At 44.1% G+C, this 72,089-nt stretch overlaps 1 protein-coding gene across 5 annotated transcripts; it reads right to left on the bottom strand.

Annotated features, from left to right (window-relative positions):
• Nucleotides 1-13,758: 13,758 nt before the first annotated feature.
• Nucleotides 13,759-69,538, bottom strand: LOC140386881 (vascular endothelial zinc finger 1-like). Of its 5 annotated transcripts, none has more exons than XM_072469702.1 (7): nucleotides 69,391-69,538; nucleotides 45,337-46,007; nucleotides 40,390-40,453; nucleotides 36,885-37,056; nucleotides 33,578-33,772; nucleotides 26,609-26,849; nucleotides 13,759-23,649 (listed from the first exon to the last, which is right to left on the bottom strand). In XM_072469702.1, exons 1-6 carry the CDS (start codon nucleotides 69,421-69,423, stop codon nucleotides 26,632-26,634), a joined length of 1,353 nt encoding a protein of 450 aa, XP_072325803.1. In that variant the 5' UTR covers nucleotides 69,424-69,538; the 3' UTR covers nucleotides 13,759-23,649; nucleotides 26,609-26,631. The 5 variants fall into 5 exon arrangements, with proteins under 5 accessions (XP_072325803.1, XP_072325802.1, XP_072325805.1 ...); XM_072469701.1 differs by having other exon boundaries at nucleotides 26,613-26,849; nucleotides 69,391-69,537; XM_072469704.1 differs by lacking the exon at nucleotides 33,578-33,772 and having other exon boundaries at nucleotides 26,613-26,849.
• Between the last annotated feature and the right edge of the window lie 2,551 nt (nucleotides 69,539-72,089).

Here is a 72,089-nt window from a genome sequence, read left to right as displayed (position 1 = left end):
TCCGTGCCCTGGTCAGATGTGCCCTATCCACCACCTTGAAGTGAATCAGGGTGAGCTGAGCACGTGCGGAGTTGGAGTTGACCCTGTGTCACTCCACACCCCCTGCCCCCGCCCCCCAATCAAAACCAAGGAACAGCTCCCTCTCCCACTTCCTTTTAGCCACATCCACCGGAGCTTGCTCCATCACCACAAGCTGACTATAAATATCCGTATCTTCCCCTCCCCGAGCTCAACAGCCGAAAGAACTCTATCCATCAAAGAGGGCGAGGGTGCTAAGGGGAAGGAAGGAATCTCCTTACACAAAAGGTTGCGCACCTGATAATACCAAAACAGATTAGTTCTCGGAAGCTGGAATTTACACAACCGCTCCTCAAAACCAGCGAACTTCCCCTCTATAAACATGACCCCGAAAAGCTCCAACCCCTCCTTCCACATGCTCCAAATGACGAGTCCGAAACCACTGGACCAAAGCACTGGTTCACACACAATGGGACTAACGACGCCATGACACCCAGCTTGAAATGTGGTAGCATTGTGGATAGCACAATTGCTTCACAGCTCCAGGGTCCCGGGTTAGATTCCAGCTTGGGTCCCTGTCTGTGTGGAGTCTGCACATCCTCCCAGTGTGTGCGTGGGTTTCCTCCGGGAGCTCCGGTTTCCTCCCACAGTTATGGGGATAGGGTGGAGGTGTTGACCTTGGGTGGGGTGCTCTTTCCAAGAGCCGGTGCAGACTCGATGGGCCGAATGGCCTCCTTCTGCACTGTAAATTCTATGTTGTCTTAACTGTCTCCATATTCTCCAAACGGTGGCCACCACCAGACTTGAAGTCCACTTTGCAGGGAAAATGCAGACCAATAACCAAGGCCCTCAAACTAGTACCGCGACAGACACGCATCTCCATCCACCCCCAAATGGACTTTGTACCCTTAACACCCCCCCCCCCCCCTCTCCGCCGTATCTTTTCAATGTATTATTATTAATACTTATAAAATAGATTGGGCAACGCTAGCCCCCTCCCCCCTTTCCTTTCCCTCTGTAAATACTACCCTACAAATCCGTGGCGTCTTGTCCACCTAAATATTGATTTTCACAAAGAAAGATTTGGGAAGGAAAACTGGGAGACACCATCAAAAATAGAAACCTTGTGAGGATATTCATCTTTACCGATTGGACCCTGCCCACCAGGGGGAGAGGGAGGCTTTCCCATTTCTTCAAGTCAGACTTGACCCCATTCACCAGACCCGTAACATTTAGTTTATGGAGTGAGGCCCAATCATAGACCACCTCGGATTCCCAGATAATGGAAGCTGGACCTGGCCAGGCGACAAGGTAAGTTCCCCAGAGTGGCTCACCTCCCTGGGAGATTCACCGGAAAGTATTCACTTTTCCCCAGGTTCAATTAATATCCCGAGAAGGAGCCAAAACTCCTAAGCAGCTTCATTATTTCCTTGACACTGGAGAGAAAATTCATTACATACAACAGCAAAGTATCCATGTACAAAGTCACTATGCTCCCTATCCTCCTCCACCTCAAAGATGACATTGATGCTATTGCCAGAGGCTCAATTGCCAAGGCAAACAATAGCGGGGACAATGGACAACTCTGCCTCGTACCTCTCTTCAGCTGGAAATATATCAAGCTCTAGCATTCGGATGAATGCTCGCGGTGGGGGCTCCAAATAAAAACTGGGCCCAAGGTATAAATCTAGGCCCAAAACCAAACCTTCCAAGGATCTCGAACTGATACCACTACTCCACCCTATCAAACACCTTTTCAGCATCCATTGAGATAATTACCTCTGGCTCTGGAGCTGGAGAGGGGGACAAAATAACATTAACCAACCACCCAATGTTGGCTGACAGCTGGCTGCCCTTAATAAACCCAGTCTGTTCCTCTGATGTAACCTCAGGGATCCAAGCGCATTGGCCAAAACCTTCAGCAACAACTTTGCTTCTGCAATCAATAATGAAATAGGGCGATACGACCGGATTTGTTATGTTGTAGGTGTAACATAAGGGGCTTCCTTGTGGTGCACTTGACAAAGGAAGGTTCAGACGTGGAGATAACTTCAACATGTTTATTAAACTATTTACACTTCTATTACTCGGGTTCGACACTACTGCTAATCCTACTACAGCTACCCAGACTGACTAACCAGTTGCTGCAATCCACGTGGTGGGAGTGATATTGAATCAACCCTGTGTCTCTACTCACTGACTGTCTCCACTGGAAAGAGGTAGATCATGTGTGTGTTTGTGTCCTTTATATATGGGTTGGTGTAATGCCCTCCTGTGGTGGTGTCACCTGTGTGTATTGTGAATGTCCATTGGTTGTGTCCTATCTAACTGATCTATTGGTTGAGCGTGTGTGTGATGCCACTGGTGCTCCCTCTAGTGTCTAGCTAGCCTACATGCATTTACATTGATGCACATCACCACACGACTCACACTCTGTTGGATCCTTATCCTTCTTTAAAATCAAGGCAATTGATGCCTGCGCCAATGCAGCAATATCCCCCGGGACATGGACTGGTTAAACATCTCTAACAACAATGGGACCAGCTGACCCACAGATTTATTGTAAAATCAGGAATCCATCTGGGACTGGCACCTTACCCAACTGCATCAAACCCATGCATTTGATGACCTCAATGGGGACCCCAACTCTTCCCTTCTCGCCTGTTCTACAACTGGGATAGACAGGCCATCCAAAAATTCCGTCATAGACAACACATTCTCCGGGGATCCAACTTATAAAGGCTCTGATATAAAGCCTTGGAAGCTTTGCTGACCTTACCTGGGACGGGGACTAACTTGCCACTTGAGGCTTTCACCTACACGAATTCCCAAGAGGCCGCCTCAGCTGGCGCGCTAACAGGCGGCTGGTCTTCTCCCCATGCTCATAAAACTCCCCCCCCCCCACCCCCCCCCACCCCCTCGCCTTGAGTGTCACAGCTGGTGCACCGCGCTAACCATCAAAAGCATCCCAAATATCAACTGCAATTTATTCCTGCTTGCAAACAGCTCCGGCATCGGGGTAAGCGAGTATTGGCGATCCACCTCCAGGATGGCCCCCACCAACCTCTGCCTCTCCGCCCTTTCACTCTTCTCTTTACGTGCCTGATAAGAGGTTATTTCCTCCCTCGTGACCACGTTCAGAACCTCCCACAACATGGAAGGCAAATTCTCCTCACTCCTATTAAACTCAGTGGACTCCCCAATGCCGGGGAAACCCACTCAGAATTCCTTATCCGCCAACAATGTCATATCCAACCCGAGCGGGAGTTCTGGTTTTGTCTTGGTTGATTTTCTTTTGTTGGCGTGGGTGGGGGTGGTGGTTGAGTCTGGAATTGTATTTGCTGTGTGGTATAGTTTTACATGTCAGATTGAAAAGTTCTCAATACAATTTTTTTTAAATCTCATCTGAATGTGGGCACCTCTGACAGCGCAGCCCCCCCTCCAGTAATACAATCGAGTATCCACCTTGATTCTTGTTTCAAGTCCGAGACCCTTCAGGGGCAGTGCGGCGGCACAGTGGTTAGCACTGCTGCCTCGCGGTGCTGAGAACCCGGGTTCGATCCCAGCCCTGGGTCACTGTCCGTGTGGAGTTTGCACATTCTCCCCGTGTCTGTGTGGGTCTCACCCCCACAACCCAAAGATGTGCAGGATAGGTGAGTCGGCCACACTAAGTTGCCCCTTAATTGGAAAAAAAAAAAGAATTGGGCACTCTAAACTTTTTTTTTTAAAGTCCTCGACACTTCAGATTCAGAGAGATGAGTGCTACTAACTGAGCCATGGTTGACACCATTTAATGGTTACCTTTTAAACTTTCAATCTTGCAGCTAGGAACTTAACAATGCATCCTCCAAACCAGCTCCTAGAACTGTGCATGCATCATATCACTATTGTCTTGTTTAGTCTCAATTTACACAACATGCAGTGAAATCCTCCTCAGAGTGTGGATAATGTTACTAATGCATTTAAACAACTTCCAACAATAATATTTGACATCTGTTCCCTTTTGCAATAAAAAATATTAAATGTGAAACAAAAACGATTTAAGGAAAATATGTCAATTTTTCAGAACCAGTTTGTCCACTGTTTGAATAATGCTCCATTCTGCTCATAAAAGGCTGCCTTATGTTGCCCACAATGTCCATATTTGATTTACGATAGTCTTGCCAATCACAGCCACTGAACTCACCTCCCTGGCTTTTAGTTGTTCATGTTAACACATTTTAAATTTTCTCGACCACTGAAATCGTATGATTCCAATGTGTTTGTAAAAATATTTGCTTGATGGCAGCACGGTGGTGCAGTGGTTAGCACTGTTGCCTCACGACGCCGAGGTCCCAGGTTCGATTCCAGCTCTGGGTGGCTGTGTGTGGAGTTTGCACATTCTCCCTGTGTTTGCGTGGGTTTCGCCCTCACAACCCAAAGATGTTCAGGGTAGATGGATTGGCCACGCTAAATTGCCCCTTAATTGGAAAAAATGAATTGGGTACTCTAAATTAAAAAAAAAAGGTTCCTTCTCAATATTTAAATAAAATATTTGCTTGAAAGTGTAATATTTTCTTTTAAAGATTCATCCACAAACATTCAAACCCTCCACCACCGAAGAACAGTGGCAGCCGTGTTACCATCTACAAGATGCACTGCAGTAACTCGCCAAGGTTCCTTAAACAGCACATTCCAAGCCCACGATTGCTACCATCTGGAAGGACAGAGCAGCAGTTACCTGGGAACACCACCACCTGGAGGTTCCCCACCAAGACACTCATCATCCTGATTTGGAAATATATCACCACTCCTTCACTGTCGCTGGGGCAAAATCCTGGAACTCCCTCCCTAACAGCACTGAGGATGTACCTACTCCTTAGGGATTGCTGCGGTTCAAGAAGGCAACTCACCACCAACTTCTGAAGGGCAAATAGGGATGGGCAATAAATGCTGGCCTAGCTCACGACGCCCGCATCCCGTAAATGAATTTTTAAAGAATTTATTGGTACATTAACTCACACTGAAATGTGTGTATTCAAAACGGAATTGGGGAATAGGGCGAAACGTTAAAATCAAAACATGACAAATTGAAAGGCGGCAACGTGCACGGTATTTTAACCAAAATCCTAATTCCCTGAACATTGGAACCACATGCAAGTGAATTTTTATTTTAAATTTTGTTTTATTCCCCAATTAAGGGGCAATTTTAGTGTGGCCAATCCACCTACCGTGCACATCTTTTGGGTTGTGGGGTGAAACCCACACAGACACGAGGAGAATGTGCAAACTCCACCCGGACAGTGACCAGTGGCCGGGATCGAAACCGAGACCTTGGTGCCATGAGGCAAAGTAAGTGAATTTATTAGATCCCGAAACATGTTGCTTGCCTGCTGCCTCAGTGTGATTCTATCCTCATTAAACGATCAATGGGCAGGGGCGGCAGGGTGGTAGTGGTTATCACCGCTGCCTCACGGCGCAGAGGAACCGGGTTCGATCCTGGCCCTGGGTTACTGTCCATGTTCTCCCTGTCTCTGCACAGGTCTCATCCCCACAACCCAAAGATGTGCAGGTAGATTAGCCACACTAAAATTGCCCCTTAATTGGAAAAAAAGAATTGGGTACTCTAAATTTATTTTTTAAAACTGGGAATAGCGATGCTCAACGGAGATAAATGCTAAAGTCCAAATCATTATGCTGCATCCTTATTACTGGACAGGCTAAAATGCAATGGTGTGCAACTTCAGGGTCACACCTCCAGGCGACCAAACTTGGGAGCCGAGCCACTGCTTCTCTAGGATTGCCAACCATCCAGGATTAGCCTGGTGTCTCCAGGAATTGAAGATTCAAGCTCCAGGTCATTGCTGTGGACAACCCTAAAGAAAAACCTCAGGGACATAAAAAAATGTATTTTAAATTTACTTTGAGCATTTCTCTTTACCAGATATAAAAATATTGAAAATGGGAATAAAAAAGGATGTTTGGCTGACAATCAAGCATCATTCAATTGGGTTATGGGTGTTTTTGCCTTTCAATTGCAATATGAACACACGAGATGGATGTTTTGGCTGATAAATGGCTGGAGCTTGGGTGCGAGTCATGTGATTATATTTAATATATTTAAAAGCAGTCGACAACCTTACTTTGCAGTCACCCAACAGAAAGGGAATAGAATCAGGTCTCCTCCTCCCTGGACTCTTATAATCCAGAGAACCCTGCTGGAGAGCGATAGTCAATTTACATCGAGTGAGGGTAGGGTCGGGCTCAGCTACATTACCTCTCAATGGACAAGTCAATGAGCATTCACAGTCCAGGGTCAAATGTGAAGGACGGTCCCTTATGGCTCTCAAATGGGAGGGCAAAAAACTTTGCAGACCATTGACGAGTCTCCCATCCTGCCGCTCATGTGCAACCACAAAACAACTCATCAGAATTAATAGAAATTTATGGAAACTAAAAATAATTTGCTGCTTTTTCACTTTTAGATGTTTGTGCATTGATGTTTGTGCATTTTTATTAAATATCACAATTATTAATTCACCTTAGACAGAAGGAAAAACAATAATAGGTCAAAACCCTGGGGGAAACAGCCAAAAATTATAATATTCAATTAAATGTGCAGTTTTGGATCTTTACACACTGCTGATTCCAACTGTAAATTAATGTTTCAGTTTCCCCTTTGTAAATATTAATCCGGTAATTGTTTATTTAAATAGGTCAGCCTAACGCGTCATTAAAATCCAGGCTGACATTTCTAAGCACTGCATTATCAGGCGTGTTATCCTTTGGGTAAAATGTTAAACCGAGACACTATCTGCCGGTTCCAACAAGTTCAGGCGGATGTTAAAGATCCCGTGGCACTACTTGAAGCGTGACATGTGGAGTTATCATCCCACTGCCATGCCCAACATTCATATTAAATTAAACATCAATAAATACAGATTAATGGCTCATTCACTTCATGGCTTTTGGAGACAGAGTGTGCAAAATGACAGTGGTTTGTTTAAATAACAGTTCCTTCACCTCAGAACAATTGGGACATCCCAAGGACATCAAATGCACTATTTGAATACTTCTATCACATGTAAATTGTCTTAAAATTTGTTTCATATTGCATAAATCAACATTTCCTAAATAAGTCTGCAACGCATGTGTATTTTCCTCATTGCGCAAGAAGATAAACTTGCCTTTCACAACCTCAGGAGATACAGAAGTGCTTTACAGCTAATGAAGTCAATTTGAAGTGTTGATACCGTTGTAATGTAGGAACATGGCAGTCAATTTGTGCACAGAAAGGTCCTTGCACAAAAAGATAAATGCCAACTTGATTTAGGCTTTGGTTGAAGTATACATATTAATCAGGGGACCAAAGAGAATTTCCCTGCCCTTTTTCAAGTTGTGTGTTCGAACCCTGCACATCCACCCCAAGGCAGATGGGGTGCCGGATTAACCCCTCATCCAAAAGGCAGCGCCTTCAACGTTGCAGCACTCCCACAGTACTGCAAAGAAGTGTCACGCTAGTTTACACACTCAAATCTCTGGAGTGGGCTTGAAGCTGCCGACTTCTGACTCAGAGATGACACAGAGCCAATTACAGAACATGCAAAATCAGCTCTCTGCACAGCCAGTTAAACAATGCGCATTGAAATATTACTTTCACTTGTATAGGCTGTTTTGTTAGCTTCCTTCCTCAAAGTGGCTGCCTACTAAGCTTTACTGATATGGCTGTGAGACACAGACCATCTCAGTCCTCCCAGGAATAGGATGATAGGGGCCAAGAGCAGGAAAATAAATACATTTGTGCAATCCTGTTCTGACACAAAGAAACATAAAATGAATGCTCATCTCAAGGAGGTCATTGTAAAGAGAAGTGACAAATATACCCTACCTAAATCCAACTTAAAACAACTCTGTTCTGAAATAAGATGTAACAGATGGTGAACCATAAATCTGGCATATCCTTAAATTCTGATTTAAACCCTCGTTTTCGCATTTCTAAAAATCTTTCCCTTTCTTTTTTTAAAATTTAGAATACCCAATTCATTTTTTACAATTAAGGGACAATTTAGCGTGGCCAATCCACCTAGCTTGCACATTTTTGGGTTGTAGGGGCAAACATGGGGAGAATGTGCAAACTCCACACGGACAGTGACCCAGAGCTGGGTTCGAACCTGGGACCTCGGCGCCGTGAGGCCACAGTGCTAGCCCAGTGACCCACCGTGCTGCCAATCTATTCCGTTTCTGAATACATGCAATAGACGTACTCACAAAAATTTTAATGAGGGTAAAACTTCAATCTATAACCTCAGCTTTCCAGAAAGACCAACCCATTCCAATGCCCCGACCTCACTGATGGCAGCGAGTTGAGAAGTTGATTGACTTCAGCTGAATATGGGACCATGGCCATTTATGCTTTTCAAGGGCAGCACGGTGGTGCAGTGGTTAGCACTGCTACCTCATGGCACCGAGGTCCCAGGTTCGATTCCGGCTCTGGGTGACTGTCTGTGTGGAGTTTGCACATTCTCCCAGTGTTTACTTGGGTTTCGTCCCCCCCCAACCCAAAGATGTGCAGGGTAGGTGGATTGGCCACGCTAAAATTGGAAAAAGGAATTGGGTACATAAAATGTTTTTATTTTTAAATTACACTTCTCAGCATCAGAAATTACTTGCCTAAATTATTGCTTTAAACTCATTTCCAGCCAATTCTAACTCTCTTCCACCCCGCCCCTGTTAATTGAGCTATAGTCCCACTGTGGGTGGCAGGTCTCCAGTACTCAATAAAATGGCCATTCTTCATGCAGGTCAAGACTGGGAATTGTTCAACTGTGGACTACATCCCAACCCAGCTCAATCCTGTTTTCATCCAACATCTCCAACTAACTGGTAGATAATGATCAAGATTAAACAATCCAGCTGATTCTTTATTTGCCCCCTTCCTATTGTCGGGGCACTAAGTCCGATTGTTGAGCGCCAACGTGGATATCAGATGAGATCAACTATGCTACATATATACAGATTTTAACTAGCAATCATTTTTAGCATTATAAATGGGGACGTAAATGAAAGAGCAAGGGCAGCACGGCGGCGCAGTGGTTAGCAGTGCTGTCTCACGACGCCGAGGTCCCAGGTTCGATCCCGGCTCTGGGTCACTGTCCCTGTGGAGTTTCCACATTCTCCCCGTGAAACCCCAACAACACAAACTGTGCAGGGTAGGTGGATTGGCCACGCTAAATTGCCCCTTAATTGGATACTCTAAATTTATTTTTTTAAAAGAGCAATACCATAAGCATTACCATATCTTTAAACATGCAAGATTATTGAAGTGAAACAGTTTCCCACTTCTTTCCGATAAGCAGTAGATTGATAATTCTCAGATAAATAATGGTTGGGGGAAATTTAAAAGTGAATATTAATCAATTCAATGAGGTCAATTATATGTGAATTGAGTATTGCTGTAAAAAGAGACATGTTGTTGAAGCTAAACAAAAGCTTCGGGGACAACCATTCATTCGCTGGTTCATTCCTCTAGGGCACTGCCTTGACCAAAGTCGACCTGCCTGGTCTGAATTTAAACAAACTCTTGGCAATTAATTGTTCCCCGTGCATTCTCCATGGCAATGCCTCTACCAAAGACCTCCTACCAACCAATCAGCACCCTCTTCTCATGCAGTATAAAAAGTGTTGTTCCCTCTTTAGATTGGTATTCTTGGAAATCTGAGCTGATGAGTGCAAGACGAAAAGCTTTGACAGCTTGTCTCTTTTTTCCGCAACACTCCAGTTCTGTACTACCAAGGTCTGTACTGATTCCTTATCTAAACCAGAAAAGCAGTTCATTCCTGTTCTGTTGTTGGAGGGAGGATTGTGGAATTTGCAACCCCATCAGTAGTTTGGAATCACAAATACATTTTGACTGCTCCTAGTAATTGGATGAATTTTCATTCCCATCACATCTTCCGAAGGATTTTGTGCTCATTAAAACAAGGCTGAACTGAGCTGGCAATGGAAACAAAATATACAGCGACAAAGCCTGACAAGATTCAATATTTTTGGGTCTTTCAGCTCATAACAAAGCTATAAATATCAAATGAGATATTAATAGGACATCTGGAGCCAAGGTCACAACTTACAGTAGATCTTATTTGACTAAATGGAAATTGGGTTACTTAAAAGTGAAAGAACAAAGTTGCAACTTTTCTTTAAAGCATACCCCACCGGGGATTCCACGAGGGATACATTTTCTTGGCCATTTTCTCCCCTTAAAAGGTCATCACTTTCACTAAGCCAAACTGATGGCCATTACTCTCTGGTAACGTGCCTATTAACCACGTGAACCTCAATGATGAATAACAGACCACTGCACCGCAAAAGGCATCGTATCGGAGTGCAGTCTTCTCACCTGATGTACACATACACTGATCTGATAGGAGGCTGCTGCCTCACAACCTGCAACAGGAATCCAGGCAGCTTTTCCGCCCCCTAATCCACAGCAGTGTAGCCCCTCCACCGCACCATACTGCCAGTTAGCAGCCAACATATAGCAGAAACGAGAGATTTTTTTTCTCTTTATGAATTTAGAGTAGCCAATTATTTTTCTTTTCCAATTAAGGGACAATTTAGCGTGGCCAATCCACCTAACCAGCACATCTTTGGATTGTGGGGGTGAAACCCATGTAGACATGGGGAGAATGTGCAAACTCCACACGGACAGTGATCCAGGGCCGGGATTCGAACCCAGGTCCTCAGCGCCGCAGTCCCAGTGCTAACCACTGCACCACATGCCACCCAAGCAGAGAACAGAGATGATGACAAATCTGGCTATTTAATGCCATGCTGAAAACAGCGGTAGCACTGTTGCTTCACAGCTCCAGGGTCCAAGGTTAGATTCCCAGCTTGGGTCAGTCTGTGTGGGGTCTGCCCGTTCTCCCCATGTCTGGGTGGGTTTCCTGCGGGTGCACCGGTTTCCTCCCACAAGTCCCGAAAGACGTGCTGTTAGGTGAATTGGACATTCTCAATTCTCCCTCCATGTACCTGAACAGGCGCCGGAATGTGGCAACTTGGGGCTTTTCACTGTAACTTCATTGCAGTGTTAATGTATGCCTACTGGTGACAATAAAGATTATTAAATAGCCTAGCAATCCACTCAGTTTGAGGGAAATTGGGGAAGGGCTACAAATCCTGGCCCAGCCAGTGACACCGTCATCACATGAATGAATAAAAAAAAAACTATACCCAGGTTTTAAAGGGGGCGGCACTGCAAACAAGGTGGTTAGCACTGCTGCCTCACCTCCAGGGTCCGAGGTTTGATTCTTGGCTTGCGTCACTTTGTGCAGAGTTCGCACGTTCTCCCCGTGTCTGCGTGGGTTTCTTGCCACAGTCCAAAGATGAGCAGGCTAGGTGGATTTGCCATGCAAAATATCCCCTTAGTGCCGAAAAAGGTTAGGTGGGGTTACTGGGCTATGGGGATAGGGTGGAGGCGAGGCCTTAAGTAGGGCGCTTCAGAAGGGCCAGTGCAGACTCGATGGGTCGAATAGGCCTCCTTCTGCATTGCAAATTCTACGATTCTATGAAGAACAAGAAATCATATTGCTAATTTAAATTAGGTAATTATGCTCTATAATAATACAAAAGACAAGGCTGATTTCGGATTATACTTCCATCCGGACAGGTCAATAAAATCTCTTTGGAGCAGAACTGACAGGATTTTGAAAGTCCAGCTACCACTGGAAGGGCATTCGGCTGATCATGTTACAAATGCTGTTTGAATTTCAATTTATATTAGCACCAAATTTCAGGCAGCATCAAAGAACAAATGAATAATCAATGCTATTGCAACCATCACAGAAAATACCAGGGCGAAGGTAAAGTTGTGGTACTAAACCCGTGCTCACTAACAGCATTAGCATTTAAAACATCAAACTGTCATCAAATCTATTCCCCTTGCAGGTTCCACCAAAGCCTCTCAACTCATTAGAGGATTTATTTTAGCCTTGAGCGTGTGCCCGCTGGAGCTCTGTTCCTGCCATTGAAAATCTTGTCACACTTTCAGAAGTTCAATGATGCATCATGGTTGTCCATGCCCATCGCCTCACTGTGGAAACGAAAACCTTCTTTGTTTTAGTTGGAATTGGTCAGCAACACTCGTCTCCTTAACAAAGACTTAGAAGGTAACTTTGTGTATTACAAGCCGACAGAATTATGCAGTATTCTCCATTCTGCACCAGTTCATGCTAAATCAGTGATCTTGCATTCCGACTACAGAATTATTTGTCTCCCCCCCCCCCCCAGCTTGCCTACCCTTTCTGGTTTCTTCCAGTGCTGTACAGAGCATAATGTGCCTTCTTTGCACGGGGTGCTTCCCAGCCTTATTGGCAGCACAGGGATAGAGAAATGAAAGCGGATGCCATTTCGGACTAGTCTCTCACACCATCTAGTGGCTGGTTACTGTGAAGCATCGTCTGATGATAAATGACATGTTAGAGGCACACACTGTTCGTGAATTGGAATGCAATAGAAATATCATGCAGAGTACGAAATGATAAAGTTACCCAAAACTTTAATCTGGTACCACTATTCATCAGTTCCAGCAACAACAAAAAAAGTCCCTTGGACTTCAGTTGATGCTAGCAGTTACACTCATCTAAAGATATAGATAGGCAGCATGGTGGCGCAGTGGTTAGCATTGCTGCCTCACGGCGCCACGGTCGCAGGTTCGATCCCAGCCCCGGGTCACTGTCTGTTTGGAGTTTGCACATTCTCCCCGTGTTTGCGTGGGTTTCACCCCCACAACCCAAAAGATGTACAGGGTAGGCGGATTGGCCACGCTAAATTGCTCCTTAATTGGAAAAAATGAATTGGGTACTCTAAATTTTAAAAAAATCTAAAGATCTAGATCTAGATCTTCCAATCACACTCCAACTCTCCGTGATGTGCATACCATAGATCCAGAGAATCCCTACAATGTCGAAGGAGGCCATTTGGCCCATCGAGTCTGCGAGAGAATCCTACCTAGCCCCCCCCCCCCCCCCACCCCCACCCTAGCCCTGTAACCCCACCTAATCTCGGGGGCAATTTAGCAATTCTGCACACCTCTGGATTGTGGGAGGAAACCACAGCGCCCGGAGGAGACCCACGCTGACACGGTGAGAACATGCAAACTCCACAGTCAGCCAAGGCCAGAATCGACCCTGGTCCCAAGCGCTTTGAGGCAGCAGTGCCAACTACGGTGCCACCATGTGCTGTCCAACGTAATTCCCCTCTCACCAAGTGGTCTTGAATTAGAGCAGATTGGCAATCGAGCTATTTGGAGCAAAGTGGTGCACACTATGGAGGATTCCAAAACTATGAACACTTCCAGGGGAGGTAAGTGTGCAGTGGCATTGTCACCGGAATAGTAATCTAGAGACCCAGGATAATGCTCTGGGGGCCCAGGTTCAAATTCCACCACAGATGTTGAAATTTGAATTCAATGAAAATCTGGAATTAAAGTCGCATGAGAACCACGAAAGCATTGGCAAATTTCATAAAAAGCCATCTAATGCCCTCAACCCATCCTTACCTGGTCTGGCCTACATGATTCCAAATCCACAGCAATGTAGTTGATTTTTAAATGCCCTCTGAAATGGCTGATAAGCCACATGGCTCAAGGGCAGCTGGCCTTGCTGGGAGCGCCCAGATCCCATGCATGAATTATTTAAAAAGATATTTGTCCATGAGCCTACCAGGAATGAACAGCCATTAAATTTAAAAAAAGTGAGTCACATCTCTTAACAAAAAAGATTTATTCAAAATTTCAATAATACATACTGAACAGGTTATCTACAAATCTATGGTCAGGTAATAGTTTCTTCCTGCTAAAAGTTACACGGAATATACAGCACAAGAGATATAAAAAGCAAAAGTTATCAGAACACAATATAACAGGAAATCATTTTTATTGTGACACAATTCTGTACTATACGCAAATATTAGGCAGAAGAATAGACAAGAGGGTAGTTGCAAGAATTTAACACGAGCAGAGAGGAAGTATGGCAGCTGGTGTCTTCACTGCACACAATGTGACTTTGACAGTCAGGAATAAATCTAGTATACTCAAAACACTGATGGGAGAATTCAATTTTTAAAAATGCTAAAAAAATTTATAGGCAATAACTTGAAAAGCACGGGGTACAAGGGTTGGCAGAACCCCAGATGATGCTGTATGTGTTCCAGCAGTGCAGCAACCAATCACGGCCGGTTTCCCACAGTTGTTACTACAGGAAGTTCCGAGGCCAACTTTGCTGAAAATACATATTTCACGAGTTCACTCAACTTCCACAGTCCTGGATAGGGTCAGAAATTAAATAGAGTGCAGCGTATTTATCTTGGGAGTGATTTATAAAGACTGCAACCTAACCATGGAGGTCACAGGACAAGTGACTGCAAAAGTAAACCCTTGAAATCAGTTCCAGGCATTTATTACTTTGCACCATATGTGCAGGTTACATTTTTGTTTGAAGAACAGAATTTCTTACAGATGTATGGGAGCTGCACAGTCTGAGAGCTGCCATGTCCGGATCCCTTTGTGACATTATGGTAATACAGCCAAAAAAATTAGGAGACAAATTCTATGGACAGCGCAAATATTAAACGGTTGAGAATAGTTTCTGTAAATTAGCATTCTGTTTTGAGATGTGGCAAATCTTCACAAGTTAAACTGTATATTGTCTGTTACTTAGAAATGGTAAATTCCAAGTCTGGAGTACACAATCCTTGAATTAGTGTGTAATGTTTCATGCTCATAGTGACATTTAAGGGGCATCTTGACAAATACATGAATAGGATGGGAATAGAGGGATACGGACCCAGGAAGTGTAGAAGATTGTAGTTTAGTCGGGCAGCATGGTCGGCACGGGCTTGGAGGGCCGACGGGCCTGTTCCTGTGCTGTACTTTTCTTTGTTCTTTGTTTTGTTCTCATGGTCAAGAGAGAAGGATTTTCTGGTACCTTGCACTGAAATGGCGATGTACCATACATACTCGCTATCATCTTGTGGAAGATCTGTGTCTAGGGCTTTTTTGTAAAATTCATCGGGATGTTTAAAAAGAAAAAGCGAATAGCTGCTGTACTTTTCCTAATAGTGAGAGGATTTACAATCTCTCACACATAATGGTAGCAGCCTCTAGTGGTTGGATACAATTTCTGGTTGAGTTGAGTCTTGGCATTGCTTGTGAAATTGGTATGGGGAGGATTCCAAAAGAGCAGGGAGATTATAATTGAGTAAACTAAAATAATCTATCAGTTACGCAAAGTTTTGGTTAGTTAGTCAATTGTGGTTATGGCCAATGCACAAATAAAGGTAAAATCACGAAATACATTGATGCTTGTCCTAGAAAGTCATACATTTTGGCTCACAAGAGACCAGATAACCAATTCAAAAGCAGATCTTTACTCGTCAGCGAGCAAGTTCCTTTGTAATAAAACGCAAAAATTGCTGACCTCATGATTAACTCTTCAATAACGTAATTACAATATTTCACAGGGAGAAAGTACAAAGCAGTCGGCAAATTTTCCTTGAAAGAGGTAATTCAGGGTCATCCAAATCAGAAGCAACAAGAATGAACGTATTCTACAACAACGTTGCTTATCAACCTATCTCCTTGCAACGCCGTCTTGCAAAGGTATCAACGTCCAGGCCTACTTTTAAATTGCCTGCCCATTTTATATCATAATTAGGAGCAGGAATGGGCCATTCTGCTCTTTAAGCCAGTGTTGCCATTCAATAATCTTAGTTGATGTGCCTCAGCTATAGTTCCCCACAATCTTCCCACATCCCTTCAAAACCCTAAGTCTTTTGTACCAATTTGTATCTTGAATACATTCTACAACTGGGAACCCTGTGCCCCAGATCTCTTGCAGAGTTTTTCAAAGATTTACAATCCAGACATTTCTTGTCTTAATCCTAAATAGTTGAGCCTTATCCTGAACCTATGGTCTCTTTGAGCAGCACGGTAGCATAATGGTTAGAACTAAGGCTTCACAGCGCCAGGGTCCCAGGTACGATTCCCGGCAAGGGTCACTGCCTGTCCGGAGTCTGCACGTTCTTCCCGGGTTTCATCTGGGTGCTCCGGTTTCTTCCCAGAAGTCCCGAAAGCCGTGCTATTAAGTAATTTGGACATTCTCCCTCTGTGTACCCGAACAGGTGCCGGAATGTAGCAACTAGGGGCTTTTCACAGTAACTTCATTGCAGTGTTAATGCAAGCCTACTTGTGATAATAAAGATTATTAAATTAAATTAATGCTAGACTCCCAGCAGGGTAAACATCCTTCCAGTATCTACCCTGTCAAGCTCTTAAATTTTTTTATGTTTCAATGAAATTACCCCTCATTCTTCCAGACTTCAGAGAATACAGACCTAGTCCAACTTCTCTTTCTGGGACAACCACCCGCCCCAGGAATCCATCTAGTGAATATTAGTTGCACTCTCTCAAAGACAATCTATTGTCCTTGGGTAAGGAGACCAAAACTGTCTTACTCCAGGTGTGATTTCACCATGGTCCAACACAGTTGCAGTAAAACTTGCTCAGCCTTCAACCTCTTTGGAAGGAGTTCAGTATTATACAGTTATTTGGCCCTGAAGATATTGTCCACTTTCAGGTGACCATCCCCAAGAGCAGTGCTTAAAAGCAAAGACAAACATGAGTGGTTCTCCGCCCCCCCCCCCCCCCCCCCCCAGTTTTTAAAAGTTTATATTTTTTGATTTCCCTATAACATCAGAACCAAGTTTCCCGTTTCAAATGAAGAATTATTTATGCTTTTAATTCAAGGGGGAAAGCATGGCCTAACTGAAAGGCAAAGTTATAGCATATCCTTGAACACTAAACAGATACAAGTACTGGGAACGTGCCAATGCTTCGCCTTTCCTGATGACAAACAGAAGCTCCCAAGAGTTTATTTATACACTTTTCTTTTTCGGTTTATTCCCCCACCTGACTATTTTTTTTTCAAAAAGGGATTTAGTTATAAAACGGTCTATGTCCCGAACAGTGCAAGTACTTTTAACAGAGGTTGGTCAATGGAAAGGAGTAAATGCTTTGTGCTGCTCCATATTCACCAACTGGCAAGTTGATTGAAGTGCCTACAAACTACAAAGTGTATTTCACCTTGTGGTCATTCCTCCAAGTCGTGCAATTATTGATATTTTGCTGCTACTGCAGCCTCCAAAATATATATATATATATTCAAAATATGGATATAGGAACCAGAGCCCCTTGTGCCAGCTGTCACTTAGATCGTGGCTCATCGGTAACTCCATAACCCTGGATATTTTTATCCAGCATAGATCCATCAATCTCAGTCTTGAAATTTCCCCAGTAGTCTCAGCCATTTGGGAAAGATAAGTTTTGGATTTCTGCTACCCTACCCTCCCCCAGGTGGCAAAAGTGCTTCCTGGTTTCACTTCCAAATGGCCCAGCTCCAATTTTTACTGTTATGAAGTGTGACCAGGTAAAGCATTTATTACAGCACTGTGTTGGTTGCGGGTAATTCCAGGAAAAGCATTACAGGAGAAAGACAATTTTATCAGCGTAATTTAGTTAATCAATGTCAAGTATTGTAATTACACATTTGATTTCCATAATGAGGAACTACAAGAAGCCAGATTGGAGTCAGATGTAAGCCAGATAAGGAAGGTGGCATGTTGGCTTCCTCGAAGAATATTTAGTGAACCGCTTGGGTTTTTGTTAATCCAGTACCTTTCATAGGTATCTGGTGCCAGCCCACAAATTAAAACAAATTCAATTTCCCAACTTGCCACAGGGGGATGTAAATTCTCACTTGCAGATGGCCAAGTCACCGAGTGTCCTTAAGGCAGATAGATAAGTTCTTTATTAATCAGGGGATCAGGGGGCACAGGCGGAAGGCAGGAGAATGGGGATTAGAAACCTATCAGCCAGGCTCGATGGGCCGAATAGCCTAATCCTGCTCCTATTATCGTATGGTATAACCTCTGTACTGCATGCCTAGTATCATAAATCACTAGGCCCATTACTTGTTATCAGCTGGTTAAATACAAAGTTAAAGACAATATAAGTTTGACCATGCATCACAACTGTAAAATACAACGCAAGCACTGTAGCGTTGAAAATTATTGTACTAGCGAGGCCAATCCATGTTTGTCAGTCGGGTTTGAGTGCAGAGGGATGGATACCTTGGTATACCTCCTGGCAGACTCAGAGAGCTGGGAGCAGGTTGGCTGTCCACTCACTTTGACGGAGGGGGAAAAAACAAAGCAAGAGAAACAAAGGGGAAGGGAGGGGGGGGGGGAAACAAAATCACAGTACAACTGAAAATCACGGTGGTACGAGCTTTCCACACTTGAACGTGATCCATCCTTAATTGCCCTCGAGAAGACAGTGGTAAGCCACCCTCCTTAACAACCGAGTGGCATGCTGGGCCATTTTCACGGCCAATTCAAAGTCAACCACATTGCTGTGGGTCTGCAGTTACTTTTGGCCTTACCACCAGATAAAGGCGGCAGATTTTCTTCTTTTAAAGGGCTTTAGTGAACTGGGTGGGGGTTTACAATAATCCAGTAGCTTGATGGTCACCCTTACTGATATTTACTTATTTATTTATTTTTTAATTTCCAAATAAGGGGCAATTTAGCATGGCCAATCCACCTATCCTGCATATCTTTGGGTTGTGGAAAGGAGACCCACCTAGACACGGGGCGAATGTGCAAATTACACACAGACAGTGACCCGGTGCCGGGATCGAACCTGGGTCCTCGGCGGTGTGAGGCAGCAGTGCTAACCACTGCACCACCGTGCTACCCGATACTTACCTAATTTTTATTATTTTTTTTATTTATTTATTTATTTTTTTAAAAAGTGCCCAATTCTTTTTTTCCCACAATTAAGGGGCAATTTAGTAGGGCCAATCCACCTACCCTGCACGTCTTTGGGTTGTGGGGGTGAGACCCACGCAGACATGGTTTATTTAATTTATCTACGAATTATTTTAAATTTAAAGTACCCAATTACTTTTTTCCAATTAAGGGGCAATTTAGCGTGACCAATCTACCTCACCTTATCTTTGGGTAGTGGGGGTGAGACCCACGTAGACACAAGGAGAATGTGCAAACTCCACACAGACAACGACACAGGACCGGGTCCGAACCTGGGTCCTCAGCGCCATAGGCATCAGTGCTAACCACTGCACTACCGTGCCGCCCTACTAATTTTATAATTAAATTCTGCAGCTGACATGGTGGGATTTGAATTCATGTGTCCCGATCATTAGTTGAGACCTTTGGATTCCTAGTCTAGTAATATAATCACTCTCCTACTATGTTAATCTACACAAGATATTTATCCCAATGCAAATTGTAAATGGCTGACAACCACTGAGCACCAGAGTGGAGGATACTGTTCTCAGTAATTCTTAACCAACCCATGCCAAACCTCAGCATAGTAAATTGAATGTGCATCTGGATGTTAATGTCCACATATTAACTAAAGGTTTTGGCAACAACACCAGCTGGAATTAACTACACAAAAAATACAACAACCTGCTGGGTTCAATTATTTATCACAGTAAATTAAAAAAATATTTCTCATAGCTAGTTTAAAAACAAGAGTTTTCTTTTTTTTTTTTTAAAGTCCATCAGAGGACCCAGAGGTGCTAGCTTCAATGATGCAAACAAGACAGTATCTTTCACACTTAACAGCAAAGTATCAACTTTTTAGGCCATGATTAATTGTAAAGTAAGGTGATAAAGAAAAGCAAAATACAGATTAATCAATGCATTACAAATATACACAATGTATAATCTTAACAAAAATAGCAAGTCTGAGAACATTTTAAATTTACAATAGGGTGCATAATTCTTCAACAACTTTCTAAAGTGTACCAGGTTATGGTGCTTTACTTCCCAATGAGGACAATGAAAAGGTTGCTGAGGTAGTAAGCAGCACTACTGTACAGAGCGTAGTTGTAAACAGTTTTGAAACATCTTTGTGTGAAAAGCAATGGTATCGGGAAACTGAAATTATACCTCTATTTCATGATCATTAATTGCACAAAAGGGGCAGCACGGTGGCGCAGTGGGTTAGCTCTGCTGCCTCACGGCACCAAGGTCCCAGGTTCGATCCCGGCTCTGGGTCACTGTCCGTGTGGAGTTTGCACATTCTCCCAGTGTTTCGCCCCCACAACCCAAGGATTTGCAGGTTAGGTAGATTGGCCACGCTAAATTGCCCCTTAATTGGAAAAAATGAATTAGGTGCTCAAAATTTATATTTAAAAAAAATTAATTGCACAAAGAACTCAAGATGTTGCAAACCTTTTCGGTTTTAGATTCCAAAACATTAATCTGGTCTGTTTCTCTTTAACCAAGCTAATGCGCACATCTCCAGCATAGAATTTTAGTTTTTTGGTTATATGTTCTACTCACACCTTTATTCTTTTTAAAAGCCCTTCATTTGAAACCAAGACATTTTCAATTCCTTCATACAGGTTGATCAAATTTATATTTTTTTCCAAGAGCGATACTTTTAAAGGAAATAATGTGTTTCAATTGTACTTCATCTCTCCAAAGAGCACCTTTCCAAAATTGAAAATTAATTTGACCTCCTGCAACTATAATCTGCTTAGCCCTGTACAAGGAATTGGAAAAAGATTGGAAAGAGGGCCAAAGTTGGAGGAACGTAGCTCAGCCATGTTTAGGCTAAAAAAAGATTCAGAATACACTGTAAAATGTCCATCACTGAAATGTGGTTATTAAACATAACAATTTAGATGTGGACATACTACGAGCTCTGGATTTTCAAAAAGCAATAGAAATAAGTACATTGAAGATATTACTTGTGCGCTTGCAAGAATTTTTAAATTATGGACAATCCCATAATTGCAAATTCCAATCATTAAAATATGAGGCAGATCAGTCCTTCTCCAAATGAAACAACAGGCTATAATATTGCATGGTTAATGAATATAGTACATTTTAGATGTTAGCATATTAGATGCCAGGACATACAGTGGTATGGAAATAAACTACAGCATATTAATACTGTACCTTACTAAAAATATTTAAAAACAAAGTAGAAGACCAAACTGCGAAGTCAGGATCACTAGAGCATTCTAGAAATTTAGGAAACTATTCCCAAAATACTAGACATTTTAAAGAGTCAAAGAAACAATAAGTGACATCTGGCTTTAGACAACACAGATTGGTTGTTAAACATCTACCAGTAATATCCTGGGCAGGTTGTTTTTCTTACACTGGTTGGCATACCGTGCATACGGCAGAATGATGGAAGGTCGATTAGTATTTCAGACAATCACTTTTGACAAAAAAGCAATTCGCAGAATAAAGTGCACAACACAAGTCAATATTTTTTCCCTCTTAATAAATCTTTTCTCTTCCAGACCATAAAAGGTGGAGACACCTGCCGCCATATTGTACCTCACCGAATTGTCCATGCTTCATGCGTGACCTAAGCAATGTGCACTGGCTGGCTACTCCACTAAGTGAGGTATCTTGTCATCATTCTCAAGCCCAATAATGTCATCAGTCACAGTCCACACATATTTCCCAGCACACGGAACTGAACAGCAACACGTGCCATTCCTTACCCACCAAGTCCTCAAAATATCTTAAATGGATTTGCTACTTTACTTGCTTCTGGAGGTTCTAGGAGGGTACTGCAATCGGCACCATGAGGCAAAGTAGGAGCCCAACACATTTAAAGCGTACAGTGTAGAGGGGAAGATTCTCTAGGCAATATAACCAGAAGGATGAATCCGTCTCACTTTGAAAGATTTAAAATAAAGTTGGATTTCTTTGTAAATAGAAAATCATGATTCTGTAAGCTTCAATAAGATGTTTGGGGTGTGACGTGGAGCGGGGGGGTGGTGTTTGGGATGGGACGGGGGCGGGGTGGGGAGAAATTGTACAAACTATTATTTAGGAGAAACTTTTAAAGGTAATCACTTTCATTTGCTTAGATATCATTATGGGCGGCACAGTAGCACAATGGTTAGTTGCTTCACAGCACCAGGGTCCAGGTTTGATTCCAGCTTGGGTCACTGTCTGTGCAGAGTCTGCACGTTCTTCCAGTGTTCCCCCGGGTTCTCCGGTTTCCTCCCACAAGTCCCGAAAGATGTGCTTGGTTAGGTGAATTGGACATTTTGAACTCCCTCAGTGTACCCGAACAGGCGCCGGAGAGTGGCGACTAGGGGATTTTCACAGTAACTTCATTGCAGTGTTAATGTAAGCCTACTTGTGACACTAATAAAGATTATAATGATTTCAGGAGAAGCAAACCATGACAATCAGTTACTTTCTGAACCAAAACTCGTTCGTAGTTCATAGGGCGGGGCGCTGGCACAGTGGCCATCACTGTTCCTCACACTGCCAGGGTACAATTCCAGCCATGGGTGACTGTGTGGAGTTTACACTTTCTCCCAGTGCCTGTGGGTTTCCTCCCACAGTCCAAGGATGTGCAGGTTAGGTGGAGTTACAGGGATAGGGTGCTCTTTCAGAGGGATGGTGGGCCGAATGGCCTTCTTCTGCACTGTAGGAATTCTATGGTTCAATTGCCTGGATTTAAGGGGCACATTTCAAATACTCGTATGCCAGGCAAACAGAGCCCCAACACTTGCAGATAGAAAATAGTCAAATTCCACATTTGAAGACTAAAAGAAAAAGCATAAGATGGGTAAACACTTCTATAACACTCCAACTTAACAGCAAAATCAAATGACTATAGTCACAGAAGAAAGGGTACAGTAAGAACCAGGACCTGCTTGTACATGATACTCACTTCAAGCCCTCATTGATTTGGGGAACAACTTATACACCAGTGCAATGTAACACCAATGTGATTCAGAGCATTCTTTAAAACAAGGTTGCAACTTTAAACACGTTGATAATAGTAAATGATGATTTCCGGGTGTGCAGATTCTAAGAAAAGTGCAGGTACTATTTAACATTTCAAATACCTGCACATTCCAGGCTTTCCACATAGGAACTGTCTATTTTTCTTGCAGTCAATCTTTTCAGTGTAATCAGTTAAAATTGTACAAATTGATGCAACATTGAGCAGTGGTGACAATATACAACCAAATAAGTGAAACACAATTCTTCAGCCTTCCACTAATTAAAATTCATTTCATGTTCTTGTCTGACACAACAGGATCCATTAAGCTTTGTCTATGTACATATTGAGACATTAGTATGTGTGTCCATTTTCCAACACAAACCACCAATCTATCCCCAGATGGAAATACAGGAATGATGCAGACAGATGTACAACCTACCTTTTAACTCGTCAATAAGTCCAGAACCTGGACATTAGACCATAATTTTACTTAGTTGGAAAAAACCACAAACTGATTTTTTTTCCCCCTCCCTGGAGACAAGACCGCTCGACAACTCTTCATCTTCTTAGTAGAATGAGGAGATCCTCGGTTTAATTCGCTTTAAGCGCCAGCGTATCCGCTGGGAAAGGTGGTCCTCATTCATCCATTGCTACTGTGGCACTTGCTTCTAATATCTTTCACCATGGAGGAGATGTCGGCAAGACCTGGGACAGAAAAGGCACACTCTCCACAGGCCTAACTGATATATTCACTGGACTTGCGGCAGGAACAGCAGTGTGGCAAACCTCACCCGTGTCTGGAAGAATAAAGGATTGTGAGGGAGGAAAGTGAAAAAAAAAATCATTAGAAGGCAGATAAGTCTTTATAAAAAAAAAGCTTTTAACACCACAAAACTAAAGTGTGCTCGATTTAAAGATGGGAGTTTTCTTTCTCTATCCCAAACAAGTGAAGAAAAGCAGACTGCCAAAAGATCCTGTCTCTACAGCCTGGTTTCTGGTAATAGTAAGAGGCCAATTTCTTGGTATTTTTATTATGTTGACTGACTAGCATCGAAATGTTTACGATGTGGGGGTATATTAGTTAATAGTGTGGATATTCAAAGCCTGGCACGATATCAAGTAGACGTAGACATTATGTACACATTTCCAACGACAAAAAGTTTCTATCTTTAAAAAAAAAGGTTTTGCTCACATCCATTTTAACATAATTTCAATTCGGAATGTCTTCAGGAATTGGTCACTGCAGAGGTGTGCACAAAAAAAGTTCCATTCAGATACAGTGTACATTATAATTGGTAATCAATATCACATAGCTGTACAAGAAAGTAATCGTTAGCACAAAGTGCCTGTTAACAAGAGGGCTCTATGAAATATTAAGCTTATTCAAAGCGGTTTTACCATTTATAGGTAATGGCATAGATGAAAACTGTTTTTGTTCTTTAAAATTATGTTTTAATGCCAAAATATTATGGCAAGGCGACATCCTATGTTGTGTATTTAAAAAGAGGAAACCAGGAATGTTATCATTTAACAAGAAGGGACAAAAACATGAACTAGAATCTTTAGAAGGAAATAAAGCAATATTTTCTTAGAAAGCAAAAGGTGGTGGGGTGGTAGGTCATGTATGTGCAGCACAAGACCCTTTTGTGGAGGGGTCTCGAGCCAGGCTAAGCATTTTTCCTGGAGGGGCAGGGTAAGAGAGGATATGGAAGGAGGCGTCAAACAAAAGCCAAACTCTTTCGCATTAGGGGTAAAGAGAAGCTAAGCAACCTGCTCACACACACCAAATCAAGTGGATCAAAACACACTGATAAAAAGCCTGTGAACCCGCTTCCTTGACCTGTTGGAAAAATATTGAAGTGGCAATGGAGAGGGAGCTGAAGGGGGCACTGATAGCTCAACTCAGCAACATGCGGATGGAACCAAAATGACGAGGGCAACCCAATGTTAGATATCAAACGTGCAGGAAAAAGCTTGCCTGCTGCTCCACTTTCTCCTGCCAGCAGTAACTTCAATTTGTCTTCATTCTGAAATCAAACTGGGTCTCTTTTTTAAAAAAAATGTGCAAGCAAAGACACAAAATACTCAACAGTTTGAGAGAACGACAGCAGCAGTGCTTCAACGGAGTTCCGTTGGCTGTTTAGCACAGGGCTAAATCGCTGGCTTTGAAAGCAGACCAAGGCAGGCCAGCAGCACGGTTCAATTCCCATAACAGCCTCCCCGAACAGGCGCCGGAATGTGGCGACTAGGGGCTTTTCACAGTAACTTAATTGAAGCCTACTTGTGACAATAAGCGATTTTCATTTCATTTCATTTCAATGACAGGTAAACAGCTGAGTTTATTATCAGTCACCTGTGGAGCGCCAAAGTTGTTGCTCATGGCAAGTCACAAAGCAAATTTTCCTCAGAATATCAGTGCTACTGCAGGGACACATATAGTGGTCCTTCAGCTGTTTGGAACTTACAGAAGTCTTATAAAGGCTGAAGTACACAGCCGCAGGTGTGATTGTGTCACAGGAAACAACATCTCAGTAATGAACAATCAATAGGTATATTAAATGTAATATTGTGTTGGGGCGGCATGTGGCGCAGTGGTTAGCACTGGGACTGTGGCGCTGAAGACCCGGGTTCGAACCCCGGCCCTGGGTCACTGTCCGTGTGGAGTTTGCACATTCTCCCCATGTCTGCATGGGTTTCACCCCCACAACCCAAAGATGTGCAGGTTAGGTGGATTGGCCACGCTAAATTGCCCCTTAATTGGAAAAGAAAAATAATTGGCTACTCTTACATTTATTTTTTAAAATATTTTTAAAATGTTTTATATTGTGTTAAAAATCTTAGACCTGCACATATTTCATATCCACCTTTTTCACAGTAAATGCCATATTATAAACAAAATCACTGATGTAAACTCATTATGCTAGAATTACATGCAGCACAACAATTTATTTTATAAATTCAGAGTACCCAATTTATTTTTTCCAATTAAGGGCAATTTAGCGTGGCCAATCCACCTACCCTGCACATCTTTATGTTGTGGGAGTGAAACCCATGCAAACACGGGGAGAATGTGCAAACTCCACACGGAGTGACCCAAAGCCGGGATCAAACCTGGGACCTCGGCACCGTGAGGCAGCAGTGCTAACCCACTGTGCCACCATGCTGCCCAACAATTTATAATAGAAATATAAAAAAAGGATAGAATGGATGACTTTAAAATGATGACTGAATTACAGCTGCGTCCAATTACCCATGTCAACTATCTCTGATTCACTTGAAGACTTGGCTTTGACCACCCTGTGCAATGCCATCGGGGCTAGACTACTCACACGGAACGTGTTTCTTTAATAGCTGATCAAAGACAAGTTAATCAGAAATTTAGACCGATTTGTAACCCATTATCTAGCTAATCAAAATCGTCTCAGACATTTTCACCCAATAGCAATAAATGAAATGGGCACAGGGATCCCGAAAAAAAAAAAGGAAATGCTGGGGGAATATTATCACAGTTAAGGTAAACAACCAGTCTCCACCCCGCCCGCCCAAATTATTACATGCCACTGAATTACACCTACATTATCAAGCAGTATTAGAAGGAACACTGCCAGCTACAACCCCTCAAAATCTTTCTGCAAGTTAACTCCCTCCCCTATGCAACAAAAAAAAAAAAAAAAAAAGACCACAGGCAACCCAATAGCCTTGCAAACAAAGCTCGCAGGTTTTTGAGTCCCAAGACTGCCTGTCACTCCAACTCACTTGCCTCAATCTGGTAAGTTTTGTCAGTTCTCAACTGGGCTGCTCGATGAAGCGCCACGCAGTACCAAGGCATTCCATGTCAGGTGGGGTGAGGTGGCAGGAAAGCAGGCAGGATCCAACTCGCCCCATTTCAGTTGCGTTTCCTGCTGGCCAATTGTGGGGTGGCACTGACAGCAGCTGTAGTGAAGTCCTCCCCTGAAGGGGGATGCGAGGGGAAAAGTGGAATCCATGGGAGGAAAATCTAAATTAAAAAAGCAAACTCAGGCAGTTGAAACTATTAAAGTTCGTCATAACACTAACAAAATAATAAGCAGCGTCAGCTTGATTTCTGATGCCTGTAATTCGAGTCAAGTTGAACTGAAAATGGAAATTTGGAACTGGCGCGTAGAAGTTTACTGGACAGCATGTTAGGAAATGTGTACTAAATAAAATGTTCCAGTCCCAAAACATAGCAGTTAACTCATAACGAAGGATTCATTGCAACGTTGAAGTTACCAAATATTTTTACAAAATGGATATTAATAAAGAAAAACATTTGATGGAAACATAGAGACAGACATCAGCACACAACATATTAAAAGCTACCAGGACAACGCTGCCACTCCCAGGACACTTTTGAAGCTTTGCATTGGGGAAAACAAAGATTTGCCAAATGTACCCCCAAACAGCTTTCAGTCTAATTCAGTGAAAGAGAACCACCTACACTGTACAGATTAAGCAAATGGGTTTACATTTTTAAAGCTGCAGGTAGTGCCCAGCTATTAATATCTACCCACTGTTTTAGCATCCATTCCTTGTGAGTTAGCCACTAATACCAGGGAATAGACAGCAGTGTAAACCGGTACCAATATCACCATTTTAACCAGGTGCAAAAATTATCCAGCTTTCAGTAAAATGGGGAAATAGCAAAATTGAAGTTTAAAGACTGATCTCAGCAACTTTCAAGTTGTTGGTTGTAACTTTTGCTCTTCCCTGTTAAGACCTGTCATTTTGTATGAGAACCGTGGCCTGTTCAAAACTCTTCCCTGCCAACCCCCCCCATATTTTTCTTCCTCCTTAATATTCTTCTATAACCTGACACTAGCACAGCCTTGCTTGAAAGAGCTGCTATTTTAATCGTTCCATCAAACGAATTAGGTGACCTTTAAGTTTTGCTGCTTGAATTAAGCACTCCCAAGTCTGATCGAGGATGGACATATGCAGAATAAAGTTCCTTTTATTCTGTCCCAACATCAGAAAATTACTGGTCTGTGTCACATTCTAAGCAGTTTCCTACACTGGCCTTAAAACTCACAAGGGGAGGCAGCACGGTGGCCTCACGGCGCCGAGGTCCCAGGTTCGATCCCGGCTCTGGGTCACTGTCCGTGTGGAGTTTGCACATTCTCCCCGTGTTTGCGTGGGTTTCGCCCCAACGACCCAAAAATGTGAAGGCTAGGTGGATTGGACACGCTAAATTGCCCCTTAATTAACAAAAAAAACCTCAAGGGAGTGGGATGAGACTGTCCAAACTAATTTCATGCAGGACCTTAATGACCATGAGGGAGGGAAAGTCTTCCATTATATCAGTCAAGTTTAGAATTCAAACTCAAATCCCCAGAGGTGAAAGCAGAGTGCAAATCTAACACAATATCGAGTTCTAAAAGACAATGTAAATAAAAATGTACAATTTGTCAACACATCGAGGAGAGGTAGTACCAAAATGGTATTGCCACTGGACTGGTAATCCTGTGACCGAGGGTAATGCTCTGGGAACCAAGTTCGAATCCCACCATGGCAGATGGTGGAATCTAAATTCAATTTAAGAAAAGAAAATCTGGAATTAGATGTCCAATGATGAAACCATTGTCGATTGTTGTAAAAGCCCATCTGGTTCACTAATGCCCTTAAGGGAAGGAAATCTGCCATCCTTACTTGGTCTGGGCCTACACGTGACTCCAGGTTGACTCTTAAATGTCCTCTGAAACTCCGTTCAAGGGCTTTAGGGATGGGCAATAAATGCTGACCTAGCCAGCGACGCCCACATCCCTTGAATGAATAAAAGACAAACTTCAATAGCCATGTTGCAAGTGATCAGCCCAGCTCTTCCACTGCCCTCAGTGGCCATTAATTGCAAGATAGCTGCCTCCTCCAGTGTGTAGAAAGCCTATCAACTCAGTATTTCTTAGTTGAGATAGCAGATATTGCTAACACACCATAAGGAAAATTGAGCACAAATCAGCACCAATCACCCAATGGCATTTCAATGTTCGCGCTCAAATGTACTGTTGGCATTCAGAACTTTAACATGATAATAGTGCAAATGAACAGCAGACAGTATTGCAATACTTAAGGAATGGCCAAATAAGAATTCAGAACATCCCAAATAACTTTACATCAGATGATGTCACTGTCCGTGTGGAGTTTGCACATTTTCCCCATGTCTGCATGGGTTTCACCCCCACAACCCAAAGATGTGTAAGTTAGGTGGATTGGCCATGCTAAATTGCCCCTTAATTGGGAAACAAAAATAATTGGATACTCTAAATGAAAAAAAAAGATGAGACCAGGGATGAGAAGCTATACTTATGATAACAAAAGAGAAAAACAGAAGCTCTTTGTAAGAAAGAAAGGTTAAGGGTTTTGATAAAGCAAATAGGGAAAGCTATTTCCAATCATAGCGAGTTAGCAACTAGGGCGTACAAATTTAAGAGCTCCAACAAATAATTCAAGGAAACTGGGAGATATTTGAGTGCAAGCAAGTGGTGAAAATAGAACCTGCAATAACACAGTGCCACCGTGGGGCAGCACGGTGGCACTGTGGATAGCACAATTGCTTCACAGCTCCAGGGTCCCAGGTTCGATTCCGGCTTGGGTCACTGTCTGTGCGGAGTCTGCACGTCCTCCCTGTGTGTGCGTGGGTTTCCTCCGGGTGCTCCGGTTTCCTCCCACAGTCCAAAGATGTGCAGGTTAGGTGGATTGGCCATGATAAATTGCCCTTAGTGGCCAAAATTGCCCTTAGTATTGGGATGGTTACTGGGTTATGGGGTTAGGGTGGAGGTGTTTACCTTGGGTAGGGTGCTCTTTCCAAGAGCCGGTGCAGACTTGATGGGCCGAATGGCCTCCTTCTGCACTGTAAATTCTATGATAATCTATGATAGCGGATTCATATTTGAAAATTAAAAATGTAAAAAGGCATTGGGTAAAGGCTAGCAGATTCGGACGAAATGGATGTATTTTTCAGACTGCCAAGATGTGTGATGGGCTGAATGGCCTTTCACATTGCTACAAAATATCAGCATTCTACAGAACAATATTAAACAAGGTCCAGCTGGAAAAAGCTTCGGATGGTTTGGATCAGGGGTTTTGAATGTAATCGCTATCTACATATTCATGGTGAAAGGTTTGCATGAGAACGAGTGACGATGTTCCTACAGAGAATATCTCATCAAAACACTCAGAATTTAGACTTTTAGAAGAATAGCTGCCATTTGAGCAAGGTAACAGACATTGGGCAATGTTGAGGAACTGTATTACTACATTAATAGACCCTTCCAGAATACCAAATCGGACTTACAAATCATTATGGAGATTCCATCTGTCAGCTTAGTTATTGAACTAACTTGAGATTTTAAGCACAATGGGCATCTTTAAACCATAAAGCTCTGGTGCGAAACCCACGTTAATTTCCTTCTTCAAAATTTATCAGAATATCAAAAGCTCTGGATCAAAGGATGCTTGATTTTTAAAAATTAATTAATTCATTCACTCACTCACAGGATGCAAGTATCGCTGGAAGGTCAGCATTCATTGCCCACCTCTGACTGCTCCAAATGTAGTGGTGTGCAATCTGCTTGAATTGTTGCCATCAGTCGCAGCGGTTTTAACACAACTGAGTGGCTTGTTAAGCTGTTTCAGAGGGCAATTATGGACACCCACATTGTTCTGGGGTCTGAAGTCCACAAACTGGCCAGACTGGATAAAGACGGTAAGCATCCTTCCATAATGGACATTAGGGAACCATTAACTGTAGGTCGAATGCATTCAATTACTTTTGTGTACCAAAATCAAAAAGGCAGCATCTCCCCATCAGCAAATTTAAATCACTTGGTCGCAATTAATCTTTATTACCCTCCTTTTCTTCTGAACTTCCTTTAAAATCACCAGTTGTTTGATGGTCATTTCCCAGTAGAATATTCTGCTCAGGTTGCCTTACTTTGTGTATCAACTCGCGTGTTATGGCAGACTATTCTCCAGTAGGAGTGCAACATCCAAGGCCACTCGCGTTCTTACCCAATGCTCAAAAAAAACTCTTACAGCAGATACTGCAGAAATGTTGCAGACACCTTCCCCTCCTTGATAAAGCATTTATATTAACATTTTTCAGGTCTGGATCCCAATTGTGGGGCCTGTAGTTTTCAGTTTCAAACACCAGAATACAGCTATAATTGGCAATTAAACTGTGTCACTTTAAAGTCTCAATCTCAGTTTAACAAAATTCTCCCATCTGGTCAAAATAATTATTACTACTACCAAGCCACAACCATGTTGTGAAAGAATTTATGTAACACCTCATTATATTTCTCAGAAATACACCAAATGTAGAATCAAAACGCTGTCATTATTCTTAGAAAGATAAACATTTTGCACACTGCAAGATTCCACCAAAGGTAATGAGAGGATTGACCAGTTTGAGGGTAAAATGTTGACTGAGACACCAGAAGACTTCTACTTTTTTTTTTGAATACTGCCAAGGGATCTAAAACATCCGCCTGGATGAGTGAGGCAAAGAAAGAGACTTGGTAAGAACATGCCACTTGAAAGTTGCTGGCACCACAATGCAATAGCTCCCCCAAAGGATTAACCTTGATGACATGCTCAAGACCCAAGAGTGGGATTTTATTCCATGACTTTCCACCTCAGAGTTGTAAGTGCTACCAACCGAGCCAGGCTTAACTGAAGATCTTGACACATGAACACATCTTCAGTAACTCAATGCGAATCAGCATCCTTTCATTCCAGGAATTTAACCTTAAGGGACAGTTAAATAAACACTTAGCCAAATAAGAATTCAGAACATCCCAAATAACTTTACATCAGATGATGTCACTGTCCGTGTGGAGTTTGCACATTCTCCCCATGTCTACATGGGACTCACCCCCACAACCCAAAGATGTGCAGGGTAGGTAAATTGGCCATGCTAAGTTGCTCCTTAATTGGAAAAAATAATTGGGTACTCTAATTTTTTTTTTTATAAAGTATATTTGTGCAGGAAAGTATGACAACTAATTAGCACACAGCAAGGCCCACAAACGGGAATAAATGAAAGATGACAATCAGATTTAAGTGATAGCTGAAAAAGGAAGGCTAGCCAGGACACCCAGAGATCTTTGTCCTTTAACTGGATATTGCCATATGATCTTCTATGTTACACTTGAAGAGGTAAAAAACTTGGCCTGGGATTGACATTTCTTCTAAAAGACAATTTAGCACTCCCTCAGTGCCAGTGCATAAACCTAGAACGAAATGAATAGTAGTACTTTGCAATACTAATTAAGTAATTTGAATATTGCCAAAAAAGACACATGCTACCAAAGCTTTTTGTCTTGTATTCATCAGGACAATTCGCAAGAATACCAAATTGTAACGGGAACAATTTATACTGCATGAGAATAGAGCACTGATTGGTTGGCAAGTGGACTGGTTGTTAGAGGCATTGCCAGGAATGATGCACCAGTTAACTGATGACTGGCAAGCTTTAAATTCAAATCAGGCAAGTTGATCATGAACCAGGGAATGGTTGTTGCCTATTTTACGGAATTGAAAAAGGAGCAACCTATGCACATGTTCCTTCTGTCTGTAAAGGACAGGACCGTGTGTATTAATATATGTAACTTCTAGCACATGTAAGTGAACCACACTGCAAACCCAACCGAATCTTAAATTGGGTGTCAGTGTAATTCTTAGCACACTTGGGATTGTTTAGCAAATGTTGTCCAATTGCGGAATCATATCTAATATTGGACACTATGTTTAGAGTTTTGCAAGCACCGGATGGTTGGGTTTGGTCAGTACTGTGCCTGTTGTGAACAGCCAAGGAGACATGCTGTTTGATACGATTCACCAGTCTTTGGAATACACAAGCCTACATACCTAGCATCACACGGGCAATCAAACTGATTGACAACATTACTCACGTCTGTTAATTAAGGAGCTACCCTTTCTCATGAATGAAAGGACACTGATCTCATGAGTCACCTGCTGACTTTAAAATAATTATCAACTAAGTGCATATTAGGGCTGTACCCAGTGTATCTTGGTGGTGGTTGCCACTGGTAATTAGCTGAAACCAGTAGTATTTCTGTAACTCCAATGTGGCAACATTGGAAGTATTTTCCCATTGACTATCCATCATCTTTAAGCTGTGTTGCTTCGAAGCAGTCACCAATTATTATAACCCGAAGAAGCCTGCAAGATTGTATATCACTCAATTCAAGACTGTAAGGATTAATACGAAATCTGAGATAGAGTATTTAAATCCCCATCACTTCTGAAATTAATGCTCCATATAAACCGGAGGGTTATTTTCATGAATTGCAAGTTTATCTCAAGGAGATGGGGAATTTAAAATGAAATCAATTTTGCAACCGAATTTTTTGATCAGAAATTAGAAAAGTAGCAAAGCTTAAAGGGTTTCTGAATTTTACATGATCAGTCGAATTGATTCTAAAACCTTGCTCTGTGATCCCAGCAGAAAACAACATTTCAGATCAGTATTTAATTGCACCAAAACCAATGAAATTCCTGCTTTATTAAGAATTATATGCCAGAATTACATTTTGAAACACACAAACTACCCTGTAAGTTCACCCCCCCCACCCACCTTCCCCAATATCCCCATAACAAGAATCCCAATAGAAGGGCAAATTTTAGCTACAAAATGACCTGGTAGGAGTGGAGCATTCTCCGGGTACAGATTAAGGAGATGCTTGCCTTTTAAAGCCACTGCTGCCACAGAGGGGGCACTGGAAGCTGGGGTCTCTCCCATGTGACTTTTCTTGTGGCCAATCAGGTGGTTGTGGGACTGACACTGCAGGCCGCACTGATCACACACAAATCTTTGAGACTTATAATGGACACCATGGTGATTTCGAGCATGGACCCGAAGGTAGGCAGCTGTGGTGAAACCTACACAAAAATAGGGATTTCAGCTGATAAAAAAAATAAGCACAAACATCTTTACATCCACAATCTTCGGGACATCAAAATTCTGATCGGCTTTGTCCAGATAAAAATCATACTGTTAGCACTTTTTTTCATTACAAAACAGCTCAGGATTACAACAATGAACCTTGTGATATTATAATTTGAAATACAAAATTGCATGCAACATTCCTTTAGAACTCTTTTACAAATGGTGATAAATTTCTGATCACGACATTTTCCAAATATTTCCTTCAATGAATTGTTGCATAAAATCATACAATTCAACAGTGCAATCATTATACTTCAAAATGGCATCTGTGAGTAACCTTATTGTTAAAGCATTCAAGAGTTATGATATTCCTGCAACAATTGTGTGCTGGAACAAGACTCAGTGGCCCTGGGCGAGTAAAGGAGGAAGGGATGGTGGGAAAATGGACCCCATGCCTAATTGCTATCTCATCACCTCTCCAGGCAGTAGTTGGTGTCAGGATCCAGGTGAATACAGAATTGGGCTTGAGCGCGAGTAGGTGTCCAGCATAACCAGACAGCCTGCTAGGACACAACTTTAAACTCACAAAAAGAAAGTGATCATTTGTCACGTGTCGAATTATACCCCAGTAGGGGTCGATGTCATTTTTGGAAAAGAAGGCAGATACTTGAAAACAAAAACTGCAAGTTACAAATAGCTAATAGAACAACATTCCTGTTAAGGTTGTAGTGGTTTTACAAAAAGGGGGCAAGCCCAGTAACTGAGAACAGGATGTGATGGTACAAACCATGTCAAAAGGAAGCTAAAAATAAATCAATTGGAGATACATTACGATATCATACAGATTTTTTTAAATCACAAAGAGGAAATAATGAAACTTCTTTGACAAATCTCTAGCATCTGATGGTTTCAGATTGGAAACTTGCAAATGTGTTCCAAAGATCTCTAGTCAGGAAATGTCACCTTGGATTGGAATGTCCCTCTATTACTTGGGGCTGGAGGGCAAAAAGAAACCAGGAAAACATGGACCTGTTAGTTTAGTATTGATTCTAGGGAAATAACTACAATTTACCAGATGAGTGATTGAGCTTTTAAACAAGTATGAGCTGATCTCAGAGTCAGCATGATGGGGATATGACTCGATTTATAGCCCTTCTGGTCTCTCAGGCAAGTTCCCATTCTTCATGTTTGAGTGCAGAGAAGTGAATACTGTCATGCTAACAAACTGCAATACGTACTTAGTTGATGTCCTTATTTGCATGCCTTACAGTACAGGGCACTGAAAAGCAACCATGAGCAGGAATGCTGCCTGATGCATCGCTTTTCACTTTTCCCTAATTTAAGGCACTTTAAGACCAATTGCAGCACCCTTCAAAAATGCACCGGAGTTTAGTCAATTAAGTAGCGAGCAGGGCAGGCAGAGTGGTCAGCACTGCTGGCTTCACAAGGGCAGCACAGTGGCGTAGTGAGTTAACCCTGCTGCCTCATGGTGCCGAGGTCCCAGGTTTGATCCCGGCTCTGGGTCACTGTCTGTGTGGAGTTTATACATTCTCCCCGTGTTTGCTTGGGTTTCGCCCCCACAACCCAAAAATGTGCAGGGTAGGTGGATTGGCCATGCTAAATTGCCCCTTAATTGGAAAAAATGAATTGGGCACTCTAAATTTATTTTTAAAAAGCACTGCTGGTTCTCATTGCCAGGACCCAGGTTCAATTCCGGCCTTGGGTGACTGTCAGTGTGGAGTTTGCACGTTCTCCCAGTGTCTGCGTGGGTTGCCTCCACGTGCTTTGGTTTCCTCCCACAGTCCAAAGATGGGCAGGTCAGGTGGATTGGCCCTGATCAATGCACGGGGTTACAGGGATAGAGCAGGGGTGTGGGTCTAGGTAGAGTGTTCTTTTGGAGGGTCAGTGTAGACTCAATGGGCCGAATGGCCTCCTTCTGCATTATAGGGATTCCATGGATATAACTCAGGAGTTTGTTTTGTATGGTTCAGTGATTATCAGGCACTGATGACCCACTGAATAGTGATAACTGTAAACATATGCTACCCTGCTACGAGGATGCAGTACAGCTAGAACAATTCCGTGGATGGGATTTTTACACTCAAAGAAGTTGAGGTGACAAAAAAACCTTAAGGAACAAGGTTGGGGCAGAGGGAGGGGAAGAGACTTTGTTTTATTTTAAAAAAACTCTTTTGGGACAATTCTCATCACCACGGATCCTTCATAATAGAGAATGGAACACTTTGATCTGGATTTCAATTCTCTGCAACCACCAAAAATGCTTAATTTATAATCGGGTTGGCAAGGAAGACAACGCAAGCAGAGATAACCTCAGGTATTTTCAGAGTGTTTTCTTCTCAAAGATGGAAGCCAAATAGTTTGACACCGAACACATATGCAGGGTTTAATTGAGAAGCAACAATGGGCTCCCAACATGAAACCTTAATGTCCTAATCACCTATGCAGTCCGCCAGTCACAACTGCAGGTTGGAATTCCTTTTGTAGGGAGTCGGTGGAGAAGGAAGAGGAGGAAGAGGATACACTTCTTATTAAAAAGGAAAATGCCACCACCGCACCACCGTCAATCAAACCTCTTCCAAATGCTTTCCAATTTCACCAACACCTGACTGACGGGTGACAGGGAATTGTTGAATAATGAAGCTAGCATTTATAGAAGGACCAAGTTTTTTTCCAATCTTGTCACTTCACGTCTTCCTGATTACAAGGTTCATGTTTAAAAGACTCAATTGGCAAGGTGATTGACTACAAGTCCCCCACATCAATTAAAGTGAGTTTACTGGCATCCAATTTGCTTTAAAAAAAACCTCCACTGAAACTCCACTAAACAGGAGACAGTTTTAGAAAAAAAAAAATGAGCTAAAGCTATTCCCAGGTTAAGCTGGAGTTTAACAAACTGATTAACCGGGAAGAAAGCTCCACAATGATTCTATATTTTGCTCACCTCCACAAACAGGAAAATAATTGATCAACTATGAATTATTTTTGTAACAGATTTTCACATCGTATTTTTCCAGCCTTATATATGACCAATCAGCCTCTGTATGCATTTAAGGCTAGCCGGGAAATCTGCAAAGACTACCATACCTTTGTTACAAACATTGCAGTTGTGATTTTGGTTGTGATTATGCATTTTGATGTGGTTGGAGATGTAAGCTGCACTCAGCAGTTTACCACAGATGTGGCAGGACACTTTTCCCTCATGGCGTATCATGTGTGAGCGTAGGCGGTCTTTGGTGGCAAAAGCTGCATCACAAGTCTATAAGAACATAAGTCAAGCATTAACGTTTTTTTCTTGCAAGCTATTGTATGTAACAGCTTTCTTTTCAAATCAAACTATTGACTATTTGGAAAGGTCAGAACATTTAACAGTCTGACACCGCTAAATAATTCAATCATTAAAACTATTTTCCAAGGCATTCTTTTATACCGTGGAAGCAAAAACTAGTTCCAGAAATGTCAATATATTCCATCGATAAACCTTGCAACCGGGCCAATAGAATATAAAGCAAACGATCCTTCCATAACTTGCGCCAATTCTACAGATCTCTGCACTTTTATGCAACAGTACGTGTGCAGATAAAAATATTTGATCCATATAGTGTACAACAGATATGCAGAATGTATTCTACAGACACAACATAGATAGGCAGTTATAGCAATAATGCTACAGAGTGGCAAGGACACAGTTCCATCCCCACAATTCCCCCAAGACAAGTTCCTGATCTCAGTCGCACTGTCAGGGAGAAACTGAGCAGATGAGCATGAAGTAATAATAAACAGAGAAAATGAAACAAGTCACCACAAGACGGTCTTAATAGTCCTGATAGCTGGTTAGAGTGGCACTGGAAGAACCCAGGGAGCAGGCAGGCTGCTTGGTTACTTAGCTGGGGAATGATCACAATAATATGAAATGAAAAGGTCATGGAGCCTCATGCAATTTTTTTTTTTTTTTTAATTGCATCTTATCAGAACTAGGCTGGCAGGCCACAAACCATGAGAAATCTCGCAGAAGGTTTTTAATATAAATCCCGCCCATATGGGTAAAGTTGAAAAAAATGACTGGTTTGTTGGGAGAAATTGAATGATCTATTTATTTTCTCTTAAGAATTGAACCTGCCGTTTTGGGTCTCCAACATTTTGGCACTTTGCTGAAGTCAGAGAGAGGGCAGTTAGTCAGTGCCACTTACACAGTACCCAGGGTAAATTATTCAACCCCTTGAGCCTGTTCTGCCATTCAATGTCATAGCTGATCAGAAGTATTTACCCACCTCAGTTCTGTAATCCTCAGTGTACCCAATTATTTTTTTCAAATTAAGGGGCAATTTAGCCTGGCCAATGCATCTAACCTACACAGCTTTGGGTTGTGGAGGTGAAACCCACGCAGACATGTGCAAACTCCACACGGACAGTGACCCGGGATTGAACCTGTGTCCTCGGTGGCGCGAGGCAACAGTGCTAACTACTGCGCTACCGTGCCGCCCTTTCCAGAGTAGATCTAACACAACTGGATATGACCTTATGCAAAGACATGACACAAAAAATTTAACACAGAAAAAAGTATGTGATAATGAATTTTGGTCGGAAGACCAAAGAGAGAGAATACAAGCTAACCCGATCTTTAAAAGAGCTGCAAGATCAGAGAGACCTGGGGGTGCTTAGGCACAAATCTTTGAAGGTGACAAAGAAGTTAACAAAACAGACGTACAAAGTTTTTTTAAAAAGCTGTGAAGAAATTAAAAGCCTTTATAACACACCACAGTGGCCCCAGTTAGAATACGGTTTCCAATTCTGGGCACTATACTTTAGGAAAGCTTTGGAAAGGATACAGAAAAGATTTTCAGGAATTGTTCCAGGAATTACTGGTTACGCGGATAGGCTGGAGAAGCTGAGGGTCTTCTCTTTTAGAACAGAGAATGCCAAGGTTCGATTTAATCATGTTTAAAATCATGAAGGTATAAATAAGAGCAAATAAAGAACCTGCTGCAAAACACGGAGGGTCAACAATCAGAGGGCACAGCTTTAAGATGATTGTCCAAAGAATCAGAGGTAACATGGCAGAAAATTGGAATTCACTGCCTCATAGGATTGAAAATACAGAAATTACAGCAGCCTTCAAAACAGGCCTGGTTAAATGCTTGACGAAAAATTTAAAAATTGCAGTTTTGGAGAAAAGAGTGGGACTAATTGGATCATTTTTCAAAAACGTCAGCACAGATTTGACGGGCCAACTTGTTGTATTGTTCTATTCTAGGCTTTACTCTTACCAGGCAAAAGTCTAAATCTCAGTTAGACACTTTCAATGAACCTAGCGAGCCTCAGCACATTTCCATGACTCATGTGTGAAGAAGCACTTTCTGACATCACTCGTTCTAGTTTTAAGGTCATATGCCCTAGTGTTTCCATCTCCAATGGTGAGTAAGGAAACATCAATGCTAGCGAAGGACAAAACCATCCAAAACAGAAGTTATGCACTTTCAGCTCATGCACTGACATTCCAACAACTGATGCCAGCTGAGTAGCTCCCTGAACAGCAGGGAAACCTGAAACAAAAAGGTCAAAATGGGGAAAATAAATAAAACCGGACTGCAAGTATATTCTAATAACACAGTATATTCTGCACCGACCCTCTGAAAGAGCACCCGACCTAATCCCACTCGCCCACCCTCTTCCCTGTAACCCCATCTAACCTAATATTCTGACCTTACTGGCTAGTATTGTTCTTCACGCTATTCTTTGGCTTCTCCTTCATAACATACATGCTTACCCTTCTTCTTTCTGCCATATCTGGTCAAATGCACACGATCATCCATCTTATATCCTTTCTCTAATTCACCCTCACTTCACAAAAATCTTTAGGGCTTCAGAATCAGGGGAAACAGTAATTCTCAAAATATCTTGTGCCTACCAATTCAAAAGAAAATACCAGTTGTTCTGTGTGTTCCCCCTTTAAAAGCTCAGAAGATTGTTTCAAAGGTACCTGTGCACCTTTGCAGCAATTCAAGTCACACATTTGTTTAATCTCAGTTGGTAGAACCTTTCCATGGTCACCCCCAACTCCCCTCAAACAAACTAGCAACATCAGAGCAATGTGGAGTAACAAGCTCACAAACCCAACTTAAATACATGCAGCTTTGTTTATTTTTTAATCCCCCTCGAAACTGGAAGTGCATTCATCAGAGGCGAAAAAGGCAAAGTGGGTAACTGTGGTTTCCAGTGAGCAACAGGTGGACACCAGACTATTGGACTTGCAATTCACATCTCAACTTGTTTTGGACTGAAAGTAATTCTCCAGTCTCCGGAGGAGTGGGTGGGGAAACCGGGACGAGCGGAAGCAGCAAACCTTTCCCGCACACCTCAGATTCGCTGGCAGGTTCACAGGAGCTGCTGCCCTGGGAGAACACGGCAATGGAGCACTCTGCCCTCTTCCAAATGATGATCGCAAATGCAAGCAGGAAAAAGAATCAAAAGTGGTAGTTTTACTGAAAGTAGACCAGCTTTAGAACTTTTGAAATAACAATCTTTGAACATTTATCCAGGTGGACAATATCCCTTAAACTGACTTTTTAAGACAGAAAAAATAGAAAGTTACTTGACATTTGAAGGGTCTCTCTGTGGAATGAACATGCTTGACATGACAGCTCAGATGGTCAGGCCTGGAGAGAAAAGAAGGGCCACAGGTTAGATGGAAAATAAATCATGTTTTCATTTTATAATTAACAACAGCTCCATGAGCATATGAAACATGCAGGGGACTACTAGGCACAAGTCAGAAAGCCTCAAATTACCATCCTGTGCTGTGAGTTGATTTCTGCCAGGACAGCAGATTGGGGCTGGGGCTGCCAACATTCAGCTTCTGATTGATGTCCATAAATTCAGAAAAAGGTCAGTATAAATTTCTGAGTCAAAGTTGGCCATTCGTGTACACTTGTGGGCCACTCTCCATGGAGCCTTGGCAACCATATATAGTTTACATTTATTTTACTTTTAATTTATACCTCCATCAACTTACTGATACTAACAAAGGTTTATTACAAGTTACTCGTTTAAAGCGTCTCTTTTCAAAGTGGCAGATTCCAAAAATTCAAACCGTAAATGTAAGAAAGATAGACGCAACCAGATCTGAACTGCCTGGACTGAGGGTTGGATGGCCAGGGCTCAAAGGCTCCATGCGACCCTGCAGCCGTAGCTTAGCCAGCTCTCTCTGAGCTGCTTGGGTGATTGGCTGCATAGCCGCCCTGAACAGACCGCACACAATGAAAAATATATATTTTTTTTAAATTTAGAGTACCCAATTATTATTTTTTTTCCAATTAAGGGGCAATGTAGCGTGGCCAATCCACCTAACCTGCACATCTTTGGGTTGTGGGGGTGAAACCCACGTAGACACGGGGAGAATGTGCAAACTCCACAGGGACAGTGACCCAGGGCCGGGATTCAAACCCGGGTCCTCAGCGCCATAGTCCCAGTGCTAACCACTGCACCACATGCCGCCCCCACAATGAAAAATATGAGGGCACATTACCCTGAACTATGCATTTATTTTGCAGCTGGAGGCACAAACCTTTTTCCAGAGAAAAGAACAGTGCCAGCAATCAACTGTCATTCTCAAATTGATTGGGACATGTGTACGATAAAAAACATACAGGACAAGCCCCGGGCAAAAATCCTCTACAATCAAGAGACAAGTGTAGTTTTGAATGGAATAAAGCAGGGGAATTAGGTGATGGTAGTAGGACTTGTCATGTTCTGTAGGCTGGCTGAAGTGAATGATGAACTACAGAACATGTATTTTAAACTAATTTATTGTAAAGCAAATGAGTGGTATGATGATAAACAACCAACACGAAACAACTATTGTGGAGCTAGTGCAAATACATCTATCTCCCAGCATGACCAACTCCCAGATCACATGGTGATGTGATGGGTTTAAATGCCACCTAGTGATCGGAGATGGTGCATAACATTACATACAAACTTACATTATGTATATCATCACAGGACTGGAATTTGACTGTGTTCACAGAGGACGCACAGGCATGGTTGTTGCCTTCAAAGTGCCACAATGAAAGCAAATGTTGCTTTTTGATACAAGTTATTTACTTTTGCATTAGTTGGACAAACTCATCATGAAGACAAGCAATCAGGATTTTATCCTTAATATTTGTTTATTCTCATAGGTTTGAAAGTCAGCAAAAGGTTTAGACAAAGCAACATATTCTATTACGTTGTTGCCAGTCAATTACAATACCAAACTTCCAAAGCTTATAGTCAAAATATTTTCCACATTCTACTTGCAATTCCAATTTCATTCTAATAAACACGAACAGTAAAAAGCTACTGAACCAAATTTTCAGAATGTAAGCATCCAAGCGGGCAATTTCCTCAGATTTATTTTGTTAACACAACAACATACAGAACAACTCCCTCAAACCCAAGGGCGGCACGGTGGTGCAGTGGTTAGCACTGCTGCCTCACAGCACCGAGGCCCCGGGTTCGATCCCGGCCCCGGGTCACTGTCAGTGTGGAGTTTGCACATTCTCCCCGTTATGTGTGGGTCTCCACAATCCAAAAAATGCACAGGGTAGGTGGACTGGCCATGCTAAATTGCCCCTCAATTGAACAACAATAATTAGGTACTCTAAATTTAAACTCCCTCAAACTCAAAACTTCCTCGGAATGGGGAATGGCAATCAGTGGCAGAGTGCCACTCTGCAGGGACTAACCTCCACTTAAATCAAACTATCCTGTTGCTGCAAAGCAAACAAATTCAAAATGACCATTGAAAGGGAGAAGTAGTGAATGGGACGGGCGAGTTCAGAAATAAGCAGGGTGGAGCTGGGCCAGATCCGGACATGGTGGAGGGGACGTGGAGACTGCTGGTTGGTTGAGCCCAGTCGGGTTGGGGATGGGGACGGTATCCCGTGCGGAGCTCGTTCTGGGTCTTTGAAATAGTTACTCTGAATGCTTTTCTCCCCCTTCGAACTGTTTCAGAGTAACTATTGAGGGCAAAACTGGCAGAACCATCCGAAGTTAGCTATTCAAAACGCTGTCGATGGATCCCAGCCCAGCGCAATTGTCTAGGGGAAGTTACCATTTCTTCACAATTGGCGGGTATCATAGAATTTCTACAGTGCAGAGGAGGCCATTGGGCCCATCGAGTCTGCACCGACCCTCTGAAAGAGCACCCTACCCAGGGCCACTCCCCCACATTATCCCCATAAACATAACCTGCACATCCTTGGACAGTAAGGGGCAACCTAGCATGGCCGATCCACCTAACCTGCACATCTTTGGACTGTGGGAGGAAACCGGAGCACCCGGAGGGAACCCACGCAGACACGCGGAGGAAGTCCAAACCTCACAGAGGCAGTCACCCAAGGCTGGAATTGAACCCATGACCCTGGCATTGTGAGGCAGCAGTGTTAACCATCATGCCGCCCCCTTACATGGGTACTTCCCAGAGGGATTTCCAGCCCATAATCCACAGGCCACAATCAGTAAAGATAGGCAACAACCCCACCTCCACGATCATCCTCAACACCGGTGCCCCACAAGGCTGTATCCTCAGCCCCCTACTATACTCCTTGTACACCTATGACTGTGTGGCCAAATTCCCCTCCAACTCAATTTTCAAATTTGCTGATGACACCACCGTAGTGGGTCAGATTTCAAACAATGATGAGACAGAGTATAGGAATGAGATAGAGAATCTGGTGAACTGGTGCGACGACAATAATCTCTCCCTCAATGGCAACAAAACGAAGGAGATTGTCATCGACTTCAGGAAGCGTAGTGGAGAACATGCCCCTGTCTACATCAATGGGAACGAAGTAGAAAGGGTCGAGAGCTTCAAGTTTTTAAGTGTACAGATCACCAACAACCTGTCCTGGTCCCCCCATGCTGACACGATAGTTAAGAAAGCCCACCAACGACTCTGCTTTCTCAGAAGACTAAGGAAATTTGGCATGTCAGCTACGACCCTCACCAACCTCTACAGATGCACCATAGAAAGCATTCTTTCTGGTTGTATCACAGCTTGGTATGGAGCCTGCTCTGCCCAAGACCGTAGGAAACTACAAAAGGTTGTGAATGTAGCCCAGTCCAACACGCAAACCAGCCTCCCATCCATTGACTCTATCTATAATTCTCGCTGCCTCAGAAAGGCAGCCAGCATAATTCAGGACCCCACGCACCCCGGACATACTCTCTTCCACCTTCTTCAGTCAGGAAAAAGATACCAAAGTTTGAGGTCACGTACCAACCGACTCAAGAGCAGCTTCTTCCCTACTGTTATCAGACTTTTGAATGGACCAACCTCGTATTAAGTTGATCTTTTCTCTACACCTTGCTATAACTAACATTATATTCTGCAGTCTCTCCTTCCTTCACTATGTACGGTATGCATTGTTTGTACAGCATGCAAGAAACAATACTTTTCACTGTATATTAATTTAACAAAGAACAAAGAACAAGAACAAAGAAATGTACAGCACAAGAACAGGCCCTTCGGCCCTCCAAGCCCGTGCCGACCATGCTGCCCGACTAAACTACAATCTTCGACACTTCCTGGGTCCGTATCCCTCTATTCCCATCCTATTCATGTATTTGTCAAGATGCCCCTTAAATGTCACTATCGTCCCTGCTTCCACCACCTCGTCCGGTAGCGAGTTCCAGGCACTACCCACTACCCTCTGTGTAAAAAAACTTGCCTCGTACATCTACTCTAAACCTTGCCCCTCTCACCTTGAACCTATGCCCCCTAGTAATTGACCCCTCTACCCCGGGGAAAAGCCTCTGACTATCCACTCTGTCTATGCCCCTCATAATTTTGTAGGCCTCTATCAGGTCGCCCCTCAACCTCCTTCGTTCCAGTGAGAACAAACCGAGTTTATTCAACCGCTCCTCATAGCTAATGCCCTCCAGACCAGGCAACATTCTGGTAAATCTCTTCTGCACCCTCTCTAAAGCCTCCACATCCTTCTGGTAGTGTGGCGACCAGAATTGAACACTATACTCCAAGTGTGGCCTAACTAAGGTTCTATACAGCTGCAACATGACTTGCCAATTCTTATACTCAATGCCCTGGCCAATGAAGGCAAGCATGCCGTATGCCTTCTTGACTACCTTCTCCACCTGTGTTGCCCCTTTCAGTGACCTGTGGACCTGTACTCCTAGATCTCTTTGACTTTCAATATTCTTGAGGGTTCTACCATTCACTGTATATTCCCTACCTGCATTAGACCTTCCAAAATGCATTACCTCACATTTGTCCGGATTAAACTCCATCTGCCATCTCTCCGCCCAAGTCTCCAAACAATCTAAATCCTCTCCAAACAATCTAAATTTATGTGACAATAATAAATCAAATCAAAGCATCATTGGGGAACACCCCAAATCTGACACTGGGGAGCCAGGAAGTTATGGACCGATGAATTATATGCTCATACTTTTCCTCATCCTACATGTAAATGACACCCACCTACCTTTCCCCTCTTTCAGAGTTACCCATAGCTCCCCAACCCGTTTTTAAACTTACCTGGAAAATCCTTTCCCACAAAGGCTGCAGATGTATGGTTTGTTGATGCCCCCTTCATGTGAGCGCACGTGATAACTCATGCGGTCCTTCCTTTTGAAGCGTTGCTGGCAAACTGGACACTCGAACGGCTTTTCATCTGAGTGAGAAAGTTTGTGTCGGTTGAGGTGGTAAACGTCACGGAATGCTTTTCCGCACAGTTCGCAACCATGATTCTTCTTCACTCGCCTGTTAGCGGTCTTGCTGACCGTGACGGCTGGGGTGCTGCTGGTGACGGTGGAAGTGGAAGCGACGGTTGGAGTCAGCATCCCTGCAACACTTGACACCAATGTTGTTGTGCCACCAATGCTCGGCGTTGATGACATCAGCGAAACCATAGTCGGTACTTTCCTCGGCCGTGAAACCAACTTGATTCCTGTGTGGCATGACTCGTGTCGACGGAGGTGATAGCTGTCTCTGAACGCCTTGCTGCAGTAAGTGCAAATCACGGGTGTCCTGGTCTTCTCCTTCTTCTCTATTATGGACTTGGCCGTTTCTTCGGGATCCAGAGGTTTCTGAACCTGGGGCAGCGTCGTCACGGGTGCTTGCTCACGTGGCTCAGTTGCTGAATGCAATATTGGCAGAAGGTTATTCTGTACGTGCTGCTGGTGTTGCTGCTGCGAGATGTCAGCTGCCTACAAAATAGAAGTGAAAATTAGCCACGCTTCCCTATAGACCCTTACTGGGCCTGTGAACGTATCCATCATCCCCCATTTCGTGAACCTGACAATCTGTGTTCAAAGCATCTTATGTTGGGCTCCGCAGTTAGATAGGCGTGGGAGTTTCCCCATCAGTATATTCAACAAGCAGAAGAAAGCTTACACAAAGGAAACCATAGCCGGTTGCAGGATTTGTGCAACCTTGACCTGTAACCACTGATAAAAGACTTACTGAAATCTTAGCACTTTGGCTAGACTATCCCTGCCAATATATCGAAGCACAGCAAAACCAATGGAGTACATCTGAAGTGTCGTCATTATTTTCTGGGGAAACACTGCAGCCAATTTGCCCAAAGCAAGTTCCCCAAAATATCAAATAACCTGAATATGTTGTCGGTTGTTGGTTGAGGAACGGACGTTGGCCAGGATATTGATTTTTCATCTGCACAATTATTTTTCTATCGACTTAAATAGATAATCTACTTAAACAGTTTTAATATCTCATCTGCATGAAATGTATGATGTGGGACTTGCAATACAAACCTGCTGCATTTTATAACTTTGGTAACTTTTTTTTGAAGTGCAGAAACTTCAGAGTGCAGATCAGACTTCGCAGTCACACGTGTACCCACTGAAGCCGTACAAAACATTCCAAATAAAGAACATGGTCACCTTCGCCTCAAAGGATGAACAAGCAGCTTAAAAATATTCTTATCTATTTCAAGGCATTTTCCCAATTTCGGCAATGCAAAAGTTATCAGTGCTTTCAAAAGTTCCAGGGTCCCCAAATTAAGGCTCCATTCAAGTTTTCGATATTTTACACATTTTCATACTGATATTTGATTTTAGATAGTGCATGCTGATGATGAATCATGGAGTATGGACATTTGAACAACAAGATGCTAAGATTCTGAAACATAGCCAGGGTAGTTTAAAATAAGTATGCCCCACAATGGAGATCTTGGGGTTCAGTGGGTAGCATCCTGCCTCTGAGCCAGAAGCCCCAGGTTTGAGTCTCACCCCAGGACTTAACTCCCAAGGAAGGTGCGTTCATAGCGTGGCCCACCTGCAAAACCCTTCCAGCACATGCCAATATCAGGTGGTAAGAGTGGGGGAGACTCTTAAGTCAGCCATGCTTGATGCGAGGCGGCGACCCTCAAGCTAAAACCTCTGGTGACAGATTAAGGGACCTGTTCCAGGTACAATTCGCTATGGAATCAGATGAAAGTCTGCCTTGTGCGCCACTAGGTGCGGGAAGAGTAACAACGGGGAAGTGGTGGCATAGTGGCATTGTCACAGGACGAGTAATCCAGAGACGCAGGATAATGATCTGGGGAACTGGGTTCGAAACCATCAAGGCAGGCGATGGAATTTAAGCTCAATAAAATATCTGGGATTAAAAGTCGAATGATGACCATGAAACGATTGTCGTAAAAAAAGACATCTGGTTCACTAATGTCCGTCAGAGAAGGAAATCTGCAAGCCACTCCGTTGTATTCAACAGCTACGAAACACAAAAAAGGAATGAAACCGGGTTTACACATTCTCCCCGTGTCTGCGTGGGTTTCACCCCCACAACCAAAAGATGTGCAGGTTAGGTGGATTGGCCACGCTAAATTGCCACTTAATTGGGGGGAAAAAATAAGCGGGTACTCTAAATTTTTTAAAAAAGTAATGAAACCGGACGGACCACTCGGGAACGACAACGGCAACCCCAACCCTGTCGACCTTGTGCTAAAGTTGGGAGAGCTGTCTCACAGACTAGTTAAGCAACAGCCTGACATACTCACAGAATCAAACCTTACAGGCAATGTCCCAGACATCACTATCACCATTCCTGGGTATGTCCTGTCTTATCGGCAGGACAGACGCAGAGGTGTGGCACAGTGGTATAAATTGGCAGCACGGTAGCACAATGGTTAGCACTGCTGCTTCACAGCTCCAGGGTCCCAGGTCCCAGCTTGGTACACTGTCTGCGTGGAGTCTGCACGTTCTCCCAGTGTCTGCGTGGGTTTCCTCCGGGTGCTCCGGTTTCCTCCCACAAGTCCCGAAAGACGTGCTGTGCTGTTAGGTAATTTGGCCATTCTGAATTTGTCTCAGTGTACCCGAACAGGCGCCGGAATGTGGCGACAAGGGGCTTTTCACAGTAACTTCATTGCAGTGTTAATGTAAGCCTAATTGTGACAATAAAGATTATTATTATTACAGCCCGGAGTGTGTTGCCCTGGGAGTCCTCAACATCAACTCTGGACCACATGAAGTCTCATGGCTTCAGGTTAAACATGGGCAAGGAAACCGCCTGCTGCTTACCACGTACCGGCCACCATCAGCTGATAAATCAGTACTTCTCCCATGTTGAACACTTGGAGGAAGCACTGAGGGTGGCAAGTATCGGTAGAAATGACCACCGCACAGTCCTTGTGGAGACAAAGTCCCCTCTTCATATTGAGGATACCCTCCATCGTGTTGTGTGGCCCTACCCCGCGCTAAATGGGATAGACTTCGAACACATCTAGCAATCAAGACTGGGCATCCATGAAGTGTTGTGGGCCATCAGCAGCAGAATTGTAATCAATCACAATCTGCAACCTAATGGCCCGGCATATCCCCCATCTACCATTAACACCAAGTGAGGGGCTCAACGCAGGCTCAATGAAGAGTGCAGGAGAGCATGCCAGGAGCAACATCAGGCATACCGAAAAATGAGGTGTTAACCTGGTGAAGCTACAGCACAGGACTACTTGTGTGCCAAAAGCATAACCAGCAAGTAATAGACAATATCCCAGCAATACTGAAGGCTTGTGCTCCAAACCTGTCCGCACCCCTAGCCAACAACACTGGCATCTACCCGCTAATGCGAAAAGTTGTTCAGGTGTGACCTGTACACAAGAAACAGGACAAATGCAAGCAGCCAATTACCGCCCTATCAGTCTACTCTCCATCAGAAAGTGATGGAATGAGTCATCAACAGCGCTATCAAGTGGCACTTACTCGACAATAACCTGCTCACGGATGCTCAGTTTGGGTTCTGCCAGGGTCACTCAGCTCCTGACATCATTACAGCATTGGTTCAAACATGGACAAAAGAGCTGAATGCCAGAGGTGAGTTGAGAGTGACTGCCCTTGACGACAACAAGGCAGCATTCGACTGAGTATGGCATCATGGGGCCCTAGCTAAACTGGGGTCAATGGGAATCAGGGATAAAACTCTCCATTGTTGGAGTCATACCTGGCACAAAGGAAGATGGTTGTGGTGATGAGAGTGGAAGTCAATCATCACAGCTCCAGGACATCACTGCAGGAATTCCTCAGGATAGTGTCCTAGGCCCAACCATCTTCAGCTGCTTCAGCAATGACCTCCCTTCCATCATAAGGTCAGAAGTGGGGATATTTGTAGATGACTGCACAATATTCAGCATCATTTGCGACTCCTCAGATAATGAAATAGTCCATGTCCAAATGCAGCAAGACCTGGACAATATCCAGGCTTGGGCTGAGAAGTGGTAAGTTACATTCGCGCCACACAAGTGCCAGGCAATGGCCATCTCCTACAAGAGAGGATCTAACCACCGCCCCTTGACATTCAATGGCATTACCATCGCTCAATCTCCCACAATCAACATCCTGGAGGCTACAACTGATCAGAAACTGAACTGGACTAGCCATATTAGTACTGTGGCTACCAGGGCAGGTCAAAGGCTAGGAATCCTAAGGCGAGTAACTCACCACCTGACCCCTCCAAAAACCGGTCAAACCTCTACAAGGCACAAGTCAGGAGTGAAAAGGAATACTCTCCACTTGCCTGGATGAGTGCAGCTCCAACAACACACAAGAAGCTCGACACCATCCAGGACAAAGCAGCCCGCTTGATTGCTCCCCCTTCCACAAACATTCAAACCCTCCACCACCGACGAACAGTGGCAGCCATGTGTACCAAGATGCACTGCAATAACTTACTAAGGTTCCTTAAGACAGCACCTTCCAAACCCACGACCACTACCATCTAGAAGGACAAGACCAGCAGATACCTGGCAACCCCACCACCTGGAGGTCCCGTTCCAAGTCACTCACTACCCTGACTTGGAAATATATTGCCGTTCCTTCAATGTTGCTGGAGCAACATCCTGGAACTCTCTCCCTAACAGCACAGTGGGTGCACCTTCACCTCAAGGAGTGCAGCGGTTCAAGAAGGCAACTCACATGAGGGCAGCACAGTGGCGCTTTGGTTAGCCCTGCAGCCTCACGGCGCCAAGGTCCCAGGTTCGATCCCAGCTCTGGGTCAATGTCTGTGTGGAGCTTGCACATTCTCCCAGTTTGCGCATGGATTTTGCCCCCACAACCCAAAGATGTGCAGGCTAGGTGCATTGGCCATGCTAAACTGCCCCTTAATTGGAAAAAAATAATTGGGTACACTAAATTTAAAAAAAGGCAACTCACCACATTTTCTGAAGGACAACTAGAGATGGGCAATAAATGCCGGCCTAACCAGCAACCACATCCTGTAAATTAATTTTTTTTAAACGGCAATACACAACAGGGAAATCCCTCATAATGGAGATGCGAGAGAATTTGTCCTCAACGACTGCGCAGTGTTCACTTTTACCAATACTACTGTGGCGACCTGGGTCTACAATGGGTGGAAATAAAGCAACAGGTTCCTTCATGTGGATCAGACTAATGGTTGCATTACAAAGTTACTCCTAGTGGTAGACACTGAAATCTTCCCCTGCAGAGTACATTCCCTGTCCTTGCTTCCTGAAAAACTTTCTGCAAATGATTTTTCAACATGGAAGAGAACATATCATCAGTTGTGGGGTGGTGAGGCATAAATGATGAGGAAGCCAGCAGGTGGGGTTCCTTAACCTTGATTAAATCCAAAGTCATTAAACTTCACAGGGTCCAAAGATTTTTTTTTAAAATTCCAATTAAGGGGCGATTTAGCGTGGCCAATCCACCTACCCTGCACATCTTTGGGTTGTGGGGGTGAGACCCCCACAGACACGGGAAGAATGTGCAAACACCACACGGACAGTGACCCGGGACCAGGACCGAACCCGGGTCCTCAGCGGCAGAGGCAGCATTACTAACCACTGCACCACCTTGCCGCCCTACAGGGTCCAAAGTTGATGTGGACGACTCTCAGGGTCACTCCCATCATTGTAGGGTCTATCAGCTGGTGGATCGTTTTGCAATGAAGGCCAGCAAGTTGCAGCTTTGCTGCATAAGATAAGTCGATGAGTGTTGTAACTTAAACCTTAACCATAACACAAGCAGGAAAAGTACTAGCTGATTAATCTGATTCTGTAAATACTACCGTGTCAGACCATTGGTTGGCCAGCATAATTTACCATCCTAGGCAGCGAGGCAAAAGATGACAAAAGGTGCACTGGGAAGGACAGAGGAACTCGCAGCATCATAAACTGTGTCAATTTCCAGACTACATTACCTGCAATTACTATTTTCTGCAGTGGGATCCAGCATTAAAGCTTTGAGCAATCTGTAATCGTTCTGACAAAAACAGCCAGAATGAAAGAGTGGCTGTTGTGCAGCTGCAATCAAAATCACTTCAGGGTATAGACAATCAGATAAAAAATGTTTTATTAATAATTAAAAGGGCAGTGTCGCAGTAGGAGATTTCTCTTTAATAATCGTTCAAGGGATTGCTTGCAACGTCATCACTTATTGCCGATCTCTAATTGCCCTTATTTGCAAGTTCAGCTCCTGTCATGCAATGCTGTCTTGCTGCCAACAACGCACTCTATTTTTATTGGAAACACGTACGACTGTTGATTTAATTAAGTAACATTTAACAGGAGGCACTTGTTCAGTCTTAATCATGGTGCTACAATGTTTTTCAACACCTTAAGGAATGGATAAAAAGGACCGTAACCAAGGCATTAAATCATGATGCAAGGCACCATTCGGCCCATCGAATCTGCACCGGCCCTTGGAAGGAGCACTCTACTTAAGCCCACGCCTGCACCCTATCCTCGTAACCCAGTAACCACACCTAACCTTTTGGACACAGCAAAGCAGAAGAGGAGCAATCTTCAGCTCGTACTTGTGGAGACACACCCCAACAACAGCTACTATGTTGAGGAGCGATGGAAAGAAGGGGGAATAGAGAAAAATAACAAGTAGATGTTTAAGGACTGCGTCAGTACGCTGGGCATAACGGTGTAATCTTGGCCATGAAAACGCTACATCTAAAGCACCCTGTGTGGTTACAATATTATATTGATGACTACTACAGCTTTTAATAAAAAGTATAAACTGTTTGTGCAGATTGAAGTCCTGCATTCACAAGTGAGCAAGCCAGTTCTCTCACCTGTGCAATTCTCTCACATTCTCTGCTATGTTAAGGTGCTAGATCCCAGCACTGAGAGTTTGGGACTCAGCGGAGCAATCTATATTCAACATTCTTCTGCAATTATGCAGTGGACTGGTACCAAGCTCTACTTAGGTGAGCTCTGAAAATGATACGTCATTATTTCATACAGGAACCCATCCCTTATACCGGCGCTGTGAATTTTTCCACAATATGCATGCGTGAAAGAGAAACTGAAACTGTGCCAGTGTCATCCGTCAGTGTCCTCGTCACACAACAGAAGCGTGCCAACACAAAATTAAATCAGCACATTTACAAGGCCAACAATGGAGAGCTGGAATTCTAGAGTTAGACTGGGACACTCATTGGGGCCAGATCTGTTTACTAGTATTGCTGACTGCATGAGATGTGTGCATTGTGAGTCGACTGCATTGCAATAATTAAAATACTGTTCATTTACCTGCCTGGTACAGCAAGGTTAACTATCCAAAAATACAACTTATCTGGCTGCATCACAGCTCTACCCGGCCCAAGACCGTAAGAAACTACTGAGAGTAGCGAACACAGCCCAGTCCATCACACGAACCCCCCCCCCATCCATTGACTGTCTATATAGCCCGCTGCCTTGAGAAAGTGGGCAGCATAATCAAAGAACCCTCCCACCCGAGGTATTCTCTCTTCCATCGGACAGGAGACACAAAAGTCTGGGAACACGCTCAAACAGATTCAAAAACAGCTTCTTCCCCGCTGCCAAGAGACTCCTGAATGGTCCACTTATGGACTGAACTGATGTCTCCACACAGCTTCTCTACTGTGCAGCACTACACTCTGTATGCTTCACCCGATGCCTATGTATTTACATTGTGTATCTATCGTATGTCTTATGTCTTTTATATCTGGTATTATCTACTGGACTGTACGCAGAACAATACTTTCCACTGTACCTCAGTACATGTGACAGTAAATCTAAATCAAAATATTCAATCTTCCTCAAAAAATTGCAGTAAATAAAAATGATCACTTGCCAGTGGATGATTGATTGGTCGGAGATTAAGAAGAGGGGTTTGGAACTTTAAACAAAATAGTACAAACCCAATATGAATAAAATTGCAGGTTTAAAGAAAACACCAACATTGACAATTGAGGAACATGGTTTAATTAGGAGAGAAACTTCATTCAATACAGTTGTATAAAAGGATAATATAGACAGTTTAGTCGATTTATTCCTGGAGTGGTTTTCACTCTCTTCTTTCTCATCGACATGGCAGAATCTTCCAAATACAGGAGGGCAACATCCACACATACGCTAACAATGCCTAATTTCAACCTCCTTCGAACCCTGTCTGTCTGTATTGGCAGTCTTGAACTGACTACAATTAGCCCCATTATGCACCAGGAAAATCTCATGCGGAATCAAGCTACCAGCATCCACAAAGTCCTATCTGACCCTTAGCTGGACTTCCATCTCTGTAACATCACCCAGTATAGCTCATCTACATCTACCAGCTGGACAATGCCAGTGCTCTCCTGACCAGACTTCCATCATCCATAAACTTCAGCTCATCCAAAACACTACTACCTCTAATTTTCACCTCATTACCTCACACTTGCTGATCTACATTAGCTCCCAATTCCCCAAAACCATCCAATGAAAATCCTCACCCTTCTACTCAAATCCCTTTGCAACCGTGCCACATTTCTCCATTCCAAAGTTTTGGTCTTTTGCACATACCCCTTGAAAACCATTCCAATAGCCATATAGGCTCCACCTTCCCTACGCTCCCTCCCAAAGCTCTGCCATACTCTCTTAAAACTAATTGCTTTTTGATCATCTTTCCCAATATATCCTCTAGCTCTATTTCTTTCAGACTGTCCCATGGAAGCACCGGAGCATTTTCTATGTTTTTTTCCCCTTCGATGTGGAGATGCCGGCGTTGGACTGGGGTGAGCACAGTAAGAAGTCTCACCTGAGGATGGAGCAGTGCTCCGAAAAAGCTAGTGATTCGAAACAAACCTGTTGGACTTTAACCTGGTGTTGTAAGGCTTCTTACTGGTTTTTTTTCTTCGTTCAGGGAATGTGGGCGTCGCAGGCTGGGCCAGCATTTATTGCCCAACGCTAATTGCCCTTGAGGGGGCAGTTAAGAGCCAATCACATTGTTGTGGGACTGGAGTCAGATGTAGGCCAGGTAAGGACGGCAGATTTCCTCCCCTAAAGGACATTAGTGAACCAGATTGGTTTTTACAACAATCGACAATGGTTTCATGGCCATCATTAGGCTTTTAATTCCAGATTTTTATTGAATTCAAATTTCTGCAGTGGCGGGATCGAATCCGGGTCCCTGGGTTTCTGGTTTACTAGTCCAGTGACAATACCACTACACCGCCGCCTCTTGCACACAAGTGCAAGTTGCTTTTTTTTTTAATGCAGGACTCCCAAATTAGCTTACAAGATTTGCACATTCCTAGCCTCAACAAGTCTGCTAGCTGGTGTGCACCCATACTTTTAGTATGCACGGGTTTGATCCTGGTCCCAAGTCACTGATCGTGTGAAATTTGCACTTTCTCCTCGTGTCTGTGTGGGTCCCACCCCCAGAAACACAAAGATGTGCATGGTAGGCAGATTGGTTACGCTAAACTGCCCCTTAATTGGAAAAAAAATTGGGTACACCAAAGTTTTTTTTAAGGGGGGGGTTGATCAATTCCGGCAAAAGGAACTTCCAGGGGGCAGCATGGTGCCGCAGTGGTTAGCACTGCTGCCTCATGGCAGCCAAGGACCCGGGTTCAATCCCAGCCCTGGGTCACTGTCCTGCTATCTGTGGAGTTTGCACATTCTCCCCATGTCTGCTTGGGTTTTACCCCCACAGCCCAAAGATGTGCAGGGTTTGTCGATTGGTCACACTAAATTGCCCCTTAATTGGAACAAAAGAATTGGGCACTTAAAAAAAAAAAATGTTTTAAGGAAATTCCAAAGGATTGTACAAATAGGGTATAAGATGAAAGGGATTTAAGGAAACATTGACGATCTCGTCTGTGGTGTGTGTGGCTGCGAGATCTTAAACAAGACAGTGCGCATGTGTTGAAGCCAGACCTGTGAACACCAGTTTGCTGTCACCCGTAGAAAGCACACGAAGAGCAGCAGGACATGATGTGGTAATGTTACTGGAATTTGCTACGAAGCAAAAGTCTACGAGGACTGCTGCCATCAAAAGGGGGTTTTGCTCCAAGTTTATTGAAGCCAAAAAATCTTTTGGGAAATGTTTGAAAAGTACTGTTAACTGTGTGAAGGTTATTTTTGGTTTAATAAATGTTTAACTTTAATATATAAAAATCATAATTGGTCTGAGTGTTACTTATCTTGACTTCAAAAAACTCATAACACAAATTGCAAAATCATTGGGGCAGCTGATTTAAGTTTCTCCTTCAGATTTGGGCAGCCTGGCATAACCACCTGCCGTGCTGCAACACAAATGGCAGACAATGACCATCTCCAACAAGAGGGGATCTAACCATCACCCCATGACATTCAATGACATTAGCATCACTGAATTCCCCACTAATATCGAGGGGTTGCTATCAACCAGAAACTGAACCTGGCTAGCCATATAAATACTGTGCCTACAAGAGGTCAGAGGCTCAGAATTCTGAGGCAGGTTACTGACCTCCTGACTCCCCAAAGCTTGCCCACCATCTACAAGACACAGCTCAGGATTGTGATGGAATACTCGGCAATTGCCAGGATAAGTGCAGCTAAAGAAATTTGGCGTGTCTGCATCGACTCTCACAAACTTCTACAGATGTGCGATAGAGAGCATCCTATCTGGCTGCATCACAGCCTGGTATGGCAATTGCTCGGTCCAAGATCGCAAGAAACTGCAGACTATGGTGAACTCAGCCCAACGCATCGCACAAACTTGCCACCCCCACATTTATTCTGTATACACCTCTCGCTGCCTCAGGAAGGCAGACAGCATTATCAGTGACCCCTCCCACCCAGGCATTGCCTTCTTCCAGACCCTTCCATCAGGCAGAAGGTACAGAAGTCTGAAGTCTCGCACATCCAGACATAGGAACAGCTTCTTCCTCACAGCTACAATTCTCCTCAACGACTCCCCCTCAGACTGATCTGTTCCCTGTAAGAACACTATTCACGACGCTCTATGCTGCTCTTGCTCATGTATTTGCTTTGTTTGGCCCCTTGTTCCACACTGTAACCAATCACTGTTTTGTCGATGTACCATTTGTCAATATTCCCTGTTGATTATTCTTGTGTCTACTATGTACGTACTGTTCCTCGGCCGCAGAAAAATACTTTTCACTGTACTTCGGTGCGTGAGACAATAAATCAAATCAAAAATCACGTCAAATCAAATAACAACACTCAAGCAGCCAGGACAAAACAGCCTGCTTGATTGGCACCCCACCCACCATCTTGGACATTCACACCTCCATTGACAACGCACAGTTGCAGTAGTGTACATCATCTAAAAAATGCACTTACAGGCAACTCACCAAGGCTCCTCCAACAGCACCTTCCAAACCCTGACCTCTACCATGTTGAAGGACAGAGGTAGCAGATACAGGGGCACACCACCATCTGCAAGTTCCCCTCCAAACCGCTCACCATCCTGACTTGGAAATATATCGCTGTACCTTCACCATCACTGGGTCAAAATCCTGGAACTCCCTCCCTAACCAGTTCTGCGGGTGCGCTTACACCACATGGACTGCAGCAGTTTAAGGTGGCGGCTCACCATCATCTTCTCAAGGGAAATTAAGGAAGGGCAATAAATGCTGGCCTAACGAGCGACACCCACATGCCATGAACTAATTTCTAAAATTCAACAGCAATTCAAAATGCAAAAACAAAGGTTTGTGAAAAACTGTGTTAGAAAAATCACTGTGCATTCAGTCTCTGACACATTAGAAACAGCACAACTTAAATTCATCAGAATTGGCGCTAGAAAAATGTGGAAAGTACATATATAATGTTGAAGAAAGCATCTTACAATTGCAGGTTAAAATGTTCATAGTTCATAGAATTTACAGTGCAGAAGGAGGCCATACGGCCCATTGAGTCTGCACCGGCTCTTGGAAAGAGCACCCTACCCAAGGTCCACACCTCCACCCAATCCCCGCAACGCAGTAGCCCCACTCAACCTTTTTGGACACGAAGGGCAATTTATCACGGCCAATCCACCTAACCTGCACATCTTTGGACTGTGGGAGGAAACCAGAGCACCCGGAGAAAACCCACGCACACACAGGGAAAACGTGCAGACTCCACACAGACAGTGACCCAAGACGGGAATCGAACTTGGGACCCGTGAAGCAACTGTGCTAATCACTCTGCTACCGTGCTCAGATGAGATTACATTAGGAGATTGAAGAACAAGCTATTATGACGTTAAACAGAACATATCTCAAAAGTCTAAACTGCAATCAATATATATCAGTTGTGCTATTTCTTTCATTTCCTTCTCTGTACTGACTCGTGCAGCTGTACAGTTCCATTGCTGCTGCACCTTGTCTCAGTGGGCCATTCTTCACTCAGGTAGCAAAGCACTCAATCACAGGGCACCACTGAGTCGAGCAGAAACCCCTCTTACCCAACATCCACACACAAGCACCTTGCAGGAATCATTGGCTAATTTTTCTCTTACATGGTTGGAGTATCTTTATTGGCCGAGATCAGTCACTCAGACATTTCTTTGTGGGTCTTGGTATCACAAGTGATACATAATTTTAACACAGAACTAGTTTCTTCTCTAACAAGCAATTACTTTTCACATCCTGAACAGTTATTAGCTGCTAATGTTTATTCCAATTTCATTGCAGTGCAGCACTCTGGATTACTGCATTAATGAAGGACAGAAGCTTCAGATAAAATGTAGTCTGTTTGTTCTGATGGACATTAAAGATGCCATGACATGGGCAGCAAGGTGGCACAGTGGTTAGCATTGCTGCCTCACGGCACCGAGGTCCCAGGTTCAATCCCGGTTTGGTGGTGGTGAGATGCCTTCTTGAACCATTGTAGTCCCTGTGGTGTAGGTAAACCCACAGTGCTGTTTGGGTGGGGATTCCAGGATTTTGACCCAACGACACGAAGGAATGGTGATTTCTAAAATAGGAAGGATGGTATATGGCTTGGAGGGGCAGCACGGTAGCACAAGTGGATGGCACTGTGACTTCACAGCTCCAGGATCCCAGGTTCAATTCCCCGCTGGGTCACTGTCTGTGCGGAGTCTGCACTTTCTCCCCGTGTCTGCGTGGGTTTCCTCCGGGTGCTCCGGTTTCCTCCCACAGTCCAAAGATGTGCAGGTTAGGTAGATTGGCCATGAAAAATTGCCCTTCATGACCAAAAAGGTTAGGAGGGGTTATTGGGTTACGGGGATAGGGTGGAAGTGAGGGCTTAAGTGGGTCGGTGCAGACTCGATAGGCCGAATGGCCTCCTTCTGCACTGCATGTTCTAGGTGGTGGTGTTCCCATGTGTCTGCTGCCCTTGTCCTTCTCGGTGAGAACTATTGTTAGTTCCTGCAGTGCATCTTGTAGATGGTACACACTGCTGCCACAGTTAAGGGAGTGAATGTTTGTGGAAGGGATGCCAATCAAGTGGGCTGCTTTGCCCTGGATGGTATTGAGTTTCTGGAGTGTTGTTGTAGCTGCACTCTACCAGGCAAGTAGAGAGTATCCCATCACACTCCTGACTTGTGCCTTGTAGATGTTGGACAGGCTTTGGGGAGTTGTGAGACAAGTTACCCACCACAGGATTCCCAGCCTCTGACCTGCTCTTGTAGCCACTGTATTTATATGGCTAGTCCAGTTCAGTTGCTGGTCAATGGTAACACCTCGATGTTGATAGTGAGGGATTCAGCAATGGTAATGCCATAGGGTAATGGTTAGATTCTCTCTTGTGGGAGATGGTCATTGACTGGCACTTGCATGGCACATTTGATATTTGCCACTTGTAAATCCAAGCCTGGTGTTGTCCAGGTCTTCCTGTATCTGGACATGGATTTCTGCAGTATCTGAGGAGTCGCGAATGGTGCTGTGCAATCACCAGTGAACATTACCATTTCTGACCTTATGATGAAAGGAAGGTTATTGATGAAGAAGCTGAAGATGGTTGGGCCTAGGACGTTACAATGAGAAACTCCTGCAGTGATGTCTTGGAATTGAGATGATTGACCTCCGATGACCACAAATGATCTTCCTTTGTATGACTCCAACCAGCTTAAGAGTTTTCCCCGATTCGCAGTGACATCAATTTTGCTAGGTCTCCTTAAACTCCGCCAAACTCGGTCAAATGCTGTTTCGTTACCCTTCAGGGTCGTCATCACCACATTTAAGAACCTAATATGTGGGACCTTATCTGAAGTCTTGCTGAAGTCCAAGTAAACTACATCAAATTAATTTCCCTCATTTACTCGCCTGGTCACCTCTTCGAAAAATTGGGGAGGGGAGTGAATTGAATTGGCTTAAGACTGGAATCCATGATGCTAATTACCTCAGAAGGAGGCAGAGGTGGATCATCCACTCGGCATTTTTGGCTGAAGATTATTGCGAATGCTTCAGCCTGACCTTTTGCATTGATAGGTCGGCTCCTCCATAATTTAGGATGGGAATATTTGTGGAGCCTCCTCTCCAGCAAGTTGTTAAATTGTCCACCACCATTTATGACTGGACTGCAGGATCTGATCCGTTGATTGCTGAATTGCGCAGCTCTGTACATCGCTTGCGGCTTATGCTGTTTATGGAAGTGCCCTGTGCTGTAGTTTCACCAGGTCGACACCTCATTTTTTGGTATGCCTGGTGCTGCTCCTGCCATGCTCTCCTGCACTCTTCATTGAACCAGGGTTGATCGCCTAGCTTGGTGGTAATGATAGGGTGGGAGGTATGCTGGGCCATGCAATTACAGATTGTGATAGAGTACAATTTTGCTGATGGCCCACAGCACCTCATGATTGCCCAGTCTGGAGTTGTTAAATCTGTTGAAAATCCATCCCACTTAGCACTGGGGTAGTGCCGCACAACATGCTGGAGGTCATCCTCAACGTGAAAATGGAACTTTGTTCAGTGCTCACTCCTATCGATACTATCATGGACAGATGCATCTGTGGCAGGCAGATTGGTAAGGATAAGGGCAAGCATGTTTCCCCCCCTTGCTGGTTCCCTCACCACCTGCCACAGCAACTATGGCCTTTAGGACTCTGCCAGTAGTGGTGCTACCGAGCCATTTTTGGTGATGGACATTAAAGATCCACCCAGAGTATATTCTGCACCCTTGCCATCCTCAGTGCTTCTTCCAAGTGGTGTTCAACATGGGAGAGTATTGATTCATCAGGAGGTTTCCTTGCCCATGTTTGACCTGATGCCATGAGATGTCATGGGGTCCGGAGTCAATGTTGAGAACTCTCAGCACAACTCCCTCTTGACTATATACTACTGTGCCACCGGCTCTGGTGGGATGGTGGTGCTGTCTGGGACATCATCTCCATGATATGATTTAGAGTCTGTCAGAGTATTGCTTGACTGGTCTGTGAGACAGCTCTCCCAATTTTGGCACAAGATCCCGGATGTTAGTAAGGAAGGCTTTGCAGGGTTGACAGGGCAGTTTGCTGCTGTTGTTTTCAGTGCCGAGGTCGATGTCGGGTGATCTGTCCAGTTTCATTCCTTATTGACTTTCTAGCAGTTTGACACAACCGAGTGGCTTGCTAGGCCATTTCAGGGGGCAGTTAAGAGTCAACCACATTGTGTCACCTGTGGGCCAGACCAGGTAAAGGGCATTAGTGAACCAGACGGATTTTATGGCCATTATTAGATTTTTAATTCCAGACTTTTATTGAATTAAAATTCCACCAACTGACATGGATGGGATTCGATCCCAGGTCCCTGGCTTTTCTGGGTTACTAGTCCAGTGACAATATCACTACGCCACCACCTCCCATCTCATCTTCCAATCATTTGTGAGACTTGCATTGATATAGCTAGCGTCTGTCACAATCACCAGGTGCCTAAAAGCACTTCACAGCCAAAGAAACATTTTTTGTAATGTAGGAAACTTAACAGCCAACTTACACACAGCAAAATCCCAAATAGGTGATAACGTCCAAATAATCAGTTTCTGTAATGCTGATTGAGGAATAAATATTACCAGGACACCAGGGATACTATCCGTGCTCTTCTTTAAAATAATGCCTGGGGGATCTTTCATAGAATCATAGAATTTACAGTGCAGGAGGAGGCCATTCGGCCCATCGCGTCTGCACCGGCTCTTGGAAAGAGCACATCACCCAAGCCCACACCTCCACCCCATCCCCTAACCCAGTAACCCCACCTAACCTTTTTTGGACACCAAGGGCAATTTATCATGGCCAATCCACCTATCCTGCACATCTTTGGACTGTGGGAGGAAACCGGAGCACCCGGAGGAAATCCACGCAGACACGGGGACAACGTGCAGACTCCGCACAGACAGTGACCCAAGCCGGAATCGAACTTGGGACCCTGGAGCTGTGAAGCAACTGTGCTAACCACGGTGCTACCATGCTGCCCCTTCATATCCATACACCAGGGAGCAGGACATGATCCCAGAATCTCGTGACTCAGGGGCAAACATGCCGCCAATTGAGCAGTCAACACCTTATTTGCTGACTGTGAAATGGAACAAAATACCACATTAGAGCAGTGAGCACATTGGATCAGAGGCTAACTCAAATACCTAGCCTGACTGGTAACAACTTACATTTAAAGAAATGTTCCATTCTTCCTATATTTATATCCTACACTTGAGGAGCACAAAAGAATATTAAATTTTATTTCTAAACATGGTCTGCACATGTCGGTCAGCTAGTTAACTAAAAAAGGGTCAGTCCCCTCTTCTGTACTGAGAGCTAAGATATGTCATGCTGCATCTGTGAGAGCAGCAAGGGTTGATGGAAAATCGTCAGCCAGGATTCCTACTCCTAATCGCTACCCAGCAACGGAACCTGTGAAAGTATGTATAGATGAAGGATGAGGATATGTTCAGTCCATGCTGCAATGCATATCCCAACCCACAAGTAAAACAGCGTTTACTGCAGGCAAAACACTAAGAAATAACATTTGGACTCAATACGGAAGAATTAAAAGTCAGCAAAATAAAATTAATTTTCAGGACTGGGAAAATTCGATGGGGCATGAGAACTTTAAATTTCTACATTTTAATCCATATAACTGCACGCAACTGCCTTCAACAGATTAAATGCTGATCACCATCCTGGTTATCTTAAAAAACATTTGAGTTTTACCATCAGCTTTTTTGTAAAAATTGCTCATTGCAATTTAATTCCCATCCAATCCAGCCTTCGAATTCAGTAACAAGTATCAGTGACGCTGGTAAGCGATATATTCTCCAGAAGAAATTCCTGAACCAGGCTATATAAACCTGCTGAACAATCAAGTTAGTACAATTCACTGAGCCACAGTACTTCAGATAAGGTGTCCCATGGTCTGCTCATGCAGAAAGTAAGGAGGCATGGCATAGAGGGAAATTTGGCCGATTGGATCAGTAACTGGCTATCACATAGAAGACAGAGGGTGGTGGTAGATGGTAAATTTTCATCCTGGAGCCCAGTCACCAGCAGTGTACCACAGGGATCACTGCTGGGTCCTCTGCTATTTGTGATTTTTATCAATGACTTGGATGATGGAGTTGAAGGGTGGGTTAGTAAATTTGCTGATGACACCAAGATTGGTGGAGTAGTGGATAATGTGGAGGGCTGTTATAGGCTGCAAAGAGACATTGATAGGATGCAGAGCTGGGCTGAAAAGTGGCAGGTGGAGTTTAACCCTGAAAAGTGTGAGGTGATTCATTTTGGTAGGCCAAATTTGAATGCGGATTACATGGTTAACGGCAGAGTTCTGAAGAATGTGGAGGAGCAGAGAGATCTCGGAGTTCATGTCCATAGATCTCTGAAAGTTGCCACCCAAGTGGATAGAGCCGTGAAGAAATACTATAGTGTTAGCATTTATTAACAGAGAGATTGAGTTTAAGAGCCGTGAGGTTATGCTGCAACTGTACAAGACCTTGGTTAGACCACATTTGGAGTATTGTGTGCAGTTCTGGTCACCTCATTATAGGAAGGGTGTGGAAGCATTGGAAAGGGGGGAAAGGAGATTTACCAGGATGCTGCCTGGATTGGTGGGTGGGTCTTATGAGGAAAGGTTGAGGGAGCTAGGGCTTTTCTCATTGGAGCGAAGGAGGATGAGAGGCGACTTAATAGAGGTTTATAAGATGATGAGAGGGATAGACAGAGTGGACGTTCAGCATCTTTTTCCTCGGGTGGATGTAGCTGTTACAAGGGGGCATAACTATAAGGTTCATGGTGGAAGATAAAGGGGGGATGTCAGAGGTAGGTTCTTTACTCAGAGAGTGGTTGGGGTGTGGAATGCACTCCCAGCTATAGTAGTGGAGTCGGACATTTTAGGAACTTTCAAGCGGTTATTGGATAGGCATATGGAGTGCACTAGAATGATTGGGAGTAGGTTGATTTGATCTTAGTTTCAGACTAGTCCGGCACAACATCGTGGGCCGAAGGGCCTGTACTGTGCTGTACAGTTCTATGTTCTATCTTTATATTATTTCAAACTGGTTGGTGGCCCCTCTTTGACACAGTCAGACTCAGAAAATCCAGAGACATGGAAGGTGCTGAACAAGAAGATTCCCGCACCTGATTACTTCCAATGACACTTGCTGGGACAGTGCCCGATCGTAGGAAAGGATCAGTTCAAGTCGGGTGACATATTCTGCTGACACCGCCAGTCAGGCTCAGGTGAAGAATGGCCACTTGGCTGAGGTAGCAGAGATGGGCAGGTTTGCTTGAAATCACAGCACTCAATGTGCAACTTTCAGAAGATACCACATGACGGGACAATATATGAGTGGAACAATCATATTCTTAAAATTAAAAATAACAATGCCAAAAGCATTACTTAGTGGCTAAGTAACTTAGTGACTATGTGTTACTTTAACAGAGCAAGCAAAATACACTTATTATATATATTTTTTAAAAGACTCCGGTTTCATCTTAAAAAAACAACCAGCTTCTCCCACACCAGCTTCGGTCCAATTTGTGTGAAACTGCGCTGTCTGCATTTTATACCAGATTAGGACTCATTCGCCCAACAAACCCATTCTTGCTAACCTCCATGTCCTGTTCAGCATATTTAACATCCCCACTATGGTTCTCCGACTCTAGGCTACATTCATCCTTTTATTTTGAATTCCAATTCTCTTCCTGCACCTAGTGGTGTACTAAGGCAGATTTTGTCTGTTTCAATAACTAGTTATTCCTGGGACATTTACGCTAGTTTGTTGCCAGAGGTTTATAGCTTGAGGGATGCCGCTTCACATCAAACATGACTGATCAGACGCCTCTCCCACTCTTACTGCTGGCCTTTGCCGTGCTTGGAAGGATTTTGCAAGCTTATACTCCACCTGTCTGGCTGCATTATGAACACACCTTTCTTGGTTATCAAGTCCTGGGTGGGACTCAAATCCAGATCTTCTGACTCAGAGGCAGGGATGCTACCCACTACGCCACAAGATCTCCATCCTTTCAATGGTGTTCCTCAATGAGCTTGCTGAAAGTCTTTAGGGGTCCAGTGCCTGAGCTTTGGTCATGTCCCTTCGCCCCTGCCTTTTTTCAAAAAAAAAAAAAGGTTGCAAACCAACATTTTGCAGCAAAAGCCCCGCCACCCCCTTCGTTCCCCACCCGCTCGCCACAGCCCTTGCCCATTACCCCGACCCTTTGCCCCCACATCGATCACCTCTGCCAGTTTCCCCCACCCCTGCATTGCTCACCCCGGCCCTTCGCCCCAACCCCCCAAATCACTTACCCCGGCCCTTCACACACCCCCGCCCCCAATACTGGAGGGGAACTTCCAGGCGGCAATGTTCCCATGTATCTGCTGCCCTTGTCCTTCTAGATGGTAGATGTTGCAGGTATGGAAAGTGCTGCTTAAGGAGCCTTGGTGGGAGGAAGTGCATCTTGCAAATTGTATGCACATATTTCACTGTGCTTTGGTGGTGGAGGGAGTGAATGCTTGTGAATGGGGTGCAAATCAAGCAGGCTACTTTGTCCTGGATGGTGTTGAACGTATGGAGTATTGTTGGGAGAGTGTCCCCTCACTCCCCTGACTTGTGCCCTTTAGATGGTGAATAGGTTTTGGGAAGTCAGGCAAGTTACTAAACACGGAATTCCCAGCCTCTTGCCACAGTATTTATAGGGTTGGTTCAGTTCAGTTTCTGGTCAATAGTGACCTTCAAGATGTTGATGGGGAATTCAGCAATGCTAATGCCATTGAATGTCATGGGGAGATGAATCAATGTTGGGCACTTGTGTGAATCATAGAAAGGTTACAACACAGAAAGAGGCCATTCAGCCCATCCTGTCTGCACCGGTTGAAATGTAGAATCATAGAATACCTACACTGCAGGAGACAATGTAGCCCATTGAGTCTGCACCGATGCTCCAAAAAAGCACTCTACCCAGGTCCAGTCCCCTGTCCAATCCCCGTCACTTAACCTGCACATCATTGGACATTAAGGGGCAATTTAGCATGGCCAATCCACCTAACCGCTCATCTTTGGACTGTGGGAGGAACTCGTAGCACCCAGAGGAAACCCACGCAATCACTGGGATAATGTGCAAACTCTACACAGAGAGAAACCCAAGGCCAGAATTGAACCCAGGTCCTTGGTGCTGTGAGGCAGCAGTGCTAAGCACTGTGCCACGGTGTGAATGTTGCTTGCCACTAATCAGCCCAAGTCTGAATGTTGTCCAGGTCTTGCTACATATGGACACGGACTGCTTCTTCATCTATTCTTAAAAACCTTGGCCAAATCACCTCAAACTTCTAAATTCCAGGGAATACAACCCTAGTCTGTATAATCCTTCTCATAGCTCGTGAATCTCCTCCGGCTCTGCAATGTTCAGATATCTGCACTGATCACTGCACTAAACATCCGTAATTTTAATTCTTCCACCACTGGCGGCCACGCCTTCAGCTGCCAAGACCCAGGGCTCTGGAATTCCCAACCTAAACTATTCTGCCTCTTTCCTCTTTTGAGATGCTCCTTGAAACCAGTCTGACCTAATGTGGCCTGGTATTGAACATTGTTGCTAGTTACTCCTCTTAAGCTGCTCGGGAGGTTTTACATTACAGACACTACATAAATTCACTTGTTGAATGACTGGCTTCTTGCTGAGGTTATGTCTCCACACAAGTTCTCCTCAGCAAAATGTTTATTTACGATCATAAAAGGGAGGGTTAAAACTTTCTGATCATAAAGAAACCCGCCAACAATCCCAATTCTGTGTTCACTCGGCATACACATATACATTCCGAGCAAGAAATGCTAAATATCACCAACGGAAACCCTGACAGTCTTCTCCTCTCTAACACAGAAGCACTGGGACTCAATTGTTCCGAGGCCAATCCAGTTGAAATCTGCCAAAAGTAGGGTTGAGACCAGGATCCTCGAATCAAATACAAAGAAGGCAGCGCTCAAATCTACTCAGAAATAGTCATCTCATGGTTTCCTAGATTTCTGTTGGTACACAGTAACCAAGACATTATGTGGAAAGAAGCAGGGTTTTACACGAACATTGTGCTAGCACAATATTCAAACTAAAGGCACATGTTCATCAACTTGTGATAAATAAAAGCTCATTTTTATTATAGAGCTGGAGAACAAGGGCAGCATGATGGCACAGTGGTCGGTACTGCTGCCTCATGGCGTCGAGGTCCCAGGTTCAATCCCGGCTCTGGGTCATTGTCTGTGTGGAGTTTGCACATTCTCCCCGTATTTGCGTGGGTTTCGCTCCCATAACCCAAAGATGTGCAGGGTAGGTGTATTGGCCATGCTAAAATTGCCCCTTAATTGGAAAAAATTGATTGGGTACTCTAACTTTTCTTTTAAAAGAACCGTAGAACGGTCACAAGGCAGTCGACCTACCCGGTCTGTGACGGCTCTCTCAGGAGCAACTCACCTAGTCCCAACCCCCTCTGACTTTTCCCCGTAATCCTGAATATTTTTTCTCTTCAGCTAATTATCCAATCCTCTTTGGAAAACCAAAATTGAATCTGCCTCCACAACACTTTCAGGCAGTGCATTCCAGATCCTAACCATTCACTGCATAAAAATGTATTCCTCACGTCATTGTTGCTGCCTTTGGCCATCACCTGAAACAGGCGTGCTTGGTTTTCATTTCAGAAACCCATAGGTTTTGAAGAAAAGATATATTAGCCTTGGAGGGAAGAAAATTAAGGTTCACTAGACTGACTCATGGTTGAAGGGTTGTCCTATGAGGAGAGGTTGAGGGACTAAATTTCTGAGATTTTGGAAGAATTAGAGGTGATCTAATTGAAAGATTTAAAATTCTTCAAAGTCAACTTTTTAAAGGTTTGACAGGATCGATGGTGGAGGGATGTTTTCCTGGCTGAGAAGCCCAGAACTAGAGCCCAAAATCTCAAAATAAGGGGTCTGGCATTTAGGACCAACGCAAGGAGGACTTTCTTCGTTGAAATGGATTTTGGATCACTGGAATTCCCTACTCCAGGGCACTGTGGACAGTCAGCTGTTGAACACATTCAAGAGATCGCTTGATTTTTGGATACCAAGGGGAAATTGAGATAATACAGGAAGGTGGAATTGAGGTAGATCAGCCATGATTCTACTGAATGATGGAATCGGCTTGGCAACAAATGCCGCAACACCTGTTTCTACTGTATTTCCCGTGTTCTTATGTGGCACAATACTGGCTCAGGGTTCCTCTTGTTTTTGATCTATAATTCAGTTTGGTAGTGCACATTACAGTTGGGAAGCAAAGTTAGCATCTAAATAGATTTGCTTCAAATCACCCAACACTTTAAATTAGGCCAATTAACACTCCCGCTGCACAAATTTCAACTTGTATCTAAGAAAACAGCTTTGCTAGACGATCACTTTTTTTCTGAAAAATACCAAAAATCCCACATTCAAGTATAGTAAACCTCGTTGCTTTAAGGAAAATCTATGTATGTTGAGCAGCTGTCATCGAAACAAAGAGGTGACTTGAAAGGGAACCTCTAAAATAACCACAATCTCTGTGTTGGGTATAGTGACCCCAACACATCGTATTGTGTGCCCTGTACTACACGCAAAACAAGCCGCACACAATTAGATAAAGTTTAACTGCGCAGCAGGCGGCAAGAAATGTTTTGGGACAATAAACAGCATGCAAGGAACTGCTTTAAAAAAACAAACCAGTAAATAATTAGCGTGGAGAATGGGCAGGGATAGAGTCGTACAGGGTTTTTAACGGCGCAAAAGAAAGAGGCCTTTCGGCCCATCGTGTCTGGGCCAGCCATCGAGCACCTGTCCATTCCAATCCCATTTTCCAGCCTTGGACGCGGCAGCGTTTCAGGCGCTCCTCTTAAATGCTTGGGTTCGTTCTGCTTGCTGAACTGACAACTGTTTCTGCAAACTTATTGCTCATTTAGATTTTTTTTGGTTGGGGGGGGGGGGGGGGGGGGGAGAGAAAGAGAGGATTAAAAGAAAACCCAAAGTAAGTTAAATTCGTAATTTCCTTGGATGGATTGGGATTCCCAATTGCTGCCTACAGTATATATATATATATTCATTCTTCAGCTCTTCATTATTTTATATTGATGTAAAGAGGTGGTTTATTTTAAGTGAGTGATGCATTATCTATCGGGTTAGAAACCAGCAGGAAGTCTGACTGTTTATAAACAAAATGCCGCGGATGCTGTGGAATCTGAAACAAGAACAGGGAACGCTAAACCTGAGGCTGAGGGGAGAGAGAGAGATGGGGGGAAGAGGAGAGAGGGAAGGGGGAAAGAGGGAGAGAGAGAGAGAGGAGGGAACTTCCCCGATCTTTTACTTCAAAATGCCGACTTTGGGGCTCCAGATTCAGGCGCCCTGTTGCGCGGGAGTGGGGGTAGCGGTGTCCCCGATCCATCCTCTCTCTCCTCTCCCCGCCGCCTCACCTGAAATATGAAGGCGCCCCAGGTGGTTTCCATCTCGCCTCGGGACGGGCAGCGCTCGGGGAGGAGAGGCCACAACAAAGCTGCTGAAGACACAGCGCTGGGGCCAACATGGCCGCCGCCACCGCCACTTCCTGTCACCTTTCACCCCGCCCTCATCTGGGCGCAACCATGTGCGGAGGAGAAGAGGGGTGAGCGGCGCCCCCGGGGGGGGGGGGGGGGGTGGCTGGCAGAGAGGGGCAGTCCCCGCGCACGTGCACACTCAATCCCCTCCCCCCCCCCCCCAAGGCTGCTTCAACCCTTGGCCAGTGACGTGGGTCTGGACCTGCGTGGCTGCTGGAGCCTCCAAAGCAATGAAGAGTTGAAATGAAATGAAAATCGCTTATTGTCACAAGTAGGCTTCAAATGAAGTTACTGTGAAAAGCCCCTAGTCGCCTCATTCCGGCGCCTGTTCGGGGAGGCTGGTACGGGAATTGAACCGTGCTGCTGGCCTGCTTTCAAAGCCAGCGATTTAGCCCTGTGCTAAACCCCAGCCCCTGAGTTGGAAACAGGAGTCATAATAAGAGGAGTCCCAGGACGTGGTGGGGGTAGCAGGTTGGGTGGGTTGGCCACACTAAACTGTGAAAAGCCCCGACTCGCCACATTTCGGCACCTGTTTGGGTAGAGAGGGAGAATTCAGAATGTCCAATTCACCTAACAGCACGTCTTTCGGGACTTGTGGGAGGAAACCGGAGCACCTGGAGGAAACCCACACAGACACGGGGAGAACGTGCAGACTCCACACAGACAGTGACCCAGCCAGGAATCGAACCTGGGACCCTGGTGCAGTGAAGCCACAGTGCTAACCACTGTCCTACCGCACTGCCTGCGACCTCATTTGGATTGGATTTGTTTATGGTCATGTGTACCGAGGTACAATGAAAAGTATTTTTCTGCGAGCAGCTCAACAGATCATTAAGTACATGAGAAGAAAAGGGAATAAAGAAAATACATAATAGGGCAACACAACATATACAATGTAACTACAAAAGCACTGGCATCGGATGAAGCATGCAGGGTGTGGTGTTAATGAAATCAGTCCATAAGAGAGTCATTTAGGAGTCTGGTGACAGTGGGGAAGAAGCTGTTTTTGAGTCTGTTCGTGCGTGTTCTCAGACTTCTGTATCTACTGCCCGATGGAAGAAGTTGGAAGAGTGAGTAAGCCGGGTGGGAGGGATCTTTGATTATACTGCCCGCTTTCCCCAGGCAGCGGGAGGTGTAGATGGAGTCAATGGATGGGAGACAGGTTTGTGTGATGGACTGGGTGGTGTTCACAACTCTCTGAAGTTTCTTGCAGTCCTGGGCCGAGCAGTTGCCATACCAGGCTGTGATGCAGCCTGATAGGATGCTTTCTATGATGCATCTGTAAAAGTTGGTAAGAGTTAATGTGAACATGCCGAATTTCCTTAGTTTCCTGAGGACGTATAGGCGCTGTTGTGAATTCTTAGCGGTAGCGTCGACGTGGGTGGACCAGGACAGATTTTTGGAGATGTGCACCTCTAGGAATTTGAAACTGCTAACCATCTCCACCTCGGCCCCGTTGATGCTGACAGGGGTGTGTACAGTACTTTGCTTCCTGGAGTCAATTACCAGCTCTTTAGTTTTGCTGGCATTGAGGGAGAGATTGTTGTCGCTACACCACTCCACTAGGTTCTCTATCTCCCTCCTGTATTCGGACTCATCGTTATGCGAGATCCGGCCCACAATGGCCGTATCGTCAGCAAACTTGTAGATAGAGTCGGAACCAAGTTTTGCCACGCAGTAGAGTAGGGGGCTAAGTACGCAGCCTTGCGGGGCGCCGGTGTTGAGGACTATTGTGGAGGAGGTGTTGTTGTTCATTCTTACTGATTGTGGTCTGTTGGTCAGAAAATCAAGGATCCAGTTGCAGAGTCAAGTCCTAGGTTTTGGAGCTTTGATATGAGCTTGGCTGGGATTATGGTGTTGAAGGCGGAGCTGTAGTCAATAAATAGGAGTCTGATGTAGGAGTTCTTGTTTTCGAGATGCTCTAGGGATGAGTGTAGGGCCAGGGAAATGGCATCTGATGTGGATCAGTTGCAGCGGTATGCGAATTGCAGTGGATCAAGGCGTTCTGGGAGTATGGAGGTGATGCGCTTCATGATCAACCTCTCAAAGCACTTCATTACGACTGGTCGGTAGTCACTGAGGCACATTGCCTGGTTCTTCTTTGGTACCGGTATGATGGTGGTCTTCTTGAAGCAGGTGGGGACCTCGGAGTGGAGTAGGGACAGGTTAAAGATGTCCGTGAATACATCTGCCAGCTGGTCCGCACAGGCTCTGAGTGCACGACCAGGGATCCCGTCTGGGCCCGTCGCCTTCCGAGATTTGACTTTACAAGATGGTACCCCATGGCACTCTTTCCATTGGAACATTTTTTTAAAAATCACACAAAGAACTCCGTTGATGTTAGCTGCGAGGGAATCCCAGAATGGAAACTTGGAACACCAGTTTTTTTTTCTTATAAATTTAGAGTACCCAATTCATTTTTTCCAATTAAGGGACAATTTAGCATGTTCAATTCACCTACCTTGCACATCTTTGTGTTGTGGGGGCGAAACCCACGCAAACAAGGGGAAAATGTACAAACTCCACACGGACAGTGACCCAGCGCCGGGATCGAACCTGGGACCTCGGCACCGTGAGAC

Source organism: Scyliorhinus torazame, chromosome 12 (assembly GCF_047496885.1).
Source record: "Scyliorhinus torazame isolate Kashiwa2021f chromosome 12, sScyTor2.1, whole genome shotgun sequence".
In the NCBI taxonomy this organism is placed as follows: Eukaryota; Metazoa; Chordata; class Chondrichthyes; order Carcharhiniformes; family Scyliorhinidae; genus Scyliorhinus; species Scyliorhinus torazame.
The sequence above is the reverse complement of the archived record's forward strand: the minus strand, read 5'-3'. Positions and strand labels throughout refer to the sequence as shown.

Coding starts and splice junctions, on each gene's coding strand:
- LOC140386881 (XM_072469702.1), bottom strand. CDS start 69,423: ATGGAAACCACCTGGGGCGCCTTCATATTTCAG. Junction 46,008..69,390: donor GGGGCGCCTTCATATTTCAG/GTGAGGCGGCGG, acceptor TCTATTTTGTAG/GCAGCTGACATCTCGCAGCA. Junction 37,057..40,389: donor AGAGACCCTTCAAATGTCAA/GTAACTTTCTAT, acceptor ATGTTCTTATAG/ACTTGTGATGCAGCTTTTGC.